The 72,089-nt window shown below is 45.5% G+C and overlaps 1 protein-coding gene and 1 long non-coding RNA gene across 25 annotated transcripts; both read left to right on the forward strand.

Moving 5' to 3' along the window:
• Positions 1-5,590: 5,590 nt before the first annotated feature.
• Positions 5,591-32,835, forward strand: LOC109774684 (senescence-associated protein OSA15, chloroplastic). 24 transcript variants are annotated; one of them, XR_012187577.1, is made up of 16 exons: positions 5,704-5,945; positions 6,624-7,049; positions 7,468-7,638; positions 7,760-7,833; positions 7,906-7,994; positions 8,100-8,171; positions 13,551-13,619; positions 25,215-25,261; positions 25,427-25,508; positions 25,588-25,656; positions 25,737-25,840; positions 30,757-30,813; positions 30,881-30,965; positions 31,057-31,148; positions 31,464-31,539; positions 32,459-32,835. XR_012187577.1 is itself a non-coding variant. In XM_020333443.4 (16 exons), the coding sequence occupies exons 2-15, from the start codon at positions 6,733-6,735 to the stop codon at positions 31,511-31,513; spliced, it is 1,374 nt and encodes a 457-aa protein (XP_020189032.1). In that variant the 5' UTR covers positions 5,704-5,945; positions 6,624-6,732; the 3' UTR covers positions 31,514-31,539; positions 32,459-32,835. The 24 variants fall into 24 exon arrangements, 18 of the variants coding, with proteins under 18 accessions (XP_020189031.1, XP_020189033.1, XP_020189032.1 ...); XR_012187578.1 differs by having other exon boundaries at positions 31,077-31,148; XM_020333443.4 differs by having other exon boundaries at positions 30,881-30,961.
• LOC141025601 (uncharacterized) lies at positions 16,208-20,122 on the forward strand. The gene is made up of 3 exons (XR_012187583.1): positions 16,208-16,373; positions 17,053-17,247; positions 17,332-20,122. It is a non-coding gene; the product is annotated as an uncharacterized lncRNA (long non-coding RNA).
• Positions 32,836-72,089: the final 39,254 nt, after the last annotated feature.

Below are 72,089 nucleotides of genomic sequence, written 5' to 3' on the forward strand. Positions count from 1 at the left end.
ATTTGTCTAGATTTACCCTTTTGATATTGTGGATTTTTACCTCAAGTGGAAACTTTCCTAAAGTATTATTGGACTTGTATGCTCTCTCTATGAAACAATTCTTTATCAGTGGATTTAATTGCAAGATTTGCTTTTCCCTGAGCTTTATTCTTTTAAAATGGTTTTTCATAAATTTGGAGCCTGTTTTGCACTGCAACCATTTGATTGATGCATTTAAAAATTTCACCAAAATTTGGGGATGCCATGTGATGTTTCCACATCACTTTTATGCAAAAATATCTTTTGGTTATTGGAGATTTTGAGCTCTACATCAACTTTTCAAATCTGGTCCAGTAGGCATTTTTGCACTACAACCTATTTAAATATTCTTTTAAAAATTCTTCCAAGTGTTTGGAGATATCAGTAGATGCATATAATTAAACTTTATGCTAAAACCCAGTGATGTTCTTTGGAAAATTTGAGTCAATCAACCTCTTTTTCATTCTGGTCCAGTTTGGTGATTTGTACTGCAACCCTATTTTATTTTGCTCTAGTGCTCATGACCTTTTTCCTGCTTGTAGCCCTCCCTGCAAAACCCTTATGTCCAGGAGAGTGGACCCATTGGAGGATTTTAAGTGCATGCAATGAGACCTTTTTCTTCCTGTCCAAAACTGAAGTTTTACAAAACTTGCACTAGCAAGTTTCTGGTTTTGCCCAAATGATCTTGCCATCATCACCTACATCCAGGGAGACCATGATCTGGAGTTTTTGGCCACTCCAAGAGTTGCCTAGATGCCCTTAGCATTTTGTCGAACACCTTGTGTTCATGGACAGTTTTGGGCATGTTTCCTAGTTTGCATTATGATCTTGTTCCACTGACCCAGCAACCTTGTCCACTAAGCTCCTAGCTATCCCTATCCTAGTCCTGTTAATTGCCAGCTTCCCTCTCGCACTCTAGGCTGCCCTGGCATTTCGTCGAGCACGTCCCGTGCGTGCTCTGGGCGCGCCCAGAGCGCACGTTTTGCACGCACGCGCACCGAGCCGCCGCGTCGCACTGCCGCCCTCGCCGCGTCCCGCCCCTGGCCCTTGCTCGCCTGCAGAGCCGCGCACTACACTCGCCCACTCTCCACGCCACCCCTGGCGCCCTACAGCGCCGTCGTCAGAGCTTTTGGCGGCACGCCGGCGTCGGCAGTGAGCTCCTGCCACGGACGGCGCCGCCCAAGCCACACCAGCGCGCCAGCTGCCCCTGTGAACAGCTCGAGCTTATCCTGGAGCCCGTCGGCACGCGCTCGTCGCCGCCACGTCGCCCTGCGGCTACAGAGCGACGGTCGCCGGCGTTCTTATCCACGGCCGCCGCGGGACCAGCCTCGAACGCCTATAAAAGGAGACCCCGAGCCCCTCCGAGCGCTCAGGCGACCTCAGGCCTCCCCCTAGTGCTCCCCTAGCCGTGGATTGACCGGAAGAGGCCATCTCCCCCACCTCCGGCCGGTTCGGCCGCTGCTGCCTTCCGGTGCCATTCGTCGCAACCAGGCACTCCCTCGCCCATCCAGCGCCACCACTCACTTCCCCTTGTTCTTGCGGAGCTGCCCAGCGCCTCAGCCTCGATCGGAAACCACCGGAGCCCAAAACCCCCTTCACTCCCGTAGCCCCCTCCGCCGCGGAGCTCGCCGCCGGCGACTCCTCCCACCACCGTCGACCCAACGACCACCGAGAGGACCGCCCCAGTCTGGCAGGTCCATCCCCGCCCTCGGATACCCGTGGGGAGCTGCCGTTCATCGACGGCGATCGCCGGAGTCCCGCACCGTTCGGACAGAGGAAGAGGAGGGAGAGGGGGGAATAGTCAAACCTGACCAGTGGGCCCCCTGGACCCACTGTCAGCGACCCAGCCCCGCCGACGCGTGTTTTAAGTGGTGACGTGTTTCGCAAACTACGTTTTCGCTGAACAGAAAGCGTAAGCCCCCCGAAACGTTTTCTTTTTCTGTTTTATTTAAAACAGAACTTTGACTGGCTATATCTTTTAAAATAAAACTCCAAATGAGTTGATTCTTTTTCCTACCTCTCTCAAATTTCATCTAGTTTATTTTAAGATTTATTTCAAAAATATTTGGGACAACTTTTTGTACTGTTTTGAAATATTTGTTGTTTGAATGTTTTTCAAAATAGGGAATGGAGAGAGGGAAGAAAACTTTCAAAAAGTGCATCCCTTGCATACTCTTGAAGGCAAGCATTCTAAACTCTGGCATAATATTGTTGTGTGGTGTTTTGATACGGTTACAACACCACTTTGACCTGGAGCATGCGTTATTTCTATGTATCGATTCAGTCACACGCATAAGTGCGTATTGGAGATGCTTTACTGTTAGTGTGGATATGCTGGTAATAGTAATCATCCTCGCGAGCTTTTCATGCATACCGGCAGGAAGCCGGGAGAGTCGTGGTCTTGGGTAGACACGAGCTTGTCCCTAGTTCCTCGTCAAGACGAGTGTGTCCGGTATGGCATGATGAGGTTTGGTGAGCGGTGATTCTGTCTGTTAATGGGTATATTTTGGTTATGCTAATCATTCGGAGAATACTTGGACCCCCTGAGTTGGTCGTGGGTCGAGTCCTGTTCAGTAATTTTCCCCTACTTGTTTGGTACTACCACTTGTCCCTGCCGCAGGTAGGGTATGGTTCAGTAAGTTGTCAACCCCTTACCAAAGCACACACCGTACAGAGAGGCCATGGTGGAAGATACTGGATGCATCCGGTAGGCATGCCACCTGGTCCGGGGGCATGGGTGTTTCCGGTTGGGACCGAGAAGGGGGCACCCCTTAGAGCGCGCGATATAAATTTGATCCCATGCTACGTCGAGGTTGTAGCCTCCCCACTTAGAGTTTTGCTTGACAGGTGTCGTGGGTGATTCCAGACACCGGTAAGTTAAGCTGGTGTGTGCAGGTCAGGCGTGTTTTCAGTTAAAAGGCCGTAGGCGGAATTAGTCCCGATGGACTGAATAAATCCGTTACTCGTGGGTAAAGAGTACACCCTCTGCAGAGGTCATATCTATTTGGATAGCCATGTTTATGGGTAAGGACTACAGTCTGAGATGGGTCTAGTGACGGTTTTCGGATGGAGAAACGGCTAAACTGGATCATAGTAACGGTGTTCGGATGGAGAAACGGCTAAACTAGAATCTAGTGACGGTCTTCGGATGGAGAAACGGCTAGACTAGAACTTTGATTATGACCTATGACATATGAGGATTATGTTTATTATTATTATGGACTAACCATTTACATTACTTGAATTATTGAGTATCCCTGGGACGGTTCTACCTCCTGGATATTCACTGTGATTATTCTTATATAAGCCCTTTATGTGGCGTCGCTCAGACGCCCGACTGCGGTGTGTTTGTCATTTCTTTATTATTTATAAGCCCTTTATGTGGCGTCGCTCAGACGCCCGACTGCGGCATGCTTGTTATTTAATTATCCTTTATAAGCCCTTTATGTGGTGTCGCTCAGACGCCCGACTGCGGCATGCTTGTTATTTAATTATCCTTTATAAGCCCTTTATGTGGTGTCGCTCAGACGCTCGACTGTGGCATGCTCGTTATTTAATTATTCTTTATGAGCCCTTTATGTGGTGTTGCTCAGACGCCCGACTGCGGCATTGTTAATTTATTTGCACCCTTTCGAGGAGTCATTTCAGACACTCGATCAGCGCATTCTATTTCTATCCCCGTATTGCATGTTCATATTTTACCTGCATGCGTGCATCTCGGATTTCGTTTACTTCATGGCAGACGTTACCATCATAAAATATTTCGGAGTATGATCACCCCCTTGATATATTATACCCGTGTTCTTAATGTTTGCGAGTACATTCAAACGTACTCACTGGCTTGTCCCTGGCTATTGTCTTGGCCAGATTTCTTGCGTGGAGAAGAGCGTTACGACGACAGCCCCGGAACCCTTGTAAAGGTGATAGCAGCCTCGCGGAGATAGGAGTTATCCTGGTCAGCTGTTCTTGTGGGAAATGGAGTCCCATAGACGCAGATGAACCACAAACCGCTTCCGCCATCAACCACTAGCAAACCAAGTGTTGTACTCCTAGGCCACCATGGTCTTGTACTACATATTTTGTACTTTCTTGGAATCCTTGTATCAAGTTGGTGCCTCATCAGCTAACAGTAATCCTGGGGCTGGTGAGCACAAAGGCCATTTTCTGGGAAATTAATATCCCGAAAAACCGGTCGTGACAGTTGTGACGTTTGGTAGCACACAAAGTGTTCCTCCGGTAAACGGGAGTTGCATAATCTCATAGTCATAGGAACATGTATAAGTCATGAAGAAAGCAATAGCAGAATACTAAACGATCATGTGCTAAGCTAACGGAATGAGTCAAGTCAATCACATCATTCTCCTAATGATATGATCCCGTTAATCAAATGACAACTCATGTCTATGGCTAGGAAACATAACCATCTTTGATCAACGAGCTAGTCAAGTAGAGGCATACTAGTGACACTCTGTTTGTCTATGTATTCACACAAGTATTATGTTTCCGGTTAATACAATTCTAGCATGAATAATAAACATTTATCATGATATAAGGAAATAAATAATAACTTTATTATTGCCTCTAGGGCATATTTCCTTCAGGTTAGTCCCAAAAATCATATAAAAGTGCTTAGTAAGCCCATTAAACACCCAAAAGAGATAATATAATAGCATGGAACAATCAAAAATTATAGATACGTTGGAGACGTATCACCCTGCAACTCGCCGGGAATGGAGTACCCGGCGCCGTGCCTTTCACGCCGGAGCGGCAGCTCGTGGCTGCCGAGGCGCATGGCGACTGTGTCATCGTCTTCCTTCGGCTCCCACTCCCACTCCTCCAGCGCATGGACGCCGCTTTCCTCCGGCGAACGGACGCCGCTCGCCGCCCTCAAGGCTGAGCCCCAAGAGATGCAGGTGCGCCGACGCAGCGGCAACTTTGTCATAAACGAGGGTCGCCCCCGCTAGCCTTCCCCTCCTCCCCGTGGCCACCTTCGCCTGGTCAGGCCGAAGAAGGAGCCCGCGACGCCGCCTGTCGTCAAGCAGGAGCACCTTGCCATGTCAGCCGATGAGGAAACCTGCCTAAAGTGAGCGCGGGACGACCACGTCCGCGAGCAGATGTAGCGCCAGCGCTGCGCACTTGAGGAGATCGCCGCTCGGCATCGCGGCCGTGAGGAGCGCGACGTCGTCACAGCGACGAGGAGGCGTCGGGGCCGTCCAACCCCGTCCGCCACGACGACCCAGGGCAGGGCTGCAGCAGGGACGGCAGCGGCGTGCGGGGCGACGACGACGACGACTACACCAACTTCTACAGGCTCCTCGGCATGTAGAAGGCTCGGGGCGGCGAGCGACGTAGTTTTAGGGTTTAGATCATGTCCTTTAAATTATGTACAAATATGAATGAATTTCGTCCTAATTTCGCCCAAATTCTTCAAATTTTAGCCAAACTATATTTCAAAAAAGGGCGTCTGGGGCCAACTTGAGGTGGCGGGTAGGAACCCGACCGCCCCACGGCGAAAATAACGCCGGCTCGCATCCAAAAGGCACTATTTTACTTCCTGGGGCGTTGAACGAGTGGAGATACTCTTAGGGGTCGGCGTTGGGAGATGCGCTAACCGTCAAGCTGTTTTTTTTTAGACAAACCGTCAAGCTGTTGTCAAGGGCAATGAAATCGTGGCCACAGAATATCGGATCATAGTAACGCGGTCCCAGGCCGTTGGCTTCCCTCCCGCCGCAGGGACAACTGGTGGCTGCCATGCCACTTCGCCACCTAACATGTGTGGCCTCCACGCGCCACCGGATTCTCCTTCCCATACTCGTTCGTCCTTAGCGTCCCCTACCTTGCTCCCTCTACTATCGCGCTTGATCTCCCTCCCCCCATGCTCTTCCCTCTCGTCCTTCCCCGGTCTCCAAACTCCTTCGCATGAAACAGTAAGTGCAGGCGCTGTCCTTCTCATCGCTATGTGTGGTTTCCTTTGCTAGGCATAGACAGCAATGGATCCTGCATCTGCATGCCATGATAGTAGTTCGTACTGCCGAGCGTGCTGTGTTGCAGGTAGCGTGTGTGATTTGTGTGCCAGTTTCTCGAGTGAGACTGTATTTGTGATAGGCCAGTGTTGTTTTTGGGGTCTGCGTTATGAATCACACACTATGTGTTCACTCCCAACAATGTTAAACTAGCGGCTCAAAAGAAAAATGTTAAACTAGAAATAATTTCTCATGGTGTCACAAAGCGTACAACTTCATTCCGTGTGTAGCTGTAATCCCGACAATACTATGCACGTCAGTTATTAGAATAAGAAACTACGGAGTATATACTACCTCCTTTCCATAAAGAGTGTCGCAGTTTTGAACTAACCCAGTTCAAAACTGTGACACTTATTTTGGATCGGAGGGAGTAGTATATAGTTGCTGACATCGACCACCTATATTATCCCCCATGTGCCACCTTTGATGCATTTATTAACTGTTTTTTTTTTACATTTTGTCTAGAAATGACCATCTGTACCTGTATTATGTAGACATAAGTTTGTGCACTGCAAAGTAGACTCTTCGTCTATGTGTATTCATTTGTTTTGACGTGAAACTAATGCCCGTCTTTGACATCAGGTACTGAAATATCAGTTTCACATTGGCTGAAAATCTGCTAAATGAAGGCATAGGGATTTTGTCGGGCCAAAGGTTCATAATCTATAGCACACATACAGATTCGACACATATGGCTAGCCAAATATCTGGTACCATAGCATCTAGTGGGGTGTGCTATAATGATAAACACAGAATGCCGTGTAAGCTGAAAGCACTACGCTGTGTAGCATCGGATTGTTTACCACAAGAGGTAGAGGTAAGGAAGTGGATGAACGGATATCATATCATCAGGTCCTTTCCAAACGATAGGCATTGGAAAACGAATGCAAAGTCCAATGGTTACCTACTCCAACAAGGTCCGAATGTTCGGTGCCATTCTTATGGTTCTCGTAGTGGCAGTGAAACTACAGAGTGCAATATTCCTGAAGATGGCAACAATCCTTACAGGTACACACACACATTCGCACACAAATGAATAATCTGTCAGAATCCATGTACCTTTGTTAGCATGAAAAATAAAGATAATATTGAATACTTTGTCTGTATTTTGTTTCGTTTACACTGAACTCATGCAATATATATGATCGTAAAGCTAACGCCTGCTATCATAATGCTTCGTCCTATTTTTTTGACTTGTAATATTAAACTCAGTCAGCTGAAGACTAAGAAACAATTTCAGTGTCAAAGAAGACTTCCTCTAGTTTTATATACTAGTTTTCATGATTTTAAGAAATGTCTAGTTTCTTCCAACATAAACTGAAGTTCTGTACCAGAATTCTAAAATCATATATGGTAAACTGCACATGGTCATTAAGCAGATATAGTTCGTCATTTTTAGTTCCATATTCTTAATCTTCTGTTGCAGGGATTTTGATGAGCATCGAAGAGGAATGTCACATTTTTCAGATAGTCAAGTTGCAGCTCAGGAAAAAACACTATATTCTACTCAAGGGCTGTCTAAAGCGTGCCAATTTGTCTATAATGATGCAAAGTTTGTGAATGAAAGAGCTCAGAGTGATATTCTTTTGCTTTCACGGTACTCTTGTTCCCTGTGCATCATTGATATTCCCTCATGTAATTGTTTTCGTTGGTAGAAATAATGTATTTATTTGTATTGCTATTCTGAATTTTGATATCTGAAATCCTTTTACTCTTAGTGGCATCACAAGGTTGAACAAACGTGCATCTAAGGATGTTGCTGTATTAGGGTTGGGGTTTCTCAAGCTTGATGGTACATGCTCTTTCACATAACAAGCTATAAGTTTTTCCTTCCATAAGATTTAATTCCTCATCTAAATGTAAGATTGCCTGAAAGCTCGTGCAAGGAAGGACACCCGAAAGATTGATAACAGTGTGAAGGAACAGGCAGCCCACCTAACCAATTTCGCTAGAGTATGTACTAGATCTGTTCGTATGGAATGTTTCATATGCCATCTATGTATTATATTGGTTTCATTATACTTCTAATATGTTAATTTGACCTCTGTACATAATCAGATATTGAAGGAGCGAGCTCATTCAGACTTGAAGAAAGCAGCAGATCAACATTGGAGTGATGGTGCTTTGGAGGTAGGTCTATACTGTTAGGAAATATGCAACTTGTATTTCCAGGAGGCCATAGGCCAGTATATATACATGTACAGGTGTGGAATATATACAGGAAACCCCTTATACAATAGCGTAAATACAAAAGGTTACATGGCTATATATATAATACTCTAACACCCCCCTCAAACTCATGGTGGATTAAAAACACTGAGTTTGGAGAGATAGAAGCCATGCTGCGCTCTAGTCTGGGCCTTCGTCAGAAAATCCGCCAACTGTAACTCGGAAGGCACATACTGAAGAGCAATAACCTGATCCTGCACACCAGTGCGCACATAGAAAGCATCAACACCAATATGCTTGGTGAGCTCATGCTTAACAGGATCGCGCGCAATGCTAATAGCACCTGTCCTGTCAGATAAGAGCAGAGTAGGTGTAGTAACAGAAACACCAAAATCCTGAAGTAACCACCATAACCAAGTCACCTCTGCCGTCAAAAGAGCCATAGCTCGTAACTCAGCCTCTGCACTCGAACGGGAAACTGCAGTCTGTTTCTTCGTCTTCCAGGCAATGAGAGAACCACCAAGAAAAACACAGTAAGCAGAAAGTGAACGGCGATCGGAGGGATCACTAGCCCACGTAGCATCCGAATAGGCCTGAAGCTGTAAAGAGCTGGAGCGAGGAAAGAATAGACGGTGAGAGATTGTGCCCCGAAGATATCGAAGAACACGAAGGAGGTGACTATAGTGAACCGAAGTGGGAGCGGAGACAAACTGACTCAGAATATGAACCGAATAAGAGATATCCGGACGAGTGACAGCTAGATAGACAAGACTCCCAACAAGATGACAATAACGAGTCGGGTCAGGCAAGGGGTCACCATCAGTATCACGGAGGTGAACATTGAGCTCCATGGGAATCTCAACAATGCGCTCATCGGTAAGAGCAGCACGAGCAAGAAGATCCTGTATATACTTTTCCTGGGATATAAAAAAGGCATCAGAGGTAGAAGAGACTTCAATCCCAAGAAAGTAGCGAAGAGGTTCAAGATCGGACATAAGAAACTGCTCACTAAGACGGGCCTTTACAAAGGCAATATACTCGGGATCGTAGCCAGTGATGACCATGTCATCAACATAGAGAAGAAGAAGAGTCCGACCACGAGAAGAAAGGTGGACAAACAATGCTGGATCATGAGCACTCGCTAAAAAACCAGCGGCAGTCACCACAGAGGCAAAACGCTCAAACCAGGCATGGGGGCTTGCTTAAGGCCATAGAGAGAGCGACGAAGACGACACACCATGCCATCAGGAACAGAATACCCAGGTGGTGGCTGCATGTATACCTCCTCACGCAGCTCACCATTAAGAAAGGCATTCTTAACATCAAGCTGAGATACAGACCAGTGGCGTGCAGAGGCCACGGCAAGAAGTGTACGAATAGTGGTCATATGGGCCACAGGAACAAAAGTCTCATCGTAATCACGAGCATGCTCCTGCTGAAAGCCACGAGCCACAAGACGAGCTTTGTAACGCTCAAGAGAACCATCGGAGCGAGTCTTCACCTTGTAGACCCACTTACAAGTGATGGGACGGACACCTAGAGGAAGAGAAACAAGATCCCATGTACCAGTGCGTTCAAGAGCAGCAATCTCTTCTGCCATCGCAAACTGCCATTCAGGATGAACAACAGCCTAACGATAAGAAGTCGGCTCAAGAACAGCAGCACCAGCGGTTGAAAAACCAAGGCGATCAACAGGCGGAAGCGGACGAGGACGCAAGCCATAGGTAGGTTGAGACGAGGAGGATGGCACATCAGCAGACGCATCCACATTATGTGAACAACGAGTGTAATACTGAGGAAAAGATGGAAGAGTACGAGGAGGAATAGCCGAGGTAGAATCAGGAGGTGGAGACGAAGAAATCACCGGGGATGAAGGTGCAGAATCCGGTGACATGCGAGGTGAGGAAACCGTGGGAGATGGTGGCGACAACTCGGCAAGAGGTGGAGAAGTAGAGTGAGCAAGACGGAGAGACAAGGGCTCAACTGGAGTGATAGGTGTGTCGGGAAAAGTGAGGAAAGAGATATCCTCCACTGAAAAAGTCGAGGAAGATGGACGCGGGTAGAAGGGACGAGACTCATCAAAAGTCACATCCCGAGAAATACGCATCCCACGACCAATAGGATCCCAACAACGATAGCCCTTATGCTCATCACTATAGCCTAAGAAAACACACTCAACAGACTGAGCGGTTAGTTTGGTGTGTTCGTGAGGGGCAATAAGAACATAGCAAACACAACCAAACAAGCGAAGCGTCGAATAAGCAGGAGAATGATCAAAGAGACGCTCGAAAGGAACACCACCCTGGAGAGCAGCGGACGGCTGAAGGTTGATGAGATAGGTGGAGGTGAAGATAGCCTCGGCCCAAAAATGAGGTGGAAGAGAAGCGGCGATCATCAACGCACGAGCCGTCTCAAGAAGGTGGCGATGCTTCCGCTCAGCCACGCCATTCTGAGCATGAGCACCAGGACAAGAGAACTGAGGAAGAGTGCCCTGCTCAGCAAGAACACCACGTAACATCTTGGAAATATACTCGCCAGCGGAGTCAGCACAGAACACACGAATAGGCGAAGAGAACTGAGTGTGAACCATGGCCGCAAAACGCTTATAGATGGAAAGAACCTCACTACGAGAAGTCATAAAATAAAGCCAAGTGTAACGAGAGAAATCATCTATGAAAATAATATAGTATCGATGGCCCCCTTTCGAAGCGAAGGGAGCCGGACCCCATACATCAGAATGGACCAAATCAAAAGGACGCTGAGACACCGACTCACTAGTAGGATAAGGTAACTGAATTTGTTTTCCTAGTCTACAACCCTGACACTCTAAAGAGACATCTCCTGAGACAGACCCCAGAAGACCTCGACGAACTAATGATGACAAGCGAGACCCACAAAGATGACCAAGTCGATGATGCCACTGCTGGAAGGAGCCGGTAGCTGAAGCGACAGAAGCGGATGGACTAGCGATAGTGGTGGCAGCGGAAGGAACATGAAGCCAGTCTAGCTCCCAAAGACCCTGAGAGTCACGGCGGCGAGGGCCAGCCCCAACCAAAGTGTGCGTTCGACGATCCTGAACAGAACAAGAGTCAACGTCAAGGATGACGTGACTACCAGAATCAGTAAGTTGACCAGCAGAAAAAAGATTCATGGTAAGTCGAGGAACATGAGCAACATCAGGAACAGAGTAAGAAGATGTGGTAAGATTGCCTCGACTAGCAACAGAAAGAGGAGTACCATCAGCAGTGAGTACATGAACAGGAAAATCAAGCGATTTAAGAGAGGACAAATTTGAAGAATGAGAAGACATATGAAAATAAGCTCCGGAGTCCAGAACCCACGAGGATGTACCTAACTGTGTAGAGGGTGGTTGCTCAGTGCGGGAAGCATCAGTCACAGATCTGCAGTACCCGTCGAAGGGGAACCGGAAGCGGCAAGCAGACGCTTAAGTCGTACAATATCCTGCTCAGTCAAAGCGGTGGCTGAAGATGTCGAAGTAGAAGAAGTCCCTGAAGCTGATGATCGCGCCTTACGCAGGTGTTTCTTCTTCTAGAAGCATTGAGACTCAACATGACCATCCATATTACAGTAGCCGCATTGAGGACGAGACCCACCCTGGCCGCCCGTAGGAGTAGGCAAGAGCGGAGGAGCACTGGAGCGGGATGGAGCCGTTGCAGCAGGCGACATAACAGGAACTCGAGCAGCGAGCATAGAGGGAACCTCAAGTAGACCAGCACCACGTAGGCGAGTCTCCTCAGCACGAATCTCAGAAAGTGCCTCCATGAGGGAGATACGACCACGAGCAAACAACTGAGCACGCCGGGGCTCAAACTCCTTACGGAGCCGAGATAAGAACTCGTATACACGATGAAACTCCAAATCAGCCCGCACAGCCTGGCAACACTGACAAGTACGGCAACCAACAGTGCGGAGAGAATCAAGCTGACGCCAAATAGCAGAACTCTGTGCATAGAAATCGTCAACACAGGAATCACCCTGCTGAAGAGCATGTTCCTGCCGGACCACAGACAGATATAAGGCATCACCAGAGGGCTGATAGCGCTAACGGAGACGGGTCCACATCTCAGATACGGTAGGGGCAAACTGAGGCAGAACACTAGCAGTGAGAACGGCTGCGGCACGGGCATCCTCATCAAGCCACTGAGTGTAAGCAGAGAGAGCCCCATGATAAGTCTGAAGAGCCTCCTCATAAGTCGAAACCTGCTCATCATAAGCACGGACGGCAGCGTCATCTGCAAGCTTAGCTGCATCCTTCACAGCTTGATCAGCATCGGCAGCAAGAACCGGTGGCGTCGGCGGAGTAGGGTCCACAGGTGGAACCGGTCACGGCGGACAATGGACCTCGCCAGAAAGAACGCCCCAGAGACGAATGCCACGCATATGAATGCGCATGAAGCCAACAAACTCGATGTAGTTAGTGCCATCAAAGATCACCGGACAGCGAGGAACTGTGACATAGCTTGACGGTGTAGACTTTTTTTTTGCGTCAACAATCCGCCAACAGCAGCTTTCGGTCGTGAGGCTTAGAGCCTGGGCGAACCAGGCATACGAGGACAGAGCCAGCAGCAGGAATCCAGCGGCTGGGTTGGTGGCGGGGCAATCTGCTGCCTCGAACGAAGACTGCGGTTGGTGGCGGGGCGATCTGGTGGCTCGAACGAAGACTGCGCGGGGGCGGGGGGATCGATCGGGAGACGCCCGTTCTGCGGGGCGAGAGCGATCGATCGGGAGAGGCCGACTGCGGGGCGACGACGACCAGATAGGGAGAGGCCCAAAGCCCAACTGCGGGACGGGGCGGAGCTAACGGTAGACGACGGCTCGACTCAATCTGATCGATCGGGAGGGGCAAGCGACCGGCGGCTGGATCGAAAGCAATCCAGAGAACCGGAGAGGATACCGGCAGCAGGAGCGGATCAATGGCACGAGTTCCGGCGTGCAAAAAAATGACCTAGCTCTAATACCATGTTAGGAAATATGCAACTTGTATTTCCAGGAGGCCATAGGCCAGTATATATACATGTACAGGTGTGGAATATATACAGGAGACCCTTATACAATAGGGTAAATACAGAAGGTTACATGGCTATATATATAATACTCTAACATATACAAATTCTTTCTTCACTCATTTTGTAGGAAGTAGTTAATAGATTTAAGTAACATACATTTCTCATTCATACTGTCGATAAAGCTGCAACCATATCTATGTCATTGTAGTACCCGTTTAAATTATTTAATAACCATGCTAATATGCTATCAGTATGTTACTGTTTAATACATGGTTTCATGCTGATCTAATACAACAGCTATTTGCAAACCCAGGCAGATCTGCGACGAGCTGACATGGTTGTTCGACGACGTGCCATGGAGGATGCTTTCATGGCTTTAAAGGTAGCTTAATTAAGTGTCCATATAGCTCTAATATCTTTAAATCCTGTGGGTTTCATCACACAGTGACGTTTAATATTAGAGTAGTAGGGTAAATCCATCAGTGCCCACTGGAACCTCCTTATACTTGCTAATTTTCCTCATTAATCATTATTAGATGTACTAATGACAATATATACTGAAAAATCACAATTAGCTAATGCAACATTGAATGAGATATCTAACATAGTTACAACATACAAGTTAAATAAAGTGTAATTGGCAACGGATTATTATTATTTTTTTCTTTTTGAAAAGGAGGACATCAGAATGATGCATGCAGCCATTTTATTTAACTGAAGATCCAAAACAAAGTCTTAAGTTGAGTAAAGGCTCACAGAAGGAGCATAAAACGGACAAAGATAACAAAAACTGCCACAACCGGCGAAAAATAGGCCCAGATGACTGAACACCTATCCTATTATTGGATCGCCATCCAAACCGGTTGTAGATAACCCGTGTTACCGTCTCGGTTGCACCCAATAGGCAAAAGCACCCTTGAATCTGCATGAGTAAGGACCACATACGGATCCATGCAGTGGCTCTATATATAACCTGCAAAAAGTTGATGAAAATTTTCCTATTAAAGATGATATCATTTCTGCAGTTCCATATAGCCCAAAGTAGTGCACATATCCCTATCCGAATATGTCCCGCAATATTTGATTCCACTCCGGTTAGCCACGTCCCAAATAACGTGTCGATACTAATTGGAGGGCTAACGTTGAATGCTATATGTATCGTGCGCCAAAGTAGTTTGGCTAGAGGACAATCGAGAAAGAGGTGTTTTATGGTTTCATTCTGGTCACACAAACAACATCATGAACTACCCACCCATCTTCGCTTGATCAAGTTCTCCTTGGTTAAAATCACTTCCTTGTGTACAAACCACATGAAGATTTTGATTCTTAACGGAACTTTAACCTTCCATATGCGAAGTGATCTCCTTATTGGCCCAGAGTTAATTAAGTCCAAGTACATAGATTTCACCGTGAACCTACCGTTCGTGGATAATTTCTAGTGGATGGTATCTGGTTGGTGAGAGAGTTGAACATCCATCAACCTACGCAATAGATGAAGTCAAGAGAGCCATCGTTCCCCCACTAAAGCCCTCCCGAACTGAATGTTTGGTGGAACCGACTGTAATACTGTAGCTGCGTAGGCCTCCTTACGTTGTACAATATTATATAGCGTGGGATAATGTAGGGCTAAAGGCATCCCCCCTAACCATGTGTCTTCCCGGAATCTAGTACCGTTGCCATTACCAACGTTAAACTTCACCCTCTGAATAAAGGTTTCTTTCGTCTTCATTAACCCCTTCCAGAAAGGCGAGTCATTAAGTCTTACAGTAACTTTGGCCAATGTCTTAGATTGTAGGTACTTACTGCGCAACATTTGTACCCATGTACCCTCGGTCTCAACAGACAACCTCTAAGTTGTCAACCCCTAATTCACCCGTTGGGAAACGTCGTATGGAAAACAAAAAAATTTCTACGCACACGCAAGATCTATCCATGGAGATGCATAGCAACGAGAGGGGAGAGTGTGTCTACGTACACTCGTAGACCGTAAGCGGAAGCTTTGACAACGCGGTTGATGTAGTCGAACTTCTTCGCGTTCCATCGATCGAGTACCAAACGTACGGCACATCCACGTTCAGCACACGTTTAGCTCGATGACGTCCTCCGCCTTCTTGATCCAGCAAGACGGCGAGGTAGTGGATGAGTTCCGGCAGCACGGCGGCGTGGTGATGGTGATGGTGAAAAGCTATCTCCGCAGAGATTCGCCTAAGCACTACGAAAATATAACCGGGAGTGTAAACGGTGGAGGGGGGCGCCGCACACGGCTAAGCAATTGTTCTAGTTGTGCTAGGCGCCCCCTTCCCACATATATATAGGTGGGGGGGAGAGGGGAGAAGCCAAGGGGCGCCCTAAGTAGGGTCGAATCCTACTTGGGGACTTCCCCAAGCCGCCCCCCTTCCATATATGAGTGCGGGAGGAAGGTAAGAGGAGGAGGCGCCCCCCCCCCTTTCCTTTCTCTCCCAAGGAGGGAAAGGCAGGAGGGGCCACCCCTCCCCTTTCCTTCCCCTAGGGCTGGCCAGCCATTTAGAGGGGCGCACCAGCCCCCTAGTGGGCTAGTCTGGCCCCTCCTTTGGCCCATTAAGCCCATACACTTACCGGGGGTGTCCGGAACCCCTTCCGGTGCGGTCACCAAATCATATAACTCATATAACACTATATCGTCAACGAACGTTAAGCGTGCAGACCCTACGGGTTCGAGAACTATGTAAACATGACCGAGACACCTCTCCGGTCAATAACAAATAGCGAAACCTGGATGCGCATATTGACTCCTACATATTCTACGAATATCTTTATCGGTCGAACCTTATGACAACATACGTAATTCCCTTTGTCCATCGGTATGTTACTTGCCCGAGATTCGATCGTCGATATCTTCATACCTAGTTCAATCTCGTTACCGACTAGTCTCTTTACTCGTTTCATAATACATCATCTTGTAACTAACTCATTAGTCACTTTGTTTGCAAGGCTTCTTATGATGTGTATTACCGAGAGGGCCCAGAGATACCTCTCCGACACTCGGAGTGACAAATCCTAATCTCGATCTATGCCAACTCAACAAACACCTTCGAAGATACCTGTAGAGCATCTTTATGATCACCCAGTTACGTTGTGACGTTTGATACCACACAAGGTATTCCTCCGGTATCCGGGAGTTGCATAATCTCATAGTCGAGTGAATATGTATTTGACATTAATAAAGCAATAGCAATAAACTGAACGATCAATATGCTAAGCTAACGGATGGGTCTTGTCCATCACATTATTCTCCTAATGATGTGATCCCGTTATCAAAGGACTACTCATGTTTATGGTTAGTAAACCATAACCATCTTTGATCAACGAGCTAGTCTAGTAGAGACTCACTAGGGACATGGTATTTGTTTATGTATCCATACATGTATTTAAGTTTCTGGTCAATACAATTGTAGCATGAATAATAAACCTTTATCATGATTTAGGAAATATAATAATAACTATTTTATTATTGCCTCTAGGGCATATTTCCATCAGTCTCCCACTTGCACTAGAGTGAATAATCTAGTTCACATCGCCATGTGATTAACACCCATAGTTCACATCACCATGTGACCAACACCCAAAGAGTTTACTAGAGTCAATAATCTAGTTCACATCGCCATGTGATTAACACCCAAAGAGTACTAAGTTGTGATCTTGTTTTGCTTGTGAGAGAAGTTTAGTCAACGGGTCTGTCACATTCAGATCCGTATGTATTTTGCAAATTTTTATGTCTACAATGCTCTGCGTGGAGCTACTATAGCTAATTGCTCCCACTTTCAATATGTATCCAGATTGATACTCATAGTCATCCGAATCGGTGTCAAAGCTTGCATCGATGTAACTCTTTACGACGAACTCTTTATCACCTCCATAACCGAGAAAATATGTCCTTAGTTCTCTAAGGATAATTTTGACCGTTGTCCAGTGATCCCCTCCTGAATTACTTTGGTACCTCCCTGCCAAACTTATGGCAAGGCACACATCAGGTCTGGTACACAACATAGCATACATAATAGAACCTATGGCTGAGGCATAGGGAATGACTTTTATTTTCTCTCTATCTTCTGTAGTGGTCGGGCTTTGAGTCTGACTCAATTTCATCAAGTAGATATACCCATACCTATTCAAATCATCTGTGAAGGTCAGAAAATAACGATACCCTCCGCGTGCCTCAACACTCATCGGACCACATACATCGGTATGTATTATTTCCAATAAGTCATTAGCTCGCTCCATTGTTTCGGAGAACGGAGTTTTAGTCATCTTGCCCATGAGGCATGGTTCACAAGTATCAAATGATTCATAATCAAGTGATTCCAAAAGTCCGTCCGCATGGAGTTTCTTCATGCGCTTTACACCAATATGACCTAAACGACAATGCCACAAACATGTTGAACTATCATTATGAACTTTGCATCTTTGGCATCAATATTATGAATATGTGTATCACCACGATCGAGATTCAATAAACCATTCACATTGGGTGAATGACCACAGAAGGTTTTATTCATGTAAACAGAACAACAATTATTCTCTGACTTAATGAATAACCGTATTGCAATAAACATGATCTAATCATATTCATGCTCAATGCAAACACCAAATAACATTTATTTAGGTTCAACACTAATCCCGAAGATAGAGGGAGTGTGCGATGGTGATCGTATCAACCTTGGAATCACTTCCAACACTCATCGTTACCTCGCCCTTAACTAGTCTCCGTTCATTCTGCAACTCCTATTTCGAGTTACTTAGCAACTGAACCAGTATCAAATACCCAGGGGCTACAATGAACACTAGTAAGGTACACATCAATAACATGTATATCATATATACCTTTGTTCACTTTGCCATCCTTCTTATCCGCCAAGTATTTGGTCCGCTTTCAGTGACTATTTCTTTTGCAGTAGAAGCACTCAGTTTCAGGCTTGGGTCTAGGTTTGGGCTTTCTTTCCCTTTTTCTTGAAACTAGTGGTCTTATTAACCATTAACACTTTATTATCTTTCTTGATTTCTACCTCCGCCGATTTTAGCTTCGCGAAGAGCTTGGAAATCATTTTAGTCATTCCTTGCATATTATTTGGTGATAGTGACTGGAGAACTCTGTCGATCACTATCTTATCTGGAAGATTAACTCCCACTTGATTCAAGCGATTATAGTACCTAGACATTCTGAGTACATGCTCACTGGCTGAGCTATTCTCCTCCATCTTGTAGGCAAAGTACTTGTTAGAGGTCTCATACCTCTCGACACGGGCATGAGTCTGAAACACCAATTTTCAGCTCTTGGAACATCTCATATGCTCTATGGCGTTCAAAACATTTTTGAAGTCCCGGTTCTAAGCCATAAAGCACGACGCACTAAACTATCAAGTAGTCATCATATCGAGCTTGCCAAACGTTCATAACGTCTGCATCTGCTCTTGCAACAGGTCTGTCACCTAGCGGTGCATCAAGGACATAATTCTTCTGTGCAGCAATGAGGATAATCCTCAGATCATGGACCCAGTCCGCATCATTGCTACTATCATCTTTCAACATAGTTTTCTCTAGGAACATATCAAAATAGGGGAGCTATATCGCGAGCTGTTGACTACAACATAGATATGCAAACACTATTAAGACTAAGTTCATGATACATTAAGTTGAATTAATCAAATTACTAATGAACTCCCACTTAAATAAACATCCCTCAAGTTATCTAAGTGATACATGATCCAAATCAACTGACCCATGTCCGATCATCACGTGAGATGGGGTAGTCATCAATGGTGAACATCTCTATGTTGATCATATCTTCTATATGACCACGTTAGACCTTTCGGTCTCCAGTGTTCCGAGACCATGTTTGTACATGCTAGGCTCGTCAAGTTTAACCCAAGTATTCTGCATGTGCAAAACTGTTTTACACCCGTTGTATGTGAACGTAGAGTCTATCACACCCGATCATCACGTGGTGCTTCGAAACGACGAACTTTGGCAACGGTGCATACTCGAGGAGAACACTTTTATCTTGAAATTTAGTGAAGGGATCATCTTATAATGCTACCGCCATTCTAAACAAAATAAGATGCATAAAGGATAAATATCACATGCAATCAAAATATGTGACATGATATGGCCATCATCAACTTGTGCTTTTGATCTCCATCTTCAAAGCATTGTCATGATCTCCATTGTCACCGGCTTGACACCTTGATCTCCATCGTAGTGTCGTTGCTCGAGGTCATCACGCCAACTATTGCTTCTACAACTATCGCTAACGCATAGTGATAAAGTAAAGCAATTACATGGCGCTTGCACTTCATACAATAGAGAGACAACCCTAAGGCTCCTGCCGGTTGTCGATACTACAAAACATGATCATCTCATACATCAACATATATCACATCATATCTTGACCATATCACATCACAACATGCCCTGCAAAAACAAGTTAGACGTCCTCTATTTTGTTGTTGCAAGTTTTACGTGGCTGCTATGGGCTTTTAGCAACACAATTCTTAACTACGCAAAAACCACAACGTTGATTTATCAAGTTTGCTGTTTTAACCTTCTTCAAGGACCGACCGTAGTCAAATTCGATTCAACTAAAGTAGGAGAAACAGACACCCGCCAGCCACCTTTTATGCAAAACTAGTTGCATGTCAGTCGGTGGAACCGGTCTCATCTGCGTGGACATGTAAGGTTGGTCCGGACTGCTTCATCCCACAATACCGCCGAATCAAAATAAGACGTTGGTGGTAAGCAGTATGACTATCACCGCCAATACTCTTTGTGTTATACTCGTGCATATCATCTATGCATAGACCTGGCTTGGATACCACTGTTGGGAAATGTTGCATGGAAAACAAAACAAAATCTACACACACACAAGATCTATCCATGGAGATGCATAGCAACGAGAGGGGAGAGTGTGTCTACGTACCCTCGTAGACCGTAAGCGGAAGCGTTTGACAAAGCGGTTGATGTAGTTGAACTTCTTCGCGTTCCAACCGATCGAGTACCGAACGTACGTCACCTCCGCGTTCAGCACACGTTCAGCTCGATGACGTCCTCCGCCTTCTTGATCCAGCAAGACGGCGAGGTAGTGGATGAGTTCCGGCAGCACGACGGCGTGGTGACGGTGATGGTGAAGCTATCTCCGCAGGGATTCGCCTAAGCACTACAAAAATATGACCGGAGGTGTAAACGGTGGAGGGAGCACCGCACACGGCTAAGCAATTGTTCTAGTTGTGCTAGGCGCCCCCTTCCCACATATATATAGGTGGGGGGGAGAGGGGAGAAGCCAAGGGGCGCCCCAAGTAGGGTCGAATCCTACTTGGGGACTTCCCCAAGCCGCCCCCCTTCCATATATGAGTGCGGGAGGAAGGTAAGAGAAGGAGGCGCCCCCCCCCCCCTTCCTTTCTCTCCCGAGGAGGGAAAGGCAGGAGGGGCCACCCCTCCCCTTTCCTTCCCCTAGGGCTGGCCAGCCATGTAGAGGGGCCCACCAGCCCCCTAGTGGGCTGGTCTGTCCCCTCGTTTGGCCCACTAAGCCCATACACTTACCAGGGGTGTCCGGAACCCCTTCCGGTGACCCGATGACCAAGCGGTGCACTCCGAAACTCTTCCGGTGTCCGAATACCATTGTCCCATATATCAATCTTTATCTCTCGACCATTTCGAGACTCCTCGTCATGTCCGTGATCTCATCCGGGACTCTGAAAAACATTCGGTCACCAAATCATATAACTCATATAACACTATATCGTCAATGAACGTTAAGCGTGCGAACCTTACGTGTTCGAGAACTATGTAGATATGACCGAGACACCTCTCCGGTCAATAACCAATAGCGGAACCTGGATGCGCATATTGTCTCCTACATATTCTACAACGATTTTTATCGGTCGAACCTTATGACAACATACGTAATTCCCTTTGTCCATTGGTATGTTATTTGCCCGAGATTCGATCGTTGGTATCTTCATACCTAGTTCAATCTCGTTACCGGCAAGTCTCTTTACTCGTTCCATAATACATCACCGGAGATACCTGTAGAGCATCTTTATGATCACCCAGTTACGTTGTGAAATTTGATAGCACAAAAGGTATTCCTCCGGTATCCGGGAGTTGCATAATCTCATAGTCGAAGGAATATGTATTTGACATTAAGAAAGCAATAGCAATAAACTGAATGATCAATATGCTAAGCTAACGGATGGGTCTTGTTCATCACATCATTCTCCTAATGATGTGATCCTATTATCAAATGACAACTCATGTCTATGGTTAGGAAACCTTAACCATCTTTGATCAACGAGCTAGTCTAGTAGTGGCTCACTAGGGACATGGTATTTGTTTATGTATCCACACATGTATTTAAGTTTCCGGTCAATACAATTCTAGCATGAATAACAAACCTTTATCGTGATTTAGGAAATATAATAATAACCATTTTATTATTGCCTCTAGGGAAAATTTCCATCACCACCTTGGTGTTTGGGTCCGCAAATTATATCCCATCTGGACAATCTGTATTTCGTTTTTACTTCATCACATTGCCAGAAAAAAAGAGATCGATAAAAATCTAATCTTTTTCGTACCCCAACCAGAACTTCAAAGAAAGATAAGAGTAACATCGCCATACTAGTTAGAACTGAATTTATCAACACTAGCCGGCCCCCATATGACATAAGCTTGCCCTTCCAGCAGCTTAGTTTTTTCTCAAATCGATCTTCAAGGCACTTTTCACTCCTTATTCGATAATTTCCGATGGTGAATTGGTATCCCTAGGTACGAGAATGGTAGGGAACCCATTTCACATCCGAACAGTTATCTATACGCATCTTGTTCTTCTTTGGCCCTCCCAAAACAGAAAAATTCACTCTTGTAATTAACTATCAGTCCAGACAATTGTTCAAATAGGCAAAGTACTACTTCATGTTTCTAGCCTTTGCGAGATTATGTTCCATGAATATAATAGTATCATCAGCGTACAGTAGTATGGATACTCCCACATCCACAAGATGCGGAACTAGTCCTCCTACTTGGCCATTCTCCTTGGCCCGACCGATAAGGACTGCCAATATATCTGCTACTATGCTGAACAGAATAGGAGACATCGGGTCTCCCTGTCGTAAGCCCTATGCGTCTGAAAATAATGACCTATGTCATCATTCACTTTAATTCCAACACTATCTTTTTGAATGAAGGTGTCGACCTGTTTCCTCCAGGCATTGTCAAACCCCTTCATGCGTAAGGCCTGCTGGAGGAAGGGCCATTTGACCTTATCGTACACTTTCTCGAAAATCCACTTTGAAGATAACCCCATCAAGTTTCTTTGAATGGATTTCGTGCAGATTTTTGTGTAAGACAACCACCCCTTCTAGGATGTGTCTCCCCGGCATGAATGCAGACTGTGTTGGGTGCACCACCGAATGGGCAATCTGCGCCAGCCTGTTCATGGCTACCTTAGTGAAAATTTTGAAACTCACATTGAGTAGGCAAATCGGCCTGAACTGCTCAATGCACACAGCCTCCTCCTTCTTTGGCAACAACGTTATTGTTCCAAAGTTTAGGTGAAAAAGTTGTAGGCTGCCGTTAAACAATTCATGGAACATAGGCATGAGGTCATCCTTGATGATATGCCAGCATCTATTATAAAACACTGCTGGAAAACCATCCGGACCAGGAGCCTTATTGTGTTTCATTTGTGTGACAGCCTCAAACACCTCTTTCGCAGTAAATGGAGCAGACCATATCTCATTCTTGTCTGTGCTAAGCTGGGGTACGTCCCCAACCGCGGACTCATTATATACTGAGCCTGCATTCAGGACAAAAATTTAGAATGAAATAACACTAAACCAATTATCTTCAGTTTTGCAAACACGTTGTATAATTTCTCAGCCTTTGCTTATGCAAGCTTGCAGCTTTTACTGAATCAATTAATATGGCATTCTAACACTATCTCACTGTTGAGGGAATAACTAAAGTTATACTGGGGGTCCCACCTAAGTCTTACATAGCAATCCACGTGGCCGGTCAACAAAAAACAAAAGCAGTCAACACAAGTCAGGGAGGTCAACGAAAGTCCAAGCGATCTACCATGGCTCCAGACAAGCTACCCTGGTAAAGGAAAGTCAAAGAAAGTCTTTATGGTCAACAAGTCAAAAGGAGAACACATAAAAGAACAAGTCAAAGATGAAGGCAAAAGACCAAAGAAGCCCAAAGCCCAAGCAAGAAAGCCTTCATATGGTTGACAAAATCTAACTTCCATGTGCTACAACTCCCCTCCTAGCCCAACTAGGAGCCCATGGACTCATGGACCAAAGATCACCTCGTTCTACCCTCCCACCTCTTTTTAAGCGTAGCATCGGTTATTGTCAAGGACCCATAGGCTATATAAGCCCCTCCATGGGCATGTAAATCATTCACTCTCACTTGAATAAACTCAAGAGGAGAGTCACTCTCCCACCTTCCTAGAGCCCGACTCGACCAGAGGACGGGAATCAGAGTCGGAGGGACTTGGTAAGGCTCGGACTATTGGGAGTCGTGGAACATCGAAAGCGGAAACACTAAATGTTATGTGTGTTGAGCACCGCTCTCGACGACTTCCTCATAAAACACAGGTCACGCTCCAATGACGCCATGAATGGTTGGCATTGGGCATCGGGGCAACCCAACCAATGCACGCAGTTTTGATCGCCAACCAATCAATCGGAGAGGTTGGTACAATGGGAATCTTTTCCTCTCCACATGACCATTTGACCTAGAACCGCCAATATGGTGCGAAGATTTTAGCCCCAGCGCCCAATTGCCGCAATACGGTTAAGGAGGCGCTTAGTGAACCATGCCTCCATGCAAAATCTGAGCCTTGCAAGCTGCGGGCATTCACTCCTAGCCCTGGAAGCGACCTATTTGGCGGCATTCGGCATTCGGGATTCCTCTCTCTCTCTCTCTCCTCTCTCTCTCTCTCTCTCTCTCACCTAGCCCTGGAAGTGGCCTATTTCGGTCTCCCAGGCGGCATTCGGGATTCGGGATTCCAACTGCATGCCTAGATGTGACAGAGTAACGTTGGGTCTCTCTCTCGCTCTATCTCTCTGTCTCTCTTCCTCTCTCCCTCTCTCTCTCTCCCTCTCTCTTGTAGGAATTTCAACAAGTCCGGGGTGACCTTCCAGCAGGAAGATCATGCTGAACTTGGGGGCTATTGACAAGGATATGACACCCGAACACTGCCGGCCAGGCAAGGGACTAGCACATCATCTTCGAGTGGGTTGTGTCAACCACTCGGGCCCAAGAGCCAACTGGATGCCGCACCAACTTGAGATGCAAGGCAATGTGAGATCCACATACGCATGACATGGTCCGGCCCGGCCTGGCGGCACGAGCCCACCTTTAGTCTAACCCGAGCCATGTAACCCCAGCTTGACCAGGTATATAAGGAAAGCTAGGGCCTTCTAGGGAGAGATCCAAGACACACTAGCCCGTGACCATGAATTTGTAATCCGAGAAACATCTCTCTCCAACGATCTTCTCGATCGGTGACGAGCACTCGAGCAATACAACCACCACAGGCAGGAGTAGGGTGTTACCTCTCCAAGGAGGGCCTGAACCTGGGTACATCGCTTGTCTGGTGTGCTACCATCTCTATCTGCCACTCTCAGAGCACATCGACAAGTAGCTAGCCAAGAGATTCGCTGTTTATACTTTGCTACTTGGATAATAGTATATGTGATGCCTAGTGACACCTAGTCCATTTATTCCTATTATATACATGATCACAACTTACTAATATCTATGATAAATGAACAAGGCATTTATTGGGCAAAACAATCACTTATAGTTTAGATCCGGATTATACGAACTAATTTAGTCAATTATCCTTACTTGCCATATCATGCAGCTATTACATCAATGGCATCCTGTTTATTGATCCTTATACTTGCATGTAATATTATAATATTTAATACAGTTTGTCCGGGATATTCATGACATGATGGCAACCAAACTACAATATCAGTAAGTTTTTCTTATGAATTGTAGATGCAAGTTCTGTAAAGCAAAATAATGTTTAAGGAGTAACTTATCCCTATTGCATATTCACTATGGATTAGTCTTATTTAAACTATATGTTTACTCGCAAACTTCCAATGGATGGTTCATTTCCCTTGCAAATTTGACAAGGTTCATCACACTGGAGAAAAATGGGAAGATTCTTAAGTTGTTCCCTCGTGAAGTTTCTACTGATCAAATTGCTGCCATAGAGGTTGTATGTTCAGTAACTTGTTACTTGTAGCAGCATGGTCGTTGCTTTGCTAACATTTCCTTAATTTTTTTGTTCACAGGATGCATATCTTAATATGGCATCTGCCTTATCTGAGGCTGATGGTATCGACTACACCAATCCTGAGGAGGTGAACCATGTTTAAACTCATATGTAAAACATGAACTTTGCTATATTCATGTTCCAATAATCTTTTTTCTGTTTATGAAGCTTGAATTATTAGTAGCGGCTCTTATTGACCTGGATGCTATGGATGGGAAAAAGAGTGTTTCCTTGATAGTTGAATGTTCAAGCTCTCCAGATGTTAATACCAGGTGCATAGCAGCATTTTGTGACTTTATTTTACTGCATTTTCCTTTCTTTAATCTAATCTGTAACCAGGTGCTATTTGTAGTTTACGTTCATCTTCTCATAATCAGTTATAACTTTTAGACTAATAAGCTATTGCAGAATCTCATTGAAACACAAATTTGTCCGTGCATCAAAACATACAATTTCATTTTGGTCACATCACTAAAGACTACCACACATGGGTGCCCTACTTACTCTATACCAGAACGCCCGCCGAAACTAGTTCTGGAGCTGCTTTTACGGTTACTGTGCAAGTCGTTAGGGTGGCCCGATCTTCATGAAATGGAGGCGGATTTAGGAAGAACATGAGGGAAAATGGGAGGAATCACAAGAAGTACTAGTACTAGTTGATCAGGTAGTACTAAATCTCCGTGGAACGAGCGGACAAACTGAGCTTGATCTCCTCGTAACTTGAAACCGTGGTGGATGGTGACTTGATTCACGCGTGGGACAGCAGCAACTGCGGCTCGGCGGTTCGCATGCGACTTGACAGTGGCGCACCAAAAAACAATCTGCCTTTGATCCGGTAAATGAGACTAGGCTGGATTTCTGCAGCGGTGCGAAGCGAATCTTCCAGTCGGTCTCGGCGACTTGCAGCTGGCGGCGGCGCACACGACGAAACCCTAATTCTCTTGTCTCAATCTCGTATCTAAACCTTGCTTTGTATACCACTTGTTAGATAAAACGGGAATAAACGAGACACGAGAGCACATGGATTTTTACGTGGAAACCCTTGCGGGAGAAAACCACGGACGCATGAAGGCGCAATCACTATGATGGAGGAGTACTACAAGCACGAGATGACAGACCGTCTTTAGGTGCGACTATACATGGGGTATATATGAGGGCAATACATGAGAGTCCTTGGAGGACAAGTAAGAGAGTTGTACTCGTATGGGTCGGTACGACCGCAAAGGCCCATACTATTTGTACTACGTCTAGTCCAATACGGTAGAATTTGGGTCATAATTTAACAGTGTGCTCTACCTTGAAGTGCCGGTGTCACTATGCCACTAGACCTTGTCTGGTTGAGGACGACACTTGTACTCGAAACACAAGTTGGAGCAAAGTTCTTCACTTGCCAAGCTGTGGCAACTACCACCATCAATGATCACTTTGGTTGTTCTTCCATTGATGCCGGCCTTGGTATTTTTTTTGAAAAGGAGGTCATCCCCCGGCCTCTGCATCGAAAAGATGCATGCGGCCACTTTATTAGATCAAGTTCAACAAAGTAAATAGTCTGGTATGCAAAGTACAGCTCACAGAAGGAGCGAAACAAAAATAAGCAACTCAAAGCCATAACCGGCTGGACGGAAGGGCATTAAGGACCTATCCTATTATGCGACCGCCATCCAAACCGGTTGAAGATAGCCCGTGCTACCATCTCCCCCCGGTTGCACCCAGTAGCCAAATGCTCCCTGGATCCCGTAGGAGTGAGTAGCGACCACGTATGGATCCATGCTGTAGCCCTGAAGATAACCTTCAAGAAGTTAATCATATGAAGTCTGTTAAAAATCATATCGTTCCTGCAGTTCCATATAGCCCAAAGAAGTGCGCATATTCCAATCCGAATACTAGACGCAATCTCAGGGTTCACTCCATTTAGCCACGTCCCAAACAACGCGTCAATACTAGCTGGAGGAAAAATATTAAAAACGATATGAACGGACCGCCAAAGTAACTTCGCGAGAGGGCAATCAAGAAATAAGTGTTGAATTGTTTCATCATGAACACAAAAGCAACATCGTGAACTGCCTACCCATCATCGCTTTAGTAAGTTATCTTTGGTAAGGATCACTTGCTTGTGCACAAACCACATGAAAATTTTAATTCGCAAGGGAACCTTGACTTTCCAAATGTGTATCGATCTTGGGATTGGGCCAGAATTAATGAGGTCTAAGTACATTGATTTGACCGTGAACACTCCATTACCCGTTAGCTTCTAGCTCAAGGTGTCTCCCTGATCTGAGAGTTGAACGTCCATCAACCTTCTCACTAAGTGTAACCAGGAATTCCATCGTTCTCCTACTAGAGACCTCCTGAATTGGATATTCAAAGGTACCGTCTGCAAAACCGTTGCTACGTAATCCTCCTTACATTGAGCAGTATGATACAGGGAAGGATACTGGAGAGCTAGCGGCGTGTTACCTAACCAAGTATCCTCCCAAAACCTTGTTGTTGTACCATCCCTAACAATGAACTTCACCCTATGGAAGAAGGTTTCTTTCACTCTCATGAGCCCCTTCCAGAATGGGGAATCATTAGGTCTTACGGTAACCTGAGCAAGGGTTTTAGAGTGCAAGTATTTATTTCTCAGGATTTGTGCCCACATACCCTTCGATTCCTGTGATAGTCTATATAACCACTTGCTCAACACGCATTTATTTTTAATCTCGAGGTTCTCTATCCCAAGACCCCCTGGTCCTTTGGTCGACAAATAATATCCCATCTTGCCAGGCGATACTTTGTCTTAACCTCGTCTGACTGCCAGAAAAAAAGAGATCGATAGAAGTCTAATCTCTTTCGTACCCCTTTAGGCACCTCAAAGAAAGACAAAAGGAACATTGGCATACTCGTGAGTACCGAATTTATCAATACTAGCCGTCCTCCATATGACATAAGCTTACCCTTCCAGCAGCTTAGTTTCTTCTCGAATCGATCCTCGATACATTTCCACTCCTTATTAGTTAACTTCCTATGATGTATAGGAATGCCTAGATAGTTGAACGGTAATGACCCCAGTTCACAACCGAACAATTGCCTATAGTTGTCTTGTTCATCTTTGGCCCTACCAAAGCAGAACAATTCACTCTTGTGGAAGTTTATCTTTAGACCAGACAGTTGTCCAAACAGACACAACACTAGTTTCATATGCCTCGCGTTAGCAAGATCATGCTCCATGAAGATAATAGTGTCATCCGCATATTGTAGGATAGAGATGCCCCCTCCACCAGATGGGGAACTAGACCACCTACCAAGCCTTTCTCCTTGGCCCGACCTATGAGAACTGTCAACATGTCTGCCACAATGTTAAACAGAATTGGAGACATCGGATCTCCTTGTCTTAGGCCTTTATGCGTTTGAAAATAATGACCAATGTCATCATTCACCTTTATCCCAACACTACCTTTCTGGACAAAAGAATCCACCTGATCCCTCCATGCCCCATTAAAGCCATTCACGCGCATGGCTTGCTGTAAAAATGGCCATTTAACCTTGTCATATGCCTTCTCAAAATCTACTTTGAAGATCACACCATCGAGTTTCTTCGAATGGATTTCATGTAAAGTTTCGTGTAAGACAACAACCCCTTCTAGGATGTGTCTTCCAGGCATAAAGGTTGTCTGACTTGGTTGCACTACCGAATGGGCAATCCGCGTCAATCTATTGGTGGCCACTTTCGTAAATATCCTGAAACTTACATTCAAGAGACATATGGGCCTGAATTGCTCGATGCGAATTGCTTCCTCTTTCTTTGGCAGCAACATTATCGTGCCAAAATTTAGATGGAAGAGCTGCAGATGCCCATTAAAGAAGTCATGAAACATAGGCATAAGATCATCTATCACAATATGCCAGCATTTCTTATAGAATTCTGCCGGGAACCCATCTGGTCCTTGAGCTTTATTCGGTTTCATTTGAGCGATCGCCTCAAAAACCTCCTTCTCAGTAAAAGGTGCAGACAAAATCTCATGCTCATCTGACCTCAACTGAGGAATACCCTCGACTACATGCTCATCTAGGTCCACCGCGTTGTCCACCGGAGACCCAAAAAGTTGCTTCTAATAGTTGGATATATATAACTTGAGATTCTCATGACCCACCAACTATTACATCTTGGTATGGAAGACGTGACATCGTTGATCATTATCATCTTCTTGTTCAAGAATTAAGATCTTGGAGACAAGCAGAGCTGGACTCGAATCATTCTCACAAAAGACATGAACATCTTTGGCTTTGTTTACTTGTTGATGTTGAGCAACACGTTGCAAAGCTTCCAATTGTCCTTCACTCATAGATTCGTATTCTTCATCTTCATTGATCACCATAATGTGCTTGGTGGGCACACATAGTACTTCTACCCACGGCCTTTGCATGTGAAGCACTCAATTTGGCTTGTTTTGTCAGTAGAGTCCCTTGGAGCACTTGCACTTGTGTAGTTCCAGGCTTGGAAGAACTTGTAGGAGGGCGACTTGAAGAAGTCGTCAGTGCTTTGCAGCTTGAAGGAGCACCAATAGAGGGTGTAGCTCGAGTATAAGGCGCCATGCTTGGTTTTGCCTGAGAGTTTATGTCATCTTGGACTTGACATTCCTCCTTTGTTGCTTGGTGTACCAACTCATGCAAGTTGTTGTAGGGTTGAAAGCCCGCAATTTTCTTGATGAGGTGATTAGGGTGCCATTGTTTGCTCATCAAACTCCTTGACATTAGTGTGGATCATTGCTATTTCCATCTCCTTGTAGTACTCTTCGATGGTCTTGGTCCCTTGCTTGAGAACTTGGAGCTTCTTGAAGAGGTCGCATCTATAGTGTGTGAGCACAAATCTTGCTCTCATGACTTGCTTCTTCGCATCCCAAGTGGCAATGAGGGCTTCTCCTTTCTCTTGTCGAAGTTATTGTACTTGTCCCACCATATGAGTGCATTCTCGTCGAACTCGAGGGAGGCCATGGCAATCGCCTTCGGCTTGTTGAAGTCGTGGACTCGAAGATCTTGTCCACCTTGAGGGCCCATGATATGTATTCCTCGGGGTCAATGCCGCCGGATAACTTAGTCATTGTGAACTTGAGCTTGCCAAGACTTTCCTCTGCTTTATGATGGTTGCGAGGTTAACATTGTTCTTGTTATGGAGACGTGGTTTTTCTTCATGCTCTTCATTGTGCAGTTGGCCATCAATGCAAAGTGCATTGCCCATGCGTCGCATCTTGTGTCGTTGCTCAAGGCAAGCTTCTCCCTCTTGTCCACTTCTCTTGCTTGATGGGTGTGCTCTTCATATTCATGTTTTTTAGCACGAAGAGCTTGATGCGCTTGATTTTCTTGATTGGCTTGACGAGCTTCTTCTCGGTGGTGCTCATTGCTCTCTTCATCCTGTAGGTGACACTCTTCTTGTTGATGGCGCCTTTATTCTTCGTGACGCATTTGGCATTCACGGTTTTTATTCACACGTTGCTCTTGAGTTTCACAGTGTCCTCGTTCACGTTCTAGGATTCGGTCTTGTGGTCTGTTGCCGCGAGGAGGGTTTGGAGCGCGGGAGGGCTCGAGGTCTTCCTGGTCATGGTGAGACCGGTTTGAACTTGAGCCGGATGGTAGCTAGGAGTGAGCCTTTTCTTTGTATGGATCTACAAATAGCAATTAAAATGAATAAGTAGATTGCTGGAATTACTGCAGGAAAGGACAGAGTTTACTAGTTGACTCACAAATTCAAATTCATCCCAATTCCTCTCACAATTGGATAATGAAGAACAAAGATTAACAATATGATTTGCGAACCTTTGTTGCTCAGTGGCCCGACCACTGAGCTGTGTTGTGTTCTATACTATTTTGGTGTTATATGTTGAAATAGTGTCAATTATTTTCTTTTGCTCCTTGTAGGAAAGCTTTGGCTAATGCATTGGCTGCAGCTCCATCCATGTGGACCCTAGGGAATGCTGGGATGGGCGCATTACAGGTTAGCATAAATCCCTCATCTGTTATCAAAAGGTGAACCATATAACTGTTGGGTTCTTCATGTCTGAATTTCTTATACGTGGCTTGAACCACTGAGATCCCCAATCAATCTGTGCTCTGTTACTCTGTCAGATTGTAAATAGGTGATGTTCCGGACATTTGACATGACATGCAATTTTGAGTAAATTTACATTTTTTTCCAAAGAAAACGCAAAACATGCATCTCGACGCATTTGATAGAAACACTAGAGTTATAACTTTACAAGTCTATATGACTAGACCAAAACAACAGCTACCCAAATTAATGTGGGCATGTGAATCAGAGGCTACTCTAATACTCCCTCCAGCCCATATTACTTGTCGCTGGTTTAGTACAGTAATATGGATCCAAGGGACTAGAATATTTATGCCCCCGTCGCAACCCATAGGCAATTATCTAGTTCTCTTTTAAGATGTCATCTATTCTTACGCTTCTCCACCATGAAAACTTCAAGCCATTGGATCTATTTGTACGCTTTTCCACCATCAAAGCCCCATCCCTTTCAAAGAGAAGCCCTGTCTATATAATTCTCACTTATCATTACATGAGCTGTAGTTATTGGTTTTACTTTGGAAAGTTAAGTTGTTTCAGTGTTTTCCTTTAAATATCGAAAATGATAAGTACCTAACGTCAGGTATGAGCGCATGGAAAATCGAACGTTTTTTATGGCAATTCTAGTGATGCAAGGATGGCAATTTAGTTGACACACAATTTTCTGTCAAAAAATAAACTGAAGCACGAAGTTGGCATGCCAACTAAAGTTGCCATCTTCGTGTCACTAAACTTGCCACCGAAAACGTTTGATTTGCCATGTGCTCGTACCTGACGTTCAGTGTTATCAGATTCCTTAAGTATTGGTCAACCCTTCTTTTAACTGCAGAGATTGGCTCAAGATTCCAATCCCGCTGTAGCTAGCTCTGCAGCAAGAGCCATTGGCGAACTCAGAAAGCAGTGGGAGCTTGAAGAGGGTGACAGTCTGAGGTTTGTCATGAACCAAAACTTGATTTCCGAAGAGACTGACAGCGACAGTTGAGTAGCAGATGATATCACCACGTGAGGTGTAAATCAGATGAATGGCTCAACACGTACATACTGTAATAGGAACCGAAAAATGTGTAACTGAGTCGACTGCATTTCTCTGTGTTACGTCGCAGCATAAAATGTGCTGCTTGTTGACTACCTCACGAGAAGGCATGTCAAGGTACCTGGTAAGTGCTAAACAAATGTGAAGTGGTGTAATGAGAACTCATTTCCTCCGACCCAATTATTATATACTCCCTCTGTCCCATAATATAAAACGCTCTTATATTATGTGACGAAGGGAGTAGATGAATTTGGCCAGAGGTCTTGCAAAGTCATCCTTTTTATTTAGGTTTGCAATTTCTTTTGAGAGAAAAAATAGGACTCTGCTGCATTTTTTATTGATTTTCAAATAAATGGTACAAACTATATTTACAAAACCAAAGAAGTGCGAGAATCCGGAGATGGGCACTGGTGGCTCACCGGAGTATACGGACCGCAAGAGGATGACACAAAGATGGAATTCCTTGCTGATCTTCATGATGTGCGAGAATCCCGTGTTGGCCCGTGGTTACTGGGTGGCGACTTTAACATGATCACTTCGGCCGCTGACAAGAACAACTCCAACCTAAACCATCATGTCATGAGTCAATTCGGGCGCTTCATCGCCGACGAGGAACTACGTGACCTCTACATGCATGGCCGCCGATATACATGGTCTAGCGAGCACGACAACCCAACTCTTGTTCGCAACGACGAGTGCTCTGTACCTCGGGATGGGAAATTGCGCACCCTCACTGCCTTTCCTCTGTGGCGTCCGACCATTGCCCACTGGTCGTGGACTGCGTCGCAAACCCTGCCGGCGGGAAGATTTCACTTCGAGAGATTCTGGTTGAAGTTGGAAGGATTCCAACCCATGGTTGCTGAGGCTTGGAGTTCTGTGCCATCGGATCCTAACCCCTTCAGGCGCATCGTGGCCCGCCTAAAGACGACGGCAAGACACCTCCAGAGGTGGAGTATGAGCCATCGGGAATGTTTCGCTGCAACTCAAGGTTGCGCGTGAGCTCATTGACCACCTTGACGCCGCCCAGGACATGCGCCCGCTCTCGCAATCCGAGTCTTGGCTCCGGTGGAGACTAAAGGCATCCTACCTTGGCCTTGCCTCCCTCGAGCGATCCATCGCAAGACAACGGACCTGCCTTTCTTGGTTGCGGAGTGATGATGCCGCCATCTCCTACTACAAAGTTCACGCCTTGCACCGGAAGTAGCGCAACCGTATGACGTCCGTCCGTGTGGGCGACCATGTGGTGACCGGGCACGAGGCCATGGCTGAAGCCGCTTACAATCACTTCTCTAATGTGCTCGGAAGCGCCACGGAGCATGACATCACGCTTGATCTCCGCGCCTTGCGCGTCCCGTAGTTTGACTTACATGAGCTTGAGTCGCCGTTCTCTGAGGACGAGATTTGGAATGCAATCAAGAGCTTACCTACTGGCAAGTCGCCTGGCCCCGACGGATTAACCTCTGAATTCCTTGTTGCATGTTGGGACACGATCAAGAATGACTTCTGTGAGGCATTTGGCAAGTTCTATACCATGAATGGAAGGGGCTTCCAAAAACTCAACGAAGCCCTCCTCACCTTGCTCCCAAAGTGAGCGGATGCACAAACGCTCTTCGACTACCGGCCCATCAGCCTCATCCACATCTTCTCTAAGCTTGTCGCGAAGGTGCTCTCCCTTCGACTGACGCCATGATTGGGTCCCATGGTATCCACCAATCAAAACGCGTTCATTGCAGGGCGTTGCATCCATGATAATTTCCTGCTGGTGCAACAAACTGCTCGTCTGCTTCACAACCTCAAGACGCCACGCATGCTCCTCAAGCTCGATAGTGCACGGGACTCGACGACGTCTCCTGGCCATTCCCCTTGCAGATACCGCAACATCTTGGCTTCGGTCCCCGGTGGCGGGAATGGATGTCCATACTCCTCTCGACCACTTCCACGCGAGTTCTCATCAATGGGCACCCGGGGCCACCGATCGACCATGCGCATGGACTCCGGCAGGGCGACCCGGTCTCCTCGGTGCTCTTCACTCTGGTCATCGACGTGCTCAACAAAATGCTACTCCGCGTGGTGGATCGATGCCTTCTCCGACGCCTAACCTCTCGACATGCGACCTCGAGTATATCTCTTTACGCGGACGACGTCGTCATCTTCTGTCACCCGGACAACCACGACATTACCACCGTGCGTGCCATCCTACACATCTTCGGCAAGACTTCCGGGCTTCATACAAACTTCGCCAAGTGTTTTGCCACGTCGATCCGGTGCGACAAGGGTAACATCGCGACGATCACATACAAGATGCGGTGCCCGATAGCCCACTTCCCCATCATATACGTCGGCTTGCCCCTCTCCGTTCGCAAGACCTCCACAACTAGCTTGCTCCCTATCGTCGACAAGCTCGCCCGCAAGCTCTCCACTTGGCGAGCTTCCATGTTGTCCAACGGCGACCGTCTGGCTCTTGTGCGCCACGTTCTCAGTGCTATCCCTACGCAGTTCCTCACCACCTTCGCCCTCAACCAATCCATCCTCAAGAAGGTCAACCGGATCATCTGCGGATTCCTCTGGGCGGGAGGCACCGAGGCCAATGGAGGCCAGTGCCGTGTTAACTGGCAGCGAGTTTGTCAGCCGATCTCTCTTAGCGGGCTAGGCATCAGGGACATCCAAAGGACCGGCATCGCCCTCCGTGCACGGTGGCTTTGGCTACAATGCACCGACCCCTCTCTACCCTGGAGCCACTTACACATACCCCACGACCCTGATGTGAGCGCCATCTTCAGAGCGTCTACAACCTGGGACCTTGGGTCCGGTGACACCTGTAGATTCTGGGCCGACCGCTGGATAGACGGCATGTCCGTGGCTGAGATCGCCCCTCTTGTCCTCGCCCTCGTCCCTCGATGCCGCCGCCGGACCCACACCATTCGCGAGGGTCTCCACCTCAGATCTTGGGTCCAAGACACCCATGGAGCACTTGGACCGACGACTATGGTGCAATATGTTGATCTTTGGCGTCGCGTTCGCCACGTTGACCTCTCGGACGAGCCAGATGTGCTCAAATGGCACTGGACCACCTCCGACACCTACTCAGCAAGCTCATGCTACAAGGCCCTCTTCATCGGCGCCTGCGAGGACCCCCACTGGAAGCTCACATGGCGACCGTGGGCACCGCTGCGCGTCAAGTTCTTTCTCTGGCTTGCTCTTCAAGACCGATGCTGGACTGCTGATTGTCTGGCCATGCATGGCCTGCCACATGACGCGACATGTGTTCTATGCGATCCGGAGTCAGAGACCATGCAACACCTACTGACTGGATGCCCTTTCTCCAAACAGATATGGCATGAGATCCTCAGCCGGGTGAGATTCTCGGTGGACATACCCAATCCCGACACACCCTTCCATACTTGGTGGAGAACTTCGACTGGCAACACCATCGCCCAGATGAGGAAGGGCCTTTCGACCCTCATCATACTGACCGCTTGGCGCTTGTGGAAACACCGCAATGGTTGCATCTTCGACGGCGACCGGCCATCGATATCCCTCCTCTCCGCCAGCATCAAAGACGAGACACACCTTTGGGCAAGGGCAGGTGCCACTGGGTTACAAAACATCATCCCTGGCGCGTAGTTAGCCAACTTTCCTAGGGGCTGAGCAACCCCACACTCTGTTCTGCTCCAACGCTTTCATTCATGCCGCATGCGTACATGGCCTTGTAAGCAGTTGTAATCTCATGCTAAAACTCTCTTCTCCTATCAATGAAAAGATACGCATCTTGCGTATTCGCAAAAAAAACAAAGAAACTTATAAAGAAAAAGTCTGTGCGAAGGAATTTTTTTCTTGAAAAGTAGGATTACCACGGCCTCTGCATCAAAATGGCAACGTAGCTCGATACAAGTTCGCAAATTGAGCTGAAATAAAATAAAAGCCACAATCAGCAATAGGACAAGATGACTATACATCTATCCTATTGTTGGACCGCATTCAAACCGGCTGTAGGTATCCTGTGGTATCGTCTCAATGGTTACACTCATAAGCCATATGCTCCTTGTATTCTACACGGCTAAGTAACGACCACGTATGAATCTAGCCAGTTGCCCGGTTGATGACCAGCAAAAAAATTGTGATGTTTTGTTTGTTCAAAGTAGCGTCATCTTGACAACTTGATATAGCCCAAAGTAATGCATACAGCCCGACTCGAATATGCGCCGCTGTTTTGGGCTCTACCCCATTTAGCCAAGTCCCCAATAAAGTGTCAATGCTATTAGGAGGACCGACATTAACTGCCACATGTATTGTATGCCACAGTAAGTTGGCTAGTGGGCATTTGAGAAAAAGATGTTGGGTGGATTCATCTTGATCACATAAACAACAATGTTTACTACCCTCCCAACTATGCTCTGTCAAGTTATCTTTAGTCAAAATCAATTCCTTGTGAACAAACCACATAAAGACCTTTATTTTTAAATGCATTTTAATTTTCCAAATGTGAAGTGACTTTGGGATTGGACCAATGTTTATGAAATCTATATACATAGATTTCACGGAGAATACCCCTGACACTTTCCAGTGTAGTGTATCCGGCTCATCAAAAAGGTTAACATCCATCAACCTAGGCACAAGATGTAGCCATCTATCCCATTGTTTCCCCACTAGGGATCTCCTGAACTGAATGTTTAAGGGAACTGATCCTAGTAGTGTATTTACAAAAGCGTCCTTACATTGTACAATATAAGGGTTGGATATTGTATGGCCAGTGGCCTCTCACCTAACCATGTATCTTCCCAAAACCTAGTAGTATTACTGTTCCCTACAAAGAATTTGGTACTATTGAAAAATGCAACCTTTGTTCGCATTAACCCCTTACAAAAAGGTGAATCATTCGGCTACGCCGTTACTTGTGCGAGGGTCTTGGATTGCAAATACTTCTTACACAATAATTGTATCCACACACCCTCCTCCTTTACCGATAGGCTGTATAGCCATTTACTGAGCAGGCATATGTTCTTTGCCTCAAGGTTTTCAATCCCTAAACCCCCTTGGTCCTTCAGCCTACAAATTATATCCCACTTGGCCAACCTGTACTTGGATTTAGTCTCATCGCTTTGCCAGAAAAAACATGATTAATAAAAGTCCAACCTTTTTCGTACCCCCACAGGTACTTCAAAGAAGGACAATAGGAACATCGACATACTTGTAAGCACGAAATTTATCTGAACTAGCCTACCTCCATAAGACATACCCTTGCCCTTCCTGCAGCTCAGTTTCTTCTCAAATCGATCATCTATGCACTTCCATTCTTTGTTGGTTAGTTTTCGGTGATGAATTGGGATTCTCAGATAACTAAACGGAAGAGACCCCAACTCGCATGCAAACAACTGTCTATAATTTTCCTATTCTTCCTTGGTGCGCCCAAAACATAATAGTTTGCTCTTGTTAAAATTGATCTGCAAACCTGACAGTTGTTCGAAAAGACACAAAACCAGTTTCATATTTGTAGCCTTTGCCAAATCATGTTCAATGAAAATAATTGTATCATCTGCGTATTTTAGTATGGACACCCCACCGTCTACAAAATGAGGGATGAGCCCACCCACCTGACCGTCCTCTTTGGCTCGACCAATGAGAACCGCCAACATATCAGCCAACAATATTAAATAGGTAGGAGACATCTGATCCCAATGTCATAGTCCCTTTTGCTTCTGGAAATAATGAGATATGTCATCATTTACCTTGATCCCTATGCTGCCTTTTTATAGAAAGGATTCGACCTGCTTCCTCCAAGCCGCATCAAAACCCTTCATATGCAAAGCCTGTTGCAAAAATGGCCATTTAAATTTATCATATGCCTTCTCGAAGTCCACTTTGAAGACAACTCCATCTAGTTTGGCATGAATTTCATGCAAGGTTTCATGTAGAACAACAACACCCTCCAGGATAAGTCGTCCCGGTATAAAAGTCGTCTGAGTCGGGTGCACCACAGTATGTGCAATCTGTGTGAGATGATTAGTACCAACTTTTGTAAATATCTGAAAGCTCACATTAAGCAGACGCATTGGTCTGGAATACTGTAGTGACCCGACCCAAATGGATCGGAGTCTCTGTGCTTAAGGGCCATCCCTGGATCGGTATGCTGGCACACACAGTACTTAATGAAAAATAATAGAGTTCTGTCACACACTTTATTACATCGAGGTCCTCAAAAGAGTATTTATTACATAAATATGGTTGAAGGCCATCTAAATAAAATAACCGTGGAAGCATCGAAGGTAGATGAGTCCATCAAACTCCATGGCAAATGCAAAGTGCGGACAACGACCTATCGCACCTTAATCCTCGTCGGAAAACCCTGCAACGTGTTACTTTGCAGCCGTGTAGGTTAGCACATGGAATATGCTGGCAAAGTGACACTATAGAATAATAATGAAATTTCTACCTCTATATGCAATATGGCTGGTGGAGGTTGTAAGTTTATTTTTGCGTAAAGCTAATTTTTCCCTACATGAAAATTATTTAAATTATTACTACAAAGTTTATGTCGTTATTGAGATGGTTCCTCCAACTCAAACCAAAACCCAAGTTATTAATAGCCCAATTCATTAATTAAAAATATGGTGATGAGATCACTCAATAATTCCACTTCTAGACGCTCAAATTGTCCATAACCTGGGACACAGCTAATCATGATTAGTTTTTACACTTTGCATGGGTTGCGCACTTTCCCCACAAGACTCGACCACCTCCATGATCGGAAGATTGAGACGAAGTCTTTCAGTATGTGTTCCCCTTAACCCTGGATAGGCCGGTACACCTACATTCCCCTACATCTCCTAGCCTATGATAGAGGCGAAGGTGCCCTGTCTTTCGATGAGATGGTAACTAACGCTTTGGAGGAAGTCGACTTTGACGATCGAACTACGAACGTGCGAAGACATCGCCCCTTAGCAATCGCTAAACCAACTTTGAGAGTTTATTAACCATGCTAGCATGATCAACCTGACCACGAAGGTGTGTTTCCTGTAGGCAAATGAAGAACAAGTAAGAAACTGAGATTGCAATCTGGATATCGCGAATTTAAGAGGAAAGCTTTATTGATCAAAGTGGGGTTCTGTGACGTCTTTGTCTGGTCGTTGAACATAAACGAAGTACGCGAGTTGCAGCTATGGCGAACTTTAATCTAAAGAAAACCCAAAGTCTAAACGGTGCCTTAAGGGATGTATTTGTAGGGGGAAAGAGAGGGAATTTCGTCCCCCCTTGGCAAGGTGGGACTAAAACACCTCCCGAGTCGTTTCCCCTTACGAACTCTAAAAAATAGCCCATAAGTAGTATTTAAAAATTACATGAGCCTGGCCCAAAAAATAAGGTGGCGCATCACCTATATTAAGTTATGGACCAAACTTATGAAAGGCTATCTTGTATATTTCGTCCATGTCCATCATGGTGGCTCCAAAGTGATGAAAACTCCACTATAAACTTTGTTCTTGCTCCCCTTGCGCGCGCCATCTTCTCCATGCTTGATCATGCTCCAATATTCATCGTTCTTGTCCATGCTTGGCCCTTCATTTATAAGCAAAAAATGTATCCAATTTAGGAAGCATCATTGTGACGCCCCCATTCGATCGTACACTAATCATACACGCAAACGTGTACGATCAAGATCAGGGACTCACGAGAAGATATCACAACAACTCTAAAAATAAAATAAGTCATACAAGCATCATAATACAAGCCAGGGGCCTCGAGGGCTCGAATACAAGTGCCTGATCATAGAAGAGTCCGCGGAAGCAACAATATCTGAGTACAGACATAAGTTAAACAAGTTTGCCTTAAGAAGGCTAGCACAAACTGGGATACAGATCGAAAGAGGCGCAGGCCTCCTGCCTGGGATCCTCCTAAACTACTCCTGGTCGTCGTCAGCGGCCTGCACGTGGTAGAAGGCACCCTCGGTGTAGTAGGAGTCCTCGTCGACGGTGGCATCTGGCTCCTGGGCTCCAGCATCTGGTTGCGACAACCAGGTAGAAGGGAAAGGGGGAAAAAGAGGGAGAAAAGCAACCGTGAGTACTCATCCAAAGTACTCGCAAGCAAGGAGCTACACTACATATGCATGGTATATGGGTAAAGGGCCATATCAGTAGACTGAACTGCAGAAAGCCAGAATAAGAGGGGGATAGCTAATCCTGTCGAAGACTATGCTTCTGGCTGCCTCCATCTTGCAGCATGTAGAAGAGAGTAGATGGTAAGTTCACCAAGTAGCATCGTATAGCATAATCCTACCCGGCGATCCCCTCCTCGTCGCCCTGTTAGAGAGCGATCACCGGGTTGTATCTGGCACTTGGAAGGGTGTGTTTTATTAAGTATCCGGTTCTAGTTGTCATAAGGTCAAGGTACAACTCCGGGTCGTCCTTTTACCGAGGGACACGGCTATTCGAATAGATAAACTTCCCTGCAGGGGTGCACAACATAACCCAACACGCTCGATCCCATTTGGCCGGACACACTTTCCTGGGTCATGCCCGGCCTCGGAAGATCAACACGTCGCAGCCCCACCTAGGCACAACAGAGAGGTCAGCACGCCGGTCTAAATCCTATGCGCGCAGGGGTCTGGGCCCATCGCCCATTGCACACCTGCACGTTGCGTACGCGGCCGGAGAGCAGACCTAGCAACCTCCATTTCAAAGGAAGTTGCGTTACGCGGTCCAACCCGGCGCGCGCCGCTCAGTCGCTGACGTCACGAAGGCTTCAGCTGATACCACGGCGTCGAGTGCCCATATCTTTCCCGCGTAGTTGGTTAGTGCGTATAGACCAAATGGCCAGACTCAGATCAAATACCCAGAACTCGTTAAGCGTGTTATTTTGAAGTAACCGCGGACGCCGACCAGGGCCAGGCCCACCTCTCTCCTAGGTAGTCTCAACCTGCCCTGTCGCTCCGCCATAAAGTAATAGCCGGGGGCTGTCGGGAACCTAGGCCCACCTCTACCGGGATGGAGCCACCTGCCCCTTCAGCCTCCATCTCCGAACAGTATCATAAGTAATGTAATAGTATAAAGTATATAGCCCATGATCACCTCCCGAAGTGATCACGGCCCAGTAGTATAGCATGGCAGACGAACAAGAGTGTAGGGCCACTGATGGAACACTAGCATCCTATACTAAGCATTTAGGATTGCACGTAAGGGTAACACTGTAGCAACAATGACAGGCTATGCAACAGAATAGGATTAACCGAAAGCAGTAACATGCTACACTACTCTAGTGCAAGCAGTAGAGAGAAGGAATAGGCGATATCTGGTGATCAAAGGGGGGCTTGCCTGGAAGCTCTGGCAAGGAGAGGTCATCGTCGATGTAGTCGATCACGGGGGTATCGGCAGCGGTCTCGGGGTCTACCGGAAAGAAGTAACGGAGGGGGAACACAATAAATAACAGAGCAATGAAAGCATCACAAAGTATACTAGGGCAATACGCAGTGCTAGGGGTGACCTAACGCAGTACTAGGCGATACTGGCGAAGGGGGGAAACATCCGGGAAAGTATTCCCGGTGTTTCGCGTTTTCGAACAAACGAACTAGAGGGGGAAAGTTGCATGTTCGCTATGCTAGGGATGTGTGGCTGACAAGCGGACTGCATATTTGGATTCATCTCGTCGTTTTGAGCAACTTTCATGTACAAAGTATTTTCATCCGATTTACGGTTTAGTTTCTATGATTTATCAAAGTTTTATGCATTTTTGAAATTTATTTAATTATTTAAATCGAACATTATCCAGAACTGTGAAAGGTGATGTCAGCATGACATCAGCATGACGTCAGCAGGTCAAACCCCGCTGACCAGAGTCAAACTTGGCCTGTGGGTCCAGTGGGACCCACCTGTCATTGAGACAGAGGTGAAATAGGGTTTATTTTAAACTAATTAGGATTAGTTAAGTGTGGGCCCCATTAGTCAGTGACATATTAGTGTGATAATTAACTAATTAGGTTAATTAATTAGGGTTAATTAATTAATATATTATTTATTATTTTTTTATTTTTATAATTCTTCTTTTCTTTTCTGAAGGCGGGCCCTACGTGTCATAGAAACAAGGGCCTATTGGGCAGGGTTAGCGGGTAGCGGGCGCTGGCGAAACGGGGCGAAGCCCCGGGGTGCGGGTGTAGCCCGCCCAGGCGGCGCGGGAGAGCTGGGCGCGGGCGCCGGCGGCCAGGGGCCACACGAGCGCCGGCCGGAACAGGACGATAGGGTGGAGGGGACCGGAGCCGTGGGTGCTCGAGCGGGACTGGCCGGAGCTGCGATGCCAGGGGTGTGCAGGCGAGGCAGGGAGGGGCGTGGGGGCGAGGTCGGGCCATGACGACTGCGGGAATCCAGGGGCGCAGGCGACGGCCACGGCGCGAGCGGGCAGGGGTGGTCGCGGTGGCGCAGAGCGGGCAGGGGTGGTCGCGGGCGTGCGATTGGAGGCGGGCCGTGGCGGACGCGCGCGGCGCAGTTGGGAGCTGGCGCTGGCAGACGAGGCGCGGCGCGCGCTAGGTCGAGGGAGCGAGCCGGGCGCGACCCTGGGTAGTAGCAGGCGTGGGCGAACGTGCCCGTGCGGGAGCACGCCGGTGGCGACAGCGCGCGGCGGTGATGCTTCGGATCGATGCCTTCGGTGTCCAATTGGACGACCGGGAGGTCCTAAGGGCAGCGGGCATCGAGAGAGAGAGAGAGAGGGGAGAAAGCGAGGGCTCACGTTGAGCCGGTAGGGAAAAGGGCAGCGGGGGTCGGGGTGGTCGATGGGGACGACGGCGTCGGAGGACGCAGACCGGCGGGGAGGAGGACGGAGACGACGGGCGACGTCGGGGAGGTAGGCAGGCGAGGGAGGCGTGGTCGAGGCGACCTCCAGCGGCGTCAGGGGCGACGGGCGACGGCGTCGAGTCGCGGGCGGTGAATGACGCGGTGGGATCGTGCCCCCGATCTCGATCCAGATCGGGCGGAAGGGAGAGAGCGAGTGGGGGGGGGAGTGGGTGTCGGCGCTAGGTCACGGGGAGGGGAGGAGGCCTAGTAGGCCAGGGGGTGCAGGAGTGGGTCGGCCGGCCCCTTCGGCCAACTGGGCCAGGGCCCAGTCGGGGGGGGGGGGTTGTCTTTTATTTATCTTTGTTTTCTTTTTATTTAATTTTTTTGTTTCTATTTTCTTTTAGTTACACATTAATTTTAGTTTAGTAAAATATGACAATAGCCCCTAAAGTAATGTTCCAGAATAACCCACTGTCATGAAAAGTTTTTACCCCGAATTAAAATAGTTTAGCAATTTATAAAATACCAAAGGCATTTATATAATTGTCTTTGCTACTGTTTAAATCATTTTAGAGTATTTGAACATTTTATAAAAGTGTAGTTTCTCCGCCATAATTACCTATGCATTATTTGGCTCACTCCGAACATTTTAGTTTTAATATTTGAAAACTTTTATTGTTTGCCTTTTATTAAAATTTGAATTTGAATCGTTTCGAACTAAGTGAGTTTATTAACATAAATCGAGGTGACGTGGCACCATTAGTAGAGGGTTACTGTGGCTTAATTATCCGGGCGTCACAATTCTCCTCCACTACAAGAAATCTCGTCCTGAGATTTAAGAGGGGAGTAAGGGGGAAAGTTCTGGTTACGATATTCTAACGGATCTTCTCGAAGAAGTTAATCCCTTTCGTTGATGTCTTCAATTCTTTATTCTAATGCATCATGATAAAGTTGTCGTCCTTTCTTCGGGAACTCCATCGTACTTACGAAAGGATAAGGGGGTATTACGGAAGAACGAACCGTTACAATGTTTGCTTATCTAGTAGATAACATCAGGGAAGGCGGCGGAAAGTAACTCTCGAATTGAAACTTAAGACATTATCGAGAGCAAAGTGAGGAGGTATTATGGGAAGTTTCGAGCGGGCATGCAATCGTTCGATGCCTGAAACAGGGCATGACAGGGGGTTCAAGGCAACGGGAATAAGGGTTGTGTCTGATACCAGATTATATCACTAGGCAGGTGGCCCGTGAATTACATACGAAGTCAAGCTCGAGGAATAACTTTGGCAACAAGGTGTACAAGGAGTCAGGTTTTGATCCTATGGAACTATGGGTTATGGCCCACCATGTGTGTTAAAGTAGAAGGAGCGGTGACATCTTGCACGATCATGATAGCAAGGCGTGTCAGAGGGTAGTCTATCAGTTATGTCAGCAACAACGTTGGTACCAAGGGCGAGGGACAAGAGAACCATTTTCCTGCTCGTTGAACGAGGCGGACCAATAGGCAAGGTTCTCGTCCATCGGTGGTCACCGGAATGCTATCAACAAAAGCAACAGGGTCTTACTGACACAGTTGTTCACCAAGGTGTTTACATAATCAGAAGAATATTACTGCTTAGATCATATAGATCACCAGAAAGGTTAAAAAAACAATGGAAAGGAAAAGGTGATCTTCATATTAAACAGAACAATGGAAAGGAAAATGTGTTTAAACACAAATCTCAGGGGTATATCCTTCCCAAGGACAAACAGAGCATGATATCCATGACAGGATATAACGTAGAAAACCTTTTAGGAAAGGGGAGAGAAATTTCATGACATTACCCATACAACGTTGTTTGGATAATTGATAAAGAGAATTTAGCATTGTGCTTCAAATGCTCTTATTGATGATCGGAGTAGCACAGACATGCTTCAAGATAGCATTGACATGGTCTTCAAGCAAAGGTCAGCTTTGGATACATGAAGGATTCATCAGGAACAACTGGTGGAATAAGTCTTACAATTTCCTCATGGAAGAGTGTTTAACCTGGCTGAAAAGGAAACTATAACAATAGAGCCTCCGGCCAGGTGTGCTAGGCATGACATCACCTTACCGGGTCATATAAAGACCAATGTTATAACTCTTGAAAATATATTCCAACCATCATATCTGACCGAGATTTAGATCTGATTGGTGTTAGGATACCTCCTACTCCGGATGCCTGAGAAGAAAAAGGTGTGACACAAATTGACGAGATGACATTGTAAGATCCTCGGGAAATGAACTATGGAAGTGAGTTCTGAAACAAGAGTTCATCATTAAACCAAGGAAATGACGAGGGGGTGGCTGATGGACTCAGCGACAATTCACCGAGATTAACAAAAGATGATTTCCGCAATTATGTGAACAAGGAGATAACATTTGTTAGATCAAATGATATAATGATGTATGCTCGAGGAAAACATACACAATTAAACATTGGTTGAAAGGTGCACCCGAATTATGGGCTTAGGTAGCAAGATCAATGTTAGAATGGTGTTTCGACAACCAAAGTCTTAGAATGGAACTATCAATCATTAACTTCAATGTAATAGGGTTGCTAGAAGTACAGAATCCAAGCAACACCATTCACTTGTTGGTATCCCGGTTAGAATAAACACGGGAAGCAAGAAAAGAATGGTGATCGTGATAAGTATCACTTGTATCAAGAATTCTCAAGTGGTGGTGAAATTAACACGACATTCTTGACATAAAAGATGGTAATACTCCAAGGTAAAGAAGAGCAATTGCTGGATAGCAAGGAACTCAAGGTATAACACAAAACACAAACAAGTTTGTGTTGGAGGGAAGGCAGTAGAGTGGTCGATGATCACACTAATCATCGAGGGCAAGGATGGTCTTTCTCAACATAAATTCAATTGATATCCTGCAAAAGCTCAGAATGCTGATGATTGATACGTCTCCAACGTATCTATAATTTTTGATTGCTCCATGCTATATTATCTTCTGGTTTGGACATTATTGGGCTTTATTATTCACTTTCATATTATTTTTGGGACTAACCTATTAATCGGAGGCCCAACCCAGAATTGCTGTTTTTTGCCTATTTCAGAGTTTCGCAGAAAAAGAATATCCAACGGAGTCCAAACGGAATGAAACCTTCGGGAACGTGATTTTTGGAATGAACATGATCCAGGAGACTTGGACCCTACGTCAAGAAACAAAAGAGGAAGCCACGAGGTAGGGGGGTGCGCCTACCCCCCCAGGCGCGCCCTCCACCCTCGTGGGCCCCCTGTTGCTCCACCGACGTACTCCTTCCTCCTATATATACCTACGTACCCCCAAACGATCAGATACGGAGCCAAAAACCTAATTCCACCACCGCAACCTTCTATACCCATGAGATCCCATCTTGGGGCCTGTTCCGGAGCTCCGCCGGAGGGGGCATCGATCACGGAGGGCTTTTACATCGACACCATAGCCCCTCCGATGAAGTGTGAGTAGTTTACCTCAGACCTTCGGGTCCATAGTTAGTAGCTATATGGCTTCTTCTCTCTTTTTGGATCTCAATACAATGTTCTCCCCCTCTCTCATGGAGTTCTATTCGATGTAATCTTCTTTTGCGGTGTGTTTGTTGAGACCGATGAATTGTGGGTTTATGATCAAGATTATCTATGAACAATATTTGAATCTTCTGAATTCTTTTATGTATGATTGGTTATCTTTGCAAGTCTCTTCGAATTATCAGTTTGGTTTGGCCAACTAGATTGATCTTTCTTGCAATGGGAGAAGTGCTTAGCTTTGGGTTCAATCTTGCGGTGTCCTTTCCCAGTGACAGTAGGGGCAGCAAGGCACGTATTGTATTGTTGCCATCGAGGATAATAAGATGGGGTTTTTATCATATTGCATGAATTGATCCCTCTACATCATGTCATCTTGCTTAAGGCGTTACTATGTTCTTATGAACTTAATACTCTAGATGCATGCTGGATAGCGGTCGATGTGTGGAGTAATAGTAGTAGATGCAGGCAGGAGTCGGTCTACTGTCTCGGACGTGATGCCTATATACATGATCATACCTAGATATTCTCATAACTATGCTCAATTCTGTCAATTGCTCAACAGTAATTTGTTCACCCACCGTAAAATACTTATGCTCTTGAGAGAAGCCACTAGTGAAACCTATGGCCCCCGGGTCTATCTTCATCATATTAATCTTCCAACACTTAGTTATTTCCGTTGCTTTTTACTTTGCTTTTATTTTACTTTGCATCTTTATCATAAAAATACCAAAAATATTATCCTATCATATCTATCAGATCTCACTCTCGTAAGTGACCGTGTAGGGATTGACAACCCCTTATCGCGTTGGTTGCGAGGATTTATTTGTTTTGTGTTGGTGCGAGGGACTCGCGCGTAGCCTCCTATTGGATTGATACCTTGGTTCTCAAAAATTGAGAGAAATACTTACGCTACTTTGCTGCATCACCCTTTCCTCTTCAAGGGAAAACCAACGCAGTGCTCAAGAGGTAGCAAGAAGGATTTCTGGCGCCGTTGCCGGGGAGGTGTACGCAAAAGTCAACATACCAAGTACCCATCACAAACCCTTATCTCCCGCATTACATTATTTGCCATTTGCCTCTTGTTTTCCTCTCCCCCACTTCACCCTTGCCGTTTTATTCGCCCTCTCTTTTTTGTTCACCTCTTTTTCGCTTGCTTTTTGTTTGCTCGTGTGTTGGATTGTTTGTTTGTCACAATGGCTCAAGATAATACCAAACTGTGTGACTTTAGCAATACCAAAAATAATGATTTCCTTAGCACTCCGATTGCTCCTCTTACCGATACTGAATCTTGTGAAATCAATGCTGCTTTGTTGAATCTTGTTATGAAAGATCAATCCGCCAGCCTTCCTGGTGAAGATGCGCTACTCATCTAAATAGCTTCGTTGATTTGTGTGATATGCAAAAGAAGAAAGATGTGGATAATGATATTGTTAAATTGAAGCTATTTCCTTTTTCTCTTAGAGATCGTGCTAAAGCTTGGTTTTCGTCTTTGCCTAAAAATAGTATTGATTCTTGGAATAAGTGCAAAGATGCTTTTATCTCTAAGTATTTTCCTCCCGCTAAGATCATCTCTCTTAGAAACGATATTATGAATTTTAAGCAACTTGATCATGAACATGTTGCACAAGCTTGGGAGAGGATGAAATTAATGATACGTAATTGCCCCACTCATGGTTTGAATTTGTGGATGATTATACAAATTTTTTATGCCGGATTGAATTTTGCTTCTAGAAATCTTTTAGATTCGGCCGCGGGAGGCACTTTTATGGAAATCACCTTAGGAGAAGCTACTAAAATCCTAGATAATATTATGGTTAATTATTCTCAATGGCACACTGCAAGATCTACTAATAAAAAAGTGCATGCGATAGAAGAAATTAATGTTTTGAGTGGAAAGATGGATGAACTTATGAAATTATTTTCTAGTAAGAGTGTTTCTTCTGATCCTAATGATATGCCTTTGTCTACCTTGATTGAGAATAATACTGAATCTATGGATGTGAATTTTGTTGGTAGGAATAATTTTGGTAACAACGCGTATAGAGGAAACTTTAATCCTAGGCCTTATCCTAGAAATTCCTCTAATAATTATGGTAATTCCTACAACAATTCTTATGGAAATTTTAATAATATGCCCTTTTAATTTGAGACTAGTGTTAAGGAACTTATGAATTCGCAAAAGAATTTCAATGCTTTGCTTGAAGAGAAATTGCTTAAAGTTGATGAATTGGCTAGGAACGTTGATAGAATTTCTCTTGATGTTGATTCTTTAAAACTTAGATCTATTCCTCCTAAGCATGATATCAATGAGTCTCTCAAAGCCATGAGAATTTCCATTGATGAGTGCAAAGAAAGAACCGCTAGGATGCGTGCTAAGAAAGATTGTTTTATGAAAGCGTGTTCTTCAAATTTCTATGAAAATAAAGATGAAGATCTAAAAGTTATTGATGTGTCCCATATTAAATCTTTGTTTTGCAATATGAATCTTGATAATTATGGGACTGAATATGATCCACCTTTACCTAGAAGGCGTTCCAAAAATTCGGAGTTTTTAGATATTGATGCAAAAATTGGTAAAAGTGGGATTGAAGAGACATTAGAAGCTAATAAACCCACTATTTTGGATTTCAAGGAATTTAATTATGATAATTGCTCTTTGATAGATTGTATTTCCTTGTTGCAATCCGTTCTAAATTCTCCTTGTGCTTATAGTCACAATAAAGCTTTTACTAAACATATCGTTGATGCTTTGACGCAATCTTATGAAGAAAAACTTGAGTTGGAAGTATCTATCCCTAGAAAACTTTATGATGAGTGGGAACCTACTATTAAAATTAAATTAAAGATCATGAGTTCTATGCTTTATGTGATTTGGGTGCTAGTGTTTCCACTATTCCCAAAACTTTGTGCGATTTGCTAGGTTTCCGTGATTTTGATGATTGCTCTTTAAACTTGCACCTTGCGGATTCCACTATTAAGAAACCTATGGGAAGAATTAATGATGTTCTTATTGTTGCAAATAGGAACTATGTGCCCGTAGATTTTATTGTTCTTGATATAGATTGCAATCCTTCATGTCCTATTATTCTTGGTAGACCTTTCCTTAGAACGATTGGTGCAATTATTGATATGAAGGAAGGGAATGTTAGATTCCAATTTCCATTAAATAAGGGCATGGAACACTTCCCTAGGAAGAAAATAAAATTACCATATGAATCTATCATGAGAGCCACTTATGGATTGCCTACCAAAGATGGCAACACCTAGATCTATCCTTGCTTTTATGCCTAGCTAGGGGCGTTAAACGATAGCGCTTGTTGGGAGGCAACCCAATTTTATTTTTAGTTTTTTGCTTTTTGCTTCTGTTTAGGAATAAATATTTGATCTAGCCTCTGGTTAGATGTGCTTTTATGTTTTAATTAGTGTTGGTGCCAAGTTAAACCTATGGGATCTTCTTGGATGATAGTTATTTGATCTTGCAGTAATTTCCAGAAACTTTCTGTTCACGAAAATAATTGTTAAAAATCACCAGAACGTGATAAAATAGTGATTCCAATTGCTGCTTATCAATAAATAAATTTCCTAGGTCTTCCTATTTTTGCTGATGTTTTGGAGTTCCAGAAGTTTGCGTTAGTTACAGATTACTACAGACTGTTCTGTTTTTGACAGATTCTGTTTTTCGTGTGTTGTTTGCTTATTTTGATGAATCTATGGCTACTAAAATAGTTTATAAACCATAGAGAAGTTGGAATACATTAGGTTTAACACCAATATAAATAAAGAATGAGTTCATTACAGTACCTTGAAGTGGTCTTTTGTTTTCTTTCGCTAACAGAGCTCACGAGATTTTCTGCTGAGTTTTGTGTTGTGAAGTTTTCAAGTTTTGGGTAAAAGATTTGATGGATTATGGAACAAGGAGTGGCAAGAGCCTAAGCTTGGGGCTGCCCATGGCACCCCCAAGATAATCTAAGGACACCATTAAGCCAAAGCTTGGGGATGCCCCGGAAGGCATCCCCTCTTTCGTCTACTTCCATCGGTAACTTTACTTGGAGCTATATTTTTATTCACCACATGATATGTGTTTTGTTTGGAGCGTCTTGTATTATTTGAGTCTTTATTTGTTAGTTTACCACAATCATCCTTGCTGTACACACCTTTTGAGAGAGACACACATGATTCGGAAATTATTAGAATACTCTATGTGCTTCACTTATATCTTTTGAGTTATATAGTTTTGCTCTAGTGCTTCACTTATATCTTTTAGAGCACGGTGGTGGATTTGTTTTATAGAAACTATTGATCTCTCATGCTTCACTTATATTATTTGGAGAGTCTTAAAATAGCATGGCAATTTGCTTTAATTAATATCATGCAAAATTTGATGCTTGATAATTGTTTTGAGATATAAAGGTGGTAATATCATAGTTGTACTAGTTGAGTAATTGTGGAATTGAAAAATACATGTGTTGGAGTTTGTGATTCCCGTAGCATGCACGTATGGTGAACCGTTATGTAACGAAGTCGGAGCATGAAGTATTTGTTGATTGTCTTCCTTTGTGTGGCGGTCGGGATCGCGCGATGGTTAACTCCTACCAACCCTTCCCCTAGGAGCATGCGTAGTAGTACTTTGCTTCGAGGGCTAATAAATTTTTGCAATAAGTATATGAGTACTTTATGACTAATGTGAGTCCATGGATTATACGCACACTTACCTTTCCACAATTTTCTAGCCTCTTCGGTACCGCACATTGCCCTTTCTCACCTTGAGAGTTGGTGCAAACTTCGCCGGTGCATCCAAACCCCGTGATATGATACGCTCTATCACACATAAACCTCCTTATATCTTCCTCAAAACAGCCACCATACCTACCTATCATGGCATTTCCATAGCCATTCCAAGATATATTTCCATGCAACTTTCCACTGTTTCATTTATCATGACATGATCCATCATTTTCAGATTGCTTTGCATGATCATGTAGTTGACATTGTATTTGTGGCAAAGCCACCGTTCATAATTCTTCTATACATGTCGCTCTTGATTCATTGCATATCCCGGTACACCACCGGAGGCATTCATATAGATTCATATTTTGTTCTAAGTATTGAGTTGTAATTCATGAGTTGTAAGTAAATAAAAGTGTGATGATCATCATTATTAGAGCATTGTCCCAAGTGAGGAAAGGATGATGGAGACTATGATTCCCCCACAAGTCGGGGTTGGACCGGGGTATTGCTCTGCAGAAGACAAGTGCTTAAACTTGCACGAGAAATGGTATTTAAAGGAGAACATGGTCGGAACCACGATTGCAAAGGATCAATTCACCGATACCAAATGATATTATATCAAGGAAATAGTTATTATTACAAGAAGCTTCCATGATAGGATCTACATCGTGTCCATGGGCATGAACACAAGCTCAAGGTCGACTCCCACTTCTTCAATGTATAACCTTCCATTCACCTCTCGCTTTTCGAAAATGACATTAGTTGTTGAAAGTTTTACCTGGTGCAATACCAGATAAGTATGACCCGTGAAATCTTTCGGGTTCACACAGATTAAGGAAGGCATAGGTTCAACCCACCGGGGCATCGTAGAAAGATATACCACAAACTTCAGGAGTAAATAACACAAGCTCGAAAGTAGAGCATGGTTGACAAAGCAGAGGATACAATTTACCAAAGGCATTATGTATCCGAGGAAAGGCTCACAGGCTTATTGCATATGAAGGACGCTGTCGGATAAAATCCAACAAAGGATCTGGTGGTCCACAAGGGATCTGACGTGAGCATCGGTACTCCACTAGAGGAAGAAGAATGCAAGGAGATCAGATTATAGAAACAACTGACTAACTCAAAGCTCAAATGCAAAGAAATTATGATTTCCAAATCAAGGGATCCGAAGCAATGCTCTGATTAGGGATGGATAAGTTGAATAGCCTTAGGGGTACAATCGACGGCAATTGGATTGGTTGAGAACCAGCTCGCGTTTAAAATGACGTCTGAGCCGGAAGGATAATTTTCAGGGAATAACTGATGATTGCGTGCATTCACACACATGTTGAATCAACAGGATCAAAATGTCAATCACAAGGATTTTAATGGTTATTGCTAGACAAATGGAATTGTCCAGACTGCAAGAAGACAAGTATTTGCAGAGCAATAGTTGGCAAAGGAGTACCGGAAGATCGGGTAGTATTTCAATGCATCTAGTGAATCCTATGAACAACTAGTAATGAACGGTTCCTCGATAAGTGTGAAGAAACAAATTGTAAGGATATTTTTTTTGCGGCAAGGAACCGCAAGGCAGTGGCACAAGGGATTCTTGGAGCAACGACGAGTATTACAGGGTATCTTGTAATAACAAGACCAACTGGGGATGAATGTAAGAATGGCAAGGGCATGTAGTTATCCATAAGGGTTGACGGTGGAAGGGGAATTGCAAAAGCGATGAGCACAAGTTCTCGGTAAAACATCGGAGAGTATCTTCGGAGTCTTCTGATAAAGCAGGCGATCATCTGGAATGTAAGGCGCTCCGGGAGAAATTATTATTGGGAACCTAGAGTCACAGCTAGTAAAATCGTTTAACCCGAATAGAAGAGATGTTAGAGTCCCAGAGTATAGGTCAAGGAATAAAAGATCCTAATACCACCCAATGGCGACGTGGGCCCATGGGCCGCACATCCATGTTAGTAAAACAGTTTTCATCGACTAGACTCAACTTCGCCCAAGGAGTTTGGAAGGGGGATTCCTACAGTCAGTCGGCTCTGATACCAACTTGTGACGCCCCCGATTCGATCGTACACTAATCATACACGCAAACATGTACGATCAAGATCAGGGACTCACGGGAAGATATCACAACACAACTCTAAAAATAAAATAAGTCATACAAGCATCATAATACAAGCCAGGGGCCTCGAGGGCTCGAATACAAGTTCTCGATCATAGACGAGTCAGCGAAAGCAACAATATCTGAGTACAGACATAAGTTAAACAAGTTTGCCTTAAGAAGGCTAGCACAAACTGGGATACAGATTGAAAGAGGCGCAGGCCTCCTGCCTAGGATCCTCCTACACTACTCCTGGTCGTCATCAGCGGCCTGCACGTAGTAGAAGGCACCCTCGGTGTAGTAGGAGTCGTCGTCGACGGTGGCGTCTGGCTCCTGGGCTCCAACATCTGGTTGCGACAACCAGGTAGAAGGGAAAGGGGGAAAAAGAGGTAGAAAAGCAACCATGAGTACTCATCCAAAGTACTCGCAAGCAAGGAGCTACACTACATATGCATGGTATATGTGTAAAGGGCCATATCAGTACTGAACTGCAGAAAGCCAGAATAAGAGGGGGATAGCTAATCCTGTCGAAGACTACGCTTCTGGCTGCCTCCATCTTGCAGCATGTAGAAGAGAGTAGATGGTAAGTTCACCAAGTAGCATCGTATAGCATAATCCTACCCGGCGATCCCCTCCTCGTCGCCCTGTTAGAGAGCGATCACCGGGTTGTATCTGGCACTTGGAAGGGTGTGTTTTATTAAGTATCCGGTTCTAGTTGTCATAAGGTCAAGGTACAACTCCGGGTCGTCCTTTTACCGAGGGACACGGCTATTCGAATAGATAAACTTCCCTGCAGGGGTGCACCACATAACCCAACACGCTCGATCCCATTTGGCCGGACACACTTTCCTGGGTCTTGCCCGGCCTTGGAAGATCAACACGTCGCAGCCCCACCTAGGCACAACGGAGAGGTCAGCACGCCGGTCTAAATCCTATGCGCGCAGGGGTCTGGGCCCATCGCCCATTGCACACCTGCACGTTGCGTACGCGGCTGGAGAGCAGACCTAGCAACCTCCATTTCAAAGGAAGTTGTGTTACGCGGTCCAACCCGGCGCGCGCCGCTCAGTCGCTGACGTCACGAAGGTTTCGGCTGATACCAAGACGTCGAGTGCCCATATGTTTCCCGTGTAGTTGGTTAGTGCGTATAGACCAAATGGCAGACTCAGATCAAATACCCAGAACTCGTTAAGCGTGTTATTTTGAAGTAACCGCGGACGTCGACCAGGGCCAGGCCCACCTCTCTCCTAGGTAGTCTCAACCTACCCTAGCGCTCCGCCACAAAGTAATAGTCGGGGGCCGTCGGGAACCCAGGCCCACCTCTACCGGGATGGAGCCACCTGCCCCTTCAGCCCCCATCTCCGAACAGTATCATAAGTAATGTAATAGTATAAAGTATAGAGCCCGTGATCACCTCCCGAAGTGATCACGGCCCAGTAGTATAGCATGGCAGACGAACAAGAGTGTAGGGCCACTGATGGAACACTAGCATCCTATACTAAGCATTTAGGATTGCACGTAAGGGTAACACTGTAGCAACAATGACAGGCTATACAGCAGAATAGGATTAACCGAAAGCAGTAACATGCTACACTACTCTAGTGCAAGCAGTAGAGAGAAGGAATAGGCGATATCTGGTGATCAAAGGGGGGCTTGCCTGGAAGCTCTGGCAAGGAGAGGTTGTCGTCGATGTAGTCGATCACGGGGGTATCGGCAGCGGTCTCGGGGTCTACCGGAAAGAAGTAACGGAGGGGGAACACAATAAATAATAGAGCAATCAAAGCATCACAAAGTATAATAGGGCAATACGCAGTGCTAGGGGTGACCTAATGCAGTACTAGGCGATACTGGCGAAGGGGGGAAACATCCGGGAAAGTATTCCCGGTGTTTCGCGTTTTCGAACAAACGAACTAGAGGGGGAAAGTTGCATGTTCGCTATGCTAGGGATGTGTGGCTGACAAGCGGACTACATATTTGGATTCGTCTCGTCGTTTTGAGCAACTTTCATGTACAAAGTATTTTCATCCGAGTTACGGTTTATTTTCTATGATTTATCAAAGTTTTAGGCATTTTTGAAATTTATTTAATTACTTAAATCGAACATTATCCAGAACAGTGAAAGGTGATGTCAGCATGACATCATCATGATGTCAGCAGGTCAAACCCCGCTGACCAGAGTCAAACTTGGCCTGTGGCTCCAGTGGGACCCACCTGTCATTGAGACAGAGGTGAAATAGGGTTTATTTTAAACTAATTAGGATTAGTTAAGTGTGGGCCCCATTAGTCAGTGACATATTAGTGTGATAATTAACTAATTAGGTTAATTAATTAGGGTTAATTAATTAATATATTATTTATTATTTTGTTTTTATTTTTTATTTTTATAATTCTTCTTTTCTTTTCTGAAGGCGGGCCCTACGTGTCATAGAAACAAGGGCCTATCGGGCAGGGTTAGCAGGTAGCGGGTAGCGGGCGCTGGCGAAACGGGGCGAAGCCCCGGGGTGCGGGTGTAGCCCGCCCAGGCGGCGCGGGAGAGCTGGGCGCGGGCGCCGGCGGCCAGGGGCCACACGAGCGCCGGCCGGAACAGGACGACAGGGTGGAGGGGACCGGAGCAATAGTTGGCAAAGGAGCACCGGAAGATCGGGCAGTATTTCAATGCATCTAGTGAATCCTATGAACAACTAGTAATGAACGGTTCCTCGATAAGTGTGAAGAAACAAATCGTAGGGATATTTTTTTTGCGGCAAGGAACCGCAAGGCAGTGGCACAAGGGATTCTTGGAGCAACGACGAGTATTACAGGGTATCTTGTAATAACAAGACCAACTGGGGATGAATGTAAGAATGGCAAGTGCATGTAGTTATCCATAAGGGTTGACGGTGGAAGGGGAATTGCAAAAGCGATGAGCACAAGTTCTCGGTAAAACATCAGAGAGTATCTTCGGAGTCTTCTGATAAAGCAGGCGATCATCTGGAATGTAAGGCGCTCCGGGAGAAAGTATTATCGAGAACCTAGAGTCACAGCTAGTAAAATCGTTTAACCCGAATAGAAGAGATGTCAGAGTCCCATAGTATAGGTCGAGGAATAAAAGATCCTAATACCACCCAATGGCGACGTGGGCCCATGGGACGCACAGCCATGTTAGTAAAACAGTTTTCATCGACTAGACTCAACTTCGGCCAAGGAGTTTGGTAGGGGGATTCCTACAGGAAGTCGGCTCTGATACCAACTTGTGACGCCCCCGATTCGATCGTACACTAATCATACACGCAAACGTGTATGATCAAGATCAGGGACTCACGGGAAGATATCACAACACAACTCTAAAAATAAAATAAGTCATACAAGCATCATAATACAAGCCAGGGGCCTCGAGGGCTCGAATACAAGTGCTCGATCATAGACGAGTCAGCGGAAGCAACAATATCTGAGTACAGATGTAAGTTAAACAAGTTTGCCTTAAGAAGGCTAGCACAAACTGGGATACAGATCGAAAGAGGCGCAGGCCTCCTGCCTGGGATCCTCCTAAACTACTCCTGGTCGTCGCCAGCGGCCTGCACGTAGTAGAAGGCACCCTCGGTGTAGTAGGAGTCGTCGTCGATGGTGGCGAAGACTACGCTTCTGGCAGAATAAGAGGGGGATAGCTAATCCTGTCGAAGACTACGCTTCTGGCAGCCTCCATCTTGCAGCATGTAGAAGAGAGTAGATGGTAAGTTCACCAAGTAGCATCGTATAGCATAATCCTACCCGGCGATCCCCTCCTCGTTGCCCTGTTAGAGAGCGATCACCGGGTTGTATCTGGCACTTGGAAGGGTGTGTTTTATTAAGTATCTGGTTCTAGTTGTCATAAGGTCAAGGTACAACTCCGGGTCGTCCTTTTACCGAGGGACACGACTATTCGAATAGATAAACTTCCCTGCAGGGGTGCACAACATAACCCAACACGCTCGATCCCATTTGGCCGGACACACTTTCCTGGGTCATGCCCGACCTCGGAAGATCAACATGTCGCAGCCCCACCTAGGCACAACAGAGAGGTCAGCACGCCGGTCTAAATCCTGTGCACGCAGGGGTCTGGGCCCATCGCCCATTGCACACCTGCACATTGCGTCCGCGGCCGGGGAGCAGACATAGTAACCTCCATTTCAAAGGAAGTTGCGTTACGTGGTCCAACCCGGCGCGCGCCGCTCAGTTGCTGACGTCACGAAGGCTTCGGCTGATACCACGACGTCGAGTGCCAATATCTTTCCCGCGTAGTTGGTTAGTGCGTATAGACTAAATGGCCAGACTAAGATCAAATACCCAGAACACGTTAAGCGTGTTATTTTGAAGTAACCGCGGACGCCGACCAGGGCCAGGCCCACCTCTCTCCTAGGTAGTCTCAACCTGTCCTGTCGCTCCGCCACAAAGTAATAGTCGGGGGCCATCGGGAACCCAGGCCCACCTCTACCGGGATTGAGCCACCTGCCCCTTCAGCCCCCATCTTCGAACAATATCATAAGTAATGTAACGTTATAAAGTATATAGCATATGCCCGTGATCACCTCCCGAAGTGATCACGACCCAGTAGTATAGCATGGCAGACGGGCAAGAGGGTAGGGCCACTGATGGAACACTAGCATCCTATACTAAGCATTTAGGATTGCAGGTAAGGGTAACACAGTAGCAACAATGACACACCATGCAGCAGAATAGGATTAACCGAAAGCTGTAACATGCTACACTACTCTAGTGCAAGTAGTAGAGAGAAGGAATAGGTGATATCTGGTGATCAAAGGGGGGGCTTGCCTGGAAGCTCTGGCAAGGAGAGGTCGTCGTCGATGTAGTCGATCACGGGGGTATCGGTAGCGGTCTCAGGGTCTACTGGTAAGAAGTAACGGAGGGGGAACACAATAAATAACAGAGCAATCAAAGCATCACAAAGTATAATAGGGCAATACGCGGTGCTAGGGGTGACCTAACGCAGTACTAGGTGATACTGGCGAAGGGGGAAAACATCCAGGAAAGTATTCCCGGTGTTTCGCGTTTTCGGACAGACGGACTAGAGGGGGAAAGTTGCATGTTCGCTATGCTGGGGATGTGTGGCTGACAAGCGCACTGCATATTTGGATTCGTCTCTTCGTTCTGAGCAACTTTCATGTACAAAGTATTTTCATCCGAGTTACGGTTTATTTTCTATGATTTATCAAAGTTTTAGGCATTTTTGAAATTTATTTAATTACTTAAATCGAACATTATCCAGAACAGTGAAAGGTGATGTCAGCATGACATCATCATGACGTCAGCACGTCATACCCAGCTGACCAGAGTCAAACTTGGCCTGTGGGTCCAGTGGGACCCACCTGTCATTGAGACAGAGGTGAAATAGGGTTTATTTTAAACTACTTAGGATTAGTTAAGTGTGGGCCCCATTAGTCAGTGACATATTAGTGTGATAATTAACTAATTAGTTTAATTAATCAGGTTTAATTAATTAATCAGGTTTGATTAATTAATACATTATTTATTATTTTGTTTTTATTATTTTTATAATTCTTCTTTTCTTTTATGAAGGCGGGCCCTACGTGTCATAGACACAAGGGCCTATCGGGCAGGGTTAGCGGGTAGCGGGCGCTGGCGAAACGGGGCGAAGCCCCGGGGTGCGGGTGTAGCCCGCCCAGGCGGCGCGGGGGAGCTGGGCGCGGGCGCCGCGGCCAGGGGCCACACGAGCGCCGGCCGGAACAGGACGGCAGGGTGGAGGGGACCGGAGCCGTGGGCGCTCTAGCGGGACTGGCCGGAGCTGCGATGCCAGGGGGTGTGCAGGCGAGGCAGGAAGGGGCGTGGGGGCGAGGTCGGGCCACGGCAACTGCGGGAATCCAGGGGCGCGGGCGCCGAACGCAGCCGCGGGGGCGATGGCCACGACGCGAGCATGCAAGGGTGGTCGCGTTGGCGCAGAGCGGGCAGGGGTTGTCGCGGGCATGCGATTGGAGGCGGGCCGTGGCAGACGCGCGCGACGCAGTTGGGAGCTGGCGCTGGCAGATGAGGCGCGGCGCGCGCTTGGTTGAGGGAGCGAGCCGGGCGCGGCCCTGGGTAGTAGCAGGCGTGGGTGAACGTGCCCGTGCTGGAGCGCGCCAGTGGCGACAGCGCGCGGCGGTGATGCTTCGGATCGATGCCTCCGGTGTCCAATTGGACGACCGCGAGGTCCTAAGGGCAGCGTGCATCAAGAGAGAGAGGGGGGAGGAAGCGAGAGCTCACGTTGAGCCGGTAGGGAAAAGGGTAGCGGGGGTCGGGGTGGTCGATGGGGACGACGGCGTCGGAGGACGCAGACCGGCGGGGAGGAGGACGGAGACAACGGGCGACGTCGGGGAGGCAGGCCGGCGAGGGAGGCGTGGTCGAGGCGACCTCCAGCGGCGTCAGGGGCGACGGGCGACGGCGTCGAGTCGCGGGCGGGGAACGACGCGGTGGGATCGTGCCCCCGATCTCGATCCAGATCGGGGGGAAGGGAGAGAGCGAGTGGGGGTGGGAGTGGGTGTCGGCGCTAGGTCACGGGGAGGGGAGGAGGCCTAGTAGGCCAGGGGGTGCAGGACTGGGTCGCCTGGGCCGACCGGCCCCTTCGGCCAACAGGGCCAGGGCCCAGTCGGGGGGGGGGGGTTGTCTCTTATTTATCTTTGTTTTCTTTTTATTTAATTTTTTTGTTTCTATTTTCTTTTAGTTACACATTAATTTTAGTTTAGTAAAATATGACAATAGCCCCTAAAGTAATGTTCTAGAATAACCCACTGTCATGAAAAGTTTTTACCCCGAATTAAAATAGTTTAGCAATTTATAAAATACCAAAGGCATTTATATAATTGTCTTTGCTACTGTTTAAATCATTTTAGAGTATTTGAACATTTTATAAAAGTGTAGTGTCTCCGCCATAATTACCTATGCATTATTTGGCTCACTCCGAACATTTTAGTTTTAATATTTGAAAACTTTTATTGTTTGCCTTTAATTAAAATTTGAATTTGAATCGTTTCGAACTAACGTGAGTTTATTAACAGATATCGAGGTGACGTGGCACCATTAGTAGAGGGTTACTGTGGCTTAATTATCCGGGCGTCACAATCATATTCTCATGAACATTAAAATCATTACCAAGAAACGATAGTACCTGGTAATTTAATTGGCGTGCGCGAGCTCTAGTAATATGTCCAGTATATGTAGCAGTAGGGGTTGTGGGTATAAGTTTTTTAGTGATGTCCTCATCATCCCCCTTCTTGCATTGAAGTTGTCCTTGATGGAAGCTCATCTTCCTCACCCAAGTAAGGCTTCAAATCTGCAATGTTAAAAGTGGGACTATGCCCAAAATTTGCATGTAGCTCAAGTTTATATGCATTATCATTTGTTTTATCTAACACCTTAAAAGGACCACCAGCACATGGCATTAGCTTTGACTTGCGCAAATCAGGAAACCTATCCTTACGCAAATGTAACCAAACAAGATCTCCAGGTGCAAAGGCAACACGTTTTCTACCGTTATCTCCAACAAGTTTATATTTAGCATTCATGCGCTCAATATTTTCCTTAGTTAACTCATGCATTTTTAAGATCAATTCAGCACGTTGTTTAGCATCAAAATTAACCTTCTCCGAAGATGGAAGAGGCAACAAATCAATGGGTGCATGAGGTAGGAAACCGTACACAATCTCAAAAGGGCACATCTTAGTAGTAGAATGCAATGAACGATTATAAGCAAATTCAATATGAGGCAAGTATTCTTCCCACATTTTAAGGTTATGCTTCAAAATAGCCCTAAGCATAGTAGACAAATTCTATTGGCTACTTCAGTTTGTCCGTCAGTTTGGGGGTGACATGTAGTACTATAAAGCAATTTAGTCCCCAACTTAGCCCATAAACATCTCCAAAAGTGGCTAGGACATTTAGTGTCACGATCTGAAACAATTGTACTTGGAACACCATGCAAGCTAATTATTTCATGAAAGAACAAATCATCAACATTAGTAGCATCATCACTTTTATGACATGGTATAAAGTGTGCTGTTTTCGAGAATCTATCCACGACAACAAATATGCTATCCCTCCCCTTCTCTGTTCGAGGTAAACCAAAAACAAAGTACGTAGATATATCCTCCCATGGAACACTAGGTATAGGCAAAGGCATATATAAACCATGAGGATTGAGTCGTGACTTAACTTTTTGACATGTAGTGCAGCGAGTAACAAAACACTCAACATCCCGTCTCATCTTTGGCCAAAAGAAATGTGTAGAAAGTACATCCTCCATCTTCTTCACGCCAAAGTGTCCCACTAATCCTCCTCCATGCGCCTCCTGCAACAACAAAAGACGAACGGAGCTAGCTGGAATGCATAGCTTGTTAGCACGGAACACAAATCCATCATTAATGATGAACTTGTTCCATGTTCTCCCTTCTTTACAATTGTACAACACAACTTTAAATTCAACATCATGCACATATTGATCTTTGATGGTCTCCAAACCAAATATTTTAAAGTCAAGTTGTGGAAGCTTAGTATAACGATGAGACAATGAATCAGTAATAACATTTTCTTTGCCCTTCTTGTGTTTAATGACATAAGGGAAAGTCTCAATGAATTCAACCCATTTAGCATGTCTACGATTCAGTTTTGCTTGACTTTTAATGTGTTTCAAACATTCATGATCAGAATGTGTAACAAATTCTTTGGGCTATAAATAATATTGCCATGTTTCCAAAGCCCGAACAAGAGCATATAATTCCTTATCATAAGTAGAATAATTCAGACTAAGCCCACTCATTTTTCAGAAAAGAATGCAACATGTTTACCATCTTGTAATAACACACCTCCTAAACCAATTCCACTAGCATCACATTCAAGCTCAAAAGTCTTATTAAAATCAGGAAGTTGGAGTAATGGAGCATGTGTTAACTTATCTTTCAATACCGTGAAGGCTTCTTCCTGTGCAGTACCCCAAACAAAAGGCACATCCTTCTTTGTAAGCTCATTGAGAGGTGTAACAATGGTGCTGAAATCTCTCACAAAACGCCTATAGAAACCAACGAGTCCAAGAAAACTCCTCACTTGTGTGACTGTTTTGGGCTCCGGCCAACTCTCAATAGCTTCAATCTTGGCTTTATCAACTTCAATTCCCTGTGGAGTAACAATATAGCCAAGAAAAGACAATCGGTCGATGCACTTCCCAAGGTTACCAAACAAACATGCATCACATAGAGCAATAAAAATATCACGTAAATGATCCGAATGTTCCTCCAGAGATCTACTATAAATTAGTATATCATCAAAGTACACTACCACAAATCGTCCAATGAAAGCACAAAAAACTTCATTCATTAATCTCATGAAAGTGCTAGGTGCATTAGTTAACCCAAAAGGCATGACTAACCACTCATATAAGCCAAACTTAGTTTTAAATGTTGTTTTCCATTCATCTCCCAATTTCATACGAATTTGATGGTATCCACTACGCAAATCAACTTTGGAGAATATTGTAGATCCACTTAACTCATCAAGCATATCATCTAGCCTAGGAATAGGATGACGATAATGAATAGTAATATTATTATCGGATCTACAATCAACACACATATGCGATGTACCATACTTTTTTGGCACAAGAATAATAGGGACAACACAAGGACTAAGGGATTCACGTATATAACGTTTGTTGAGCAGCTCCTATACTTGGCGCATAATCTCATTCATCTCCTCTAGATTGGTACGGTATGGCGCACGGTTGGGCAGTGATGCACTGGGAATTAAGTCAATCTGATGCTCAATCCCTCGAATAGGTGGTAATCCCGGTGACACGTCTTGTGGAAAGACGCCAGCAAACTCCTGCAAAATGTTAATGACAGTAGGAGGCAAAGAGGAGGGCATGTCCTCAAATGAAAAATAATGCCTCTTTGCACACAGAAGTACAGCAAATATATTTCCTAAAATCTAGATCATCAATATCATATTTGGTGGCAAGTAAACATCCGCTTTTCAATTTATTTCAGAGGCAACATGAGATGATGGTTTGTTATTAGGTTTCATTTGTTGCTCAAATTCTTTTGACACAATCTGATTTTCACTCTTGTTTTGCTCCTGTTTTGCTTTACTAGCTCTAGTAAGATCATCTTTCAAAATGTGTTTAGGAGACATAGGAAGCAAAGTAATATGTTTATCCTTTTGAACAAGAGTATACTGATTGTTTCTACCATGGTGTACAATTTTTTTATATCGAATTTCAATGGCCTACTAAGTAATAAGGAGCATGCTTGCATGGGTACCACATCACAATCAACATAATCAGCATATGTTGCGATACTAAAATGCACACGAACAATACGTGTTACCTTAACCTTGCTGTTGTTGTTGAACCATTGTATGTGGTAAGGATGAGGATGCGGTCTGGTGGTGAGAGACAACTTCTCCATCATCTCCATGCTAGCCAAGTTGTTGCAACTGCCTCCATCAATGATTACACGGACAGAACGTTCCTCCACAACTCCCTTTGTATGGAACAAATTGTGCCTCTGATTTTTCCCAGCTTGTGTTACCTGCACACACAAAACACGTTGAGCAACTAAACTTTCATACCTGCCAGCGTCTTCAACAGCCATGTATTGCGTCTCTTGTTCAGAATCATCTCCACCCTGCTTTTCACTAGCAATATGAGCCAAAGTCTCCTCATCATAGTCAGTAGCAGATTCATACCCACCATCCTCAATAACAATCATCACATGCCGAGATGGAGATTTGCTCGCATAGTGACCCTCACCCTTGCAACGACGACATATAACTTCATGTATTTGCCCCGTTGATGCCATGGATGAAGAAGGGATTTGAGCGGGACCAGAAGGTGTGCTCTTGGCGGATGGTAGTGGTGGTGTCTGTTTTCTTGTATCTCGATTGGAGTTGTCATATGAAGTAGGCAGTGCTGCAACAGGACGAGTGGAAGTAGAAGATGCATGTGGCGTCCATGATGAAGGTCGTCCTGCAAAAAAATTAGTTCGCGCCAATGCCTGCCGATCCTGCACTTCATGTTCAACTTTGCAAGCAAGATGGAATAAATGAGTGATATTATTATACTCCTTATACTCTAAAATTGTCTGAATCTCTCTATTTAATCCATCCATAAAACATGCAAGCATAGCTTCATTATCCTCAACAATACCACATCTAATCATGCCAGTTTGCAATTCCTGATAATATTCATGTACATAATTTTTTTCCTTGTCTTAAACATTGTAATTTTTGGAGTAATTTACATTGATAATATGGTGGAACCCAACAAGTATGCATGGCAATTTTCAAAGCAGCCCAAGTAGTAGGAATATTACCATGATATAATCTACAATGTTTAGACAACCAAACACATGCAAAACTAGTGAATGCACAAACAACAGCAACAACACGTCTATCCTCGGGATATTGTAAGCATGTAAAATGTTGTTCAGTTTCTAACTCCCAAGGAAGATAAACATCAGGAATGTATCTACGCTCAAATGGCAAAATATTCAACTTTAGTTTAGGGATGTGGTCATGATCTCGTACCTGAGGTGGTGGTGCAGCCCTACCATTGCGATTATTTTCATGTGGATGGCCTGGTGGTGGTGCTAGTGGTTGCACATAGTTCTGATTTTGATCAACCTCATCCTTGTAATCGCCGTCATAATCATCCTCCTCGGTAGCAGCTAGAGCCACAGAAGCATCAAAAGTAGGTGCAACGGCACCAAAAGTTTGGCTAGGCTCAAGGGGAATGAGCATTGCTTGTCCCACTTGATTTGCTTGATATGTGGGACGGGGAAGGCTTAATATATGGTAGGAAAAAGGTTGTTGTTGTTGTTGTTGTTTGGATAGAGCGATTTCCAAGAACAACATAGATGATATGTGGGACTGGGAAGGCTTAATATATGGTAGTAAAAAGGTTAGCAATAATCAAGCCAGAGATGCAAAGTTGAGTAAACGCTCAGTGACTGTACTGTGTTGGTCCTAGGCTAGACTGAGCTAGAGCCGCGAGCCTAGAACACTAACAAAATCACGGCGCTGCACGTAAACAAGGGAGGAGCACACTCTAAATCTCTTTTTTCTCCCCTTTTCACTTTTTTCTCTCTTTTTTGCTCTGCAACAATTTTTTTTCGAAGAAGTCTACCAATGGTCTAAAAATTGCCTAGCCAGAATTTTTCAGACTCTGTTTTTTTGAGTTTGGAACCATTTTTCTTCTACGGGTGGCACAGAAGTTGGGGAGTACGTCCAACATGGTCACGACATTTTTCAGACTTTGTTGTTGTAAGCTTGGATAGAGCGATTCCTAGGAACAATGTAGATGATATGTGGGACCGGGAAGGCTTAATATATGGTAGCAAAAAGGTTAGCAATAATCAAGTCAGAGATGCAAAGTTGAGTAAACACTCAACGACTGTACTGTGTAACGCCCACGATGCGGCTATATCTCCCACGTGTCGAGGCATGACTTAGAGGCATAACCACATTGTAGGTATTGTCGCAAGAAGGGTCATCTTCACACAATCCCATGTAATGAACAAGAATGGGATAACGAGAGTTGGCTTACAATCGCCACTTCACACAATACATAAATTTAATTCATACATCATCCAAAATCCACACATAGACCGACTACGGTCAAATCAAAATGAAAATAAGATAACCCCAAATGCTAGATCCCCGATCGTCCCAACTCGGCTCCACTACTGATCATCAGGAAATGAAACATAGTAACGACCACGTTCCTCGTCGAACTCCCACTTGAGCTCGGTTGCGTCATCTACACTGGTATCGTCGGCACCTGCAACTGTTTTGGTAGAATCTGTGAGTCACGAGGACTCAACAATCTCACACCCGCGAGATCAAGACTATTTAAGCTTATAGGAAAGGATGGTGTAATGAGGTGGAGCTGCAGCAAGCACTAAGCATATGTGGTGGCTAACATACGCAAATAAGAGCGAGAAGAGGAGCAACGCAATGGTCGCGAAGCTAGAAATGATCAAGAAGTGATCCTAAACTACTTACGTTCATACATAACTCAAACCGTGTTCACTTCCCGGACTCCGCCGAAAAGAGACCATCACGGCTACACACACGGTTGATGTATTGTAATTAAGTCAAGTGTCAAGTTCTCTACAACCGAACATTAACAAATTCCCATCTGCCTCATAACCGCGGGCATGGCTTTCGAAAGATAATACCCTGCAGGGGTGTCCCAACTTAGCCCATTATAAGCTCTCACGGTCAATGAAGGATAAACCTTCTCCTGGGAAGACCCGATCAGTCTCGAAATCCGAGTTTACAAGACATTTCGACAATGGTAAAACAAGACCAGCAAAGCCGCCCGAATGTGCCGACAAATCCCGATAGGAGCTGCACATATCTCGTTCTCACGGCACACCGGATAAGCGAAGCGTATAGGTACCAACGTAACCCAAGTTGCCAAGGGACGGTCCCGCACGGTGCTCTAGTTTGGACCAGCACTCAGATGAACATTGGCCTGGGGGTTTAAATAAAGATGACCCAACCGCGTAAGGAACGCAAACTCAAGGAACATAATACCGGTATGACGGAAACTAGGGCGGCAAGAGTGGAACAAAACACCAGGCATAAGGCCGAGCCTTCCACCCTTTACCAAATATATAGATGCATTAATTAAATAAGAGATATTGTGATATGCCAAAACTATCCATGGTCCAACATGGAAACAACTTCAACTTCACCTGCAACTAGCAACGCTATAAGAAGGGCTGAGCAAAAGCGGTAACTTAGCCAAACAACGGTTTGCTAGCAAAGGTTGGTTAGAGGCTTGACATGGAAATATGGGAGGCATGATATAGCAAGTGGTAGGTAGCGTAGCATAGCAATAGAACGAACAACTAGCAAAGCAAAGATAGAAGTGATTTCGAGGGTATGGTCATCTTGCCTGCAAGGTTCTCAGAGTTGTCGAAAGCTTGATCCTCGTAAGCGTACTCAACAGGTTCCTCGTTCACGAACTTGTCTCTTGGCTCTACCCACAGCAAGAACACAAGCAATGGAACCACAATCAATCACAGAAAATGCACAAGCAACATGATGCAAAACATGCATGATACGCGAGACATGATATGCGATGCGTATTCGTGCTCCGGAAGAAAAAGGATGAACAAGGCAGTAACTTGGCAAACCAAGTATGCGACTGGAAAGATGAGATGATTTTGGTCGAAATCGATATGAAGATCACCGGAAACGGATGCACGATTCTGCGATTAACAGCATGATAGCACTTAGAATACATCAAGTAACTATGCTATAGCACCCCAAGATAGCAATAAAGCATATGGCAGTAATCTACAGGAGATGCTTGACAAAAGATGAACACTGAGCTACGGCTAGATCACACAATAACAGGTTCAAACAAGCATGGCAAAAATGCAAAAGATACCAGCTTAACCGACTTGGAGAAAAATACTGAACATGGCTGAAACAGCAACAGGTAGCAATGTTCAGAGCAAGCAATCACATGCTACAGGAACTTATCATAGCAAAACAAGGCATAGCATGAATATACTAAATGCATAGAATAAAAGGCCCTTACTGACCATGAGCCAAAAAGGATCAGAAGATATGATGGCACCCATGTAAACATAGCAAGTTTCGTTAACAGCTTCCAGACATGGCAGAAAACAGAACATGGCGTTAACAGAATTATGAAGGCCTCTTTGTGAGCTCGATTCACTCATCACAAAGCAATGCATGACAAAACAAGCATACCTACAGCAAGATGGCATGTTTATGAAGCTAACCATGGCAAGAGCAAGTTCATAGCATGTATGGATCAACTACAACAACCTTGGCAAAATTGAATATCATGTTAACAATCTGCCAAGAACATTTTATAGCAAAAGTAGAGCCAGATTAAGACATGCTAGGGCACTCCATAATTGCTAACAGGGGCATGGATGGATAGAGCACAACTATATCTACAAAATATCCTTACTGAACATACCCAAAAGAAGCATGGATCTCACTGTAGACACATGGATACATGGCATCAAAATAACAGCAGTAACAGACTTAGCAAAATCCTAAGATCCACATAGATCAAAACACCTGTAGAGCTCATGCCCATAAGATGCACACATCAAATGCAACAAAAATAACAAAACATCAAGTTCTGATAAGTAACAACAGTAAACATCATATAGCACTCTTGCACCAGAGATTTGGGCATCAAGATGAACTCACACGAGCATGGCACAATGGAACAAAATGAAGAGCATCTCGTGATGAACATTTCGATATATCATGAGCATGAAGCGGAGCAGTATGCACGGAGTTATGACCGGTCAAAAAATGCAACATAATGCAATTATTTCGGGACTTAGCAGAAAACAAGGGGGGGGGGAAGTCAACCTCGAACTAGATCTGGAGGGTTCGTCGGCGCAGTCGCCGAGGATGGCCGGAGAAGAGGGAGACGACGGCCGGAGGGACGAGGGAGAGGAGGCGGCGCTCGGGCGCGGGTACCCGCGGTTGGCGGCGGCGGATCTAGAGACGAGGCCGGCGACGGAGAGGAGCTCGGGTGGCGCGCCGGCGAGGAGGAGGTGGCCGACGCGGTCGGCGGCGAGGGTTGGCGCGGCGGCGGCGACCGAGCGGCGGGGCCGGGGCGCGGGCGGCGGAGACCGGGCCGAGGTGGCCGGCCGTGGGCCTCGCGGGCCGCGGCAGGGCGCGGGGATCCGGCGAGGCGAGGTGGCGCGCCACAGTTGGTTGTGGAGGCGGCGGTGATGACATGGCGCGCCCTGATTCGTCGGGGCGACGCGGCCGGTGGACGCGTCCGGCGTGGGCGGACACGTCCGGTGGCGGAGTGGGAAGTTTGCTAGGGTTAGGGGTGGATTCATCCGCGAATTTCGGGGGAGGGGTGTTTATATAGGTAGAGGGAGCTAGGAGACTCCAAATGAGGCACGGTTTTCGCCCACACGATCGTGATCGAACAACCGAGAGCATGGAGGTGACTTAGATGGGTTATTGGGCTGTTTGGAGGGGTGTTTTGCTGCAATTCACAAAGGGCCTTTGCGGTTACCCGATTAACCGTTGGAGTATCAAACGACCTCCAAATGGAACGAAACTTGACAGGTGGTCTACCAGTGGTATCCCAAGGCCACTTGGCAAACCTCGGTCCATTCCGAGAATGTTTAACAGCCGCTCACGAAAAGAGACAAGAGGGGTGCGCCGGTGCGTGTGGGAGTGTCGGACTGCAAAACGGACAACGGGGAAAATGCTCGGATGCATGAGACGAACGCGTATGCAAATGAGATGCACATGATGACATGATATGCAATGCATGACATGAACAAAATGCAAAACAAAGACGAAACCCAACCGCGGAGGGAATATCATAACACATAGCCGAAAATGGCAAGAGTTGGAGTTACAAATATGGAAAGTTACATCCGGGGTGTTACAACACTCCACCACTATGAGAGGATCTCGTCCCGAGATCTAGGACTGAAAGAACTCCGGATATTCGGAACGGAGGTGGTCCTCGCGCTCCCAGGTGGCTTCTCGGTCGGAATGGTGCGACCACTTCACTTTCAGGAATTTGATTGACTTGTTGCGAGTCTTACGCTCAGTTTCTTCAAGAATAGCAACGTGGTGCTCATGATAAGACAGATCTTCTCTGAGGTCAATCTCTTCGAAGTTGATGGTGCGCTCAGGAGTCTTGAAGCACTTGCGAAGCTGTGACACGTGGAACACGTCGTGCACGTTCGCGAAGTTGGAAGGAAGCTCAAGTTGATAGGCGAGGTCGCCTCTTTTGCCAATGATCTGGAAAGGACCCACGTATCTAGGGGCAAGCTTCCCTTTGGTACCGAAGCGACGAGTGCCTTTCATTGGAGAGACGCGGAGGTAGACATGGTCTCCGGTCTCGAAAGCCAAGTCACGGTGCTTGCTATAATAGTAACTCTTCTGGCGCGATTGCGCGGATTTGAGATTTTCACGGATGACTTTACACATTTCTTCAGCCTCTGTGATTAAGTCATTGCCAAGAAGTTGGCGTTCACCAGTCTGTGACCAATTGAGAGGAGTACGTCACTTTCTACCATATAGAATCTCGAATGGGGCCTTGCCCGAACTCGCTTGGAAGCTGTTGTTGTAGGAGAACTCGGCATATGGAAGACAATCTTCCCACTTCATGACAAAGGAAATGACACAAGCCCTGAGCATATCTTCAAGGATTTGATTGACTCGCTCGACTTGGCCACTAGTTTGAGGATGGAAAGCTGTGCTGAAGCGAATGTTGGTGCCCATGGCCTTCTGGAAGGAGTCCCAGAACTTAGAAGTGAAGATGCTTCCACGATCTGAAGATATCAATTGTGGAATGCCGTGCAAGGAGACAATCCTAGAGGTGTATAGCTCTGCCAATTGAGCTGCTGTGATAGATTCTTTGATTGGAAGGAAATGAGCCACTTTAGTAAGCTTGTCGATGACAACGAAGATAACATCATTTCCGTGCTTGGACTTGGGAAATCCAGTCATGAAGTCCATTTTGATATGATCAAACTTCCATTCTAGGATACCAAGAGGTTGGAGGAGACCAGCTGGTCGTTGGTTTTCTGCTTTCACCCTTCGACAGACATCACATTCATTCACGAATTGAGCGATTTCTCGCTTCATTCGAGTCCACCAATATGACTGCTTGAGGTCATGGTACATCTTCGTACTTCCAGGATGAATGGAAAGAAGAGAATTGTGCGCCTCGTTCATAATGACTTTCCTTAGATCACCTTTAGGAACCACAATCCGGTCCTCGAAGAATAAAGTGTCTCTGTCATCAATGCGATAGCACTTGTATTTGGAAAGACCCTTGTCAATACCACGTTTCACTTTCTTCACCATGGTATCCAGGAGTTGTGCCTCACGAATTTGATCTTCCAAAGTAGGAGAGACTATGAGGTTGGCAAGAAAGCCTTGAGGAACAACTTGGAGATTCAGTTTGCGGAAAGCTTCACAAAGATCCGGTTGGAAGGGCTTGAGGATTAAACTATTGCAATAAGCCTTCCTGCTCAAAGCATTTGCAATGACATTGGCTTTGCCTGGAGTATATTCAATACTCGGATTGTACTCTTGAATCATCTCAACCCATCGAGTTTGCCTGAGGTTGAGGTTGGGCTGAGTGAAGATGTACTTGAGACTCTTGTGATCGGTGAATATGTCCACTTTTCTTCCCAACAAGAGATGTCTCCATGTTATTAATGCATGGACAACTGCCGCCAACTCAAGATCGTGAGTGGGATAGTTCTTTTCGTTGGGCTTCAACTAAAGAGAGGTA

The sequence above is a fragment of the Aegilops tauschii genome, chromosome 6 (genome assembly GCF_002575655.3).
Source record: "Aegilops tauschii subsp. strangulata cultivar AL8/78 chromosome 6, Aet v6.0, whole genome shotgun sequence".
In the NCBI taxonomy this organism is placed as follows: Eukaryota; Viridiplantae; Streptophyta; class Magnoliopsida; order Poales; family Poaceae; genus Aegilops; species Aegilops tauschii.

Bases quoted from the DNA above. Each gene is read 5' to 3' on its own strand.
- LOC109774684 (XM_020333437.4), top strand. From the start codon at position 6,733: ATGGCTAGCCAAATATCTGGTACCATAGCATCTAGTGGGGTGTGCTAT. The intron at 7,639-7,759 runs GTACTCTTGTTC...TTTTACTCTTAG, and splicing joins GATATTCTTTTGCTTTCACG to TGGCATCACAAGGTTGAACA. The intron at 8,172-13,550 runs GTAGGTCTATAC...TTGCAAACCCAG, and splicing joins GGAGTGATGGTGCTTTGGAG to GCAGATCTGCGACGAGCTGA.